Source organism: Dendropsophus ebraccatus, chromosome 2, assembly GCF_027789765.1.
Source record: "Dendropsophus ebraccatus isolate aDenEbr1 chromosome 2, aDenEbr1.pat, whole genome shotgun sequence".
NCBI classification, from domain to species: Eukaryota; Metazoa; Chordata; class Amphibia; order Anura; family Hylidae; genus Dendropsophus; species Dendropsophus ebraccatus.
The window spans coordinates 210,828,573-210,893,534 of NC_091455.1; the positions used below are offsets into that span (position 1 = coordinate 210,828,573).

Below are 64,962 nucleotides of genomic sequence, written 5' to 3' on the forward strand. Positions count from 1 at the left end.
CGAGGAGAGGGGCGTGGCAAGAATCCTATTCTGCATATTAGGAGAACAGCTGAACAGAATGATGTAAGTAATACAGCCATCTGTTCAGAATTTCTTTAACTAGTTTATGCTGCCCTCATTTAGTGACAGATTCCCTTTAAAAGTGTGGAGCATAAAAATACTGTATACTATCTCAGTGTCCAAAGCAAGGTCCATATGCACATGGTCGGGGGAGTTTGGTGAGGAGGGTTTTGACTGGCTAAACAGAGTCCGTAACCCCATCCAACACCTTTGGGGTGATTAAAAAAAATTAACTGCAAGTGAGACCTTCTCCACTAAAATCACGAACAATTTAAAAAAAAAATTTTTATGAAAGGGAACAAATTCCCCCTTGTAGAAAGTCTTCCCATACAGGATCTGAGCCCATCTTAGGTCCCGTGTTCCACCAGTTCCTTTATTTGTAATGATCAGGTGTTCACAGACTGTTTCCCATAGAATCTAACTGCCTATTACACAACCAAAGTCCAGATTTGAATTTTTTTCAAATTTATTTTATTACTTTGTTTAAAAAAAAAATGTAAATCTGATTCATTGTGCCCTCCCGAAACCCCTCTCTCTGCTCTCTATTACCTTCCTTCACCCGTACAGAAATAAGACCTCGTAAATGCTATTTCCGTATCCCCTACACACATACATACGGGGGGGGGGGACTTACCTCCATCCAGTCCGAGACCTCAACAACTAAGAAACACATCATCTATAGTAATATTTAACCTGGAATGGCTTCAAAGAATCCCGTAAAACATATATAAATATCGGCCTTTTCCCATACATCTGTTTGCTGTTACATCCAGCACTTTTTCAATAAATAGACGGTGAGGTTCTGTATAAAACGATTGACTCCGCTCCGGAGACATTGATGTCGTTATATATCCTCATAGCTCACGGCCTTTTCCTGTCCGCCCCCTTCCCCACCCTCCGCCCCCACAAAATAAACACTTTATCATTTTCCAAACTTGAAATTTCAGGTTTATAATATACACAATAAATAACCAAAAACCCGTATCTCGTTTCATCGACCAAACCAATGATTTCCCAGTTTATTTATTTGGGTTTTTCGGTGGGGGGGGGGCTGGGGGTGACGTCAACTCATCAATGGACCTAATAACAGAATACTAAAAAAAAATTTGGGGAAATTGTAAGAAACTCGTTGACCGCAGATAATTACGGATCGTAAGAGAAGGAACGTGAGTTATATGGGGGCAACGTGGACGGGACAGGCTGGTCTGGTGCTACAATCTGCCGGTTCCTGTGGCGGAGCGCTGAGGGAATGACAATCGTTGCAATTACATCTGAATATTATGTGATTCCTTGTATAAATATTTGAGTTCCTTGTGTTATTAATAATAGATACAGACATTGACCCTATGATTCGCAGTTCAGTCTTGGAACCTGGTGTTCTACATAACAGCAGTTTTTGGCACAAAAAAAAAAATTCTAAATGTGCGGGAAGTGCCTTCTGGGACTTCTAGTGCTGTGGATTTATATCGGTTTCTAATTTGCGTTAGAGGATTGTTACCAATTTCTGTAAATAAAGTTTATTCTCTGTATCATGGAAAGTTCTACGACATATATACTATGGGGGAACTCTGAAGCTTTGCCGATGGCACAGACGGTAGATTGTGTGGTGCACTACTGTGAGGCGCGACCGGTCACTTGCTAGATAATGTTGTGTGACTCCACTAGTGTAGTGGATGATCGAGAGCTTAAGAGGTAGAATAGCCGAGCTGGCTGAGTTGCGTGCTGAGAAGTAGAGTAAGTTCAGAGAAGTAGAGAGGAGGATGTCGAGAGAGTCCCAACCCAAAGTAGTACTGTGCTCTGCAAGAACTTTAGAAGTAAAATAAGTAGAATACTTGAGAGTAGAGAGAATACTTGTGCCCGTGTTTCAACTCCTTGGTCTTTGCACCACCTATTGCCCACCAGGGTAGGGCGACACGTCCTAGAGGGTGACACAAGCCCCAGACCTTGTTACCTGGGATTTTCTGGTTACACCTGCGCTGCGAGATAGAGTACATAGGCTTCTAGCAAATTTGCTCTATCCGGATCAGTTCCTCTTTCTTCAGGATACTGTCCTGCACCTTTAGTCTTGTATACAGTGTGGGCTGGCATGATCCTTTACTTGTCCTCTCTAAGAGTACTTAGCACTGCAAAGTGTGTAAAAGTGCTGCGTTCAAGAAAAGAGTGTTACAATTGTATCAGTGTCAAAACCACGCCGATTCCAGTAAGAGGCATGTCCTCATTTTACCAGCTGGTGTGAGAGAAACACAGGTAGTCAGTATATGGTGAAGGGGCACCGCTGCTAACCCTATTGCTATGCCACAGAGTCTATTTCTGTCTAAGGCTATGTTCACATGTCGTGAGAGACCGGCCGTTCCGTGACTCCCGGCCGGAGCATATACGATGTGTGTACGCTCCGGCCGGGATCCCATAGAACAATAGGCATTGTTCGCCCATATAAAGAACGGCCCTTGTTACCGATGGCAACAACGGCCGTACTTTTACATAGTGTGAACATAGCCTTGTACTGTGGAGCGACCTGGTGTTCTCTGGCTGCAGAAGTCCAGATTTCACATTCTGGAGCAGGATAAAGGGTGCTCTTATACTCTTAGAAACTTAGGGTGCTCCCTGGTGTGGCCCCATGCCAAACCAGTTGAGTAGCACAGTAGAGTAGGTGCACACTTGCTGTCCGTAACACTGACTTCTATGTTTAGGGCACTGCAATGAATAGGAATCATATAACATATCCACTCTCTAATGATAATGAGATGACTCTGCCGATTGTGTCACAGTCTACACAGAAAAGCTGAAAAGTGAACTGCTCTGGAACAGCAGTCTTCTAACATGGTGTTAGTTTCCCCTTAAGATTTGTTTATGTGAATAGTAAGAAAAGGAGAATAATTCTGATATTAATAATAAGTATCATCAAGAAGGTTGTTACGTATTTTTATTGTATCTCTTTAACATGTTTAAAGGTTTTTGTTATCATATCCTTCTTTTCATTCTTAAAGGGTGCACAACCAGAACTACTTTAGAAGAGAACAGTGGAGTGGAGATCAGGTGCTCAGGAAACCAACCACACCCAAGGAGAGGGCCAGGGAGCAGGGGAGAGGGTAAGTATTGTTATTTTCAGTCAGCCGAGAACACATATAAAAAATAAAAAAAAAATACCCTACCTAGACAATCCCTTTAAATCTGGGCCAACCAGAGGCAGTCTAGCCCTGTGACTCCTCATAAAACTTCTTCACCTTTGGAAAATTTGCAATTTCAGTAGTGTTAAGTGGACTTGCCGAACTGTTGGGGTTTGGCAACGTTCTCCGAACCCGATCACTCGTCATTTGACTCCTCCCATCTGGATAAATTGGCAAATTCGGCAACTCTGCTCAAAACTAAATTTCAGCCACAAATAAAAAATGAAACAAACAAAAAATGTAAAAGTTTATTCAAATGAAAAAATATATTTTATTAAATATTAACAATAAAAACATAAAAAGTAACTTCTTATGATGTCATTAATGATGAAGAAAACTTTTTATACATCAAGATCCATCAGTGTTAAGAAATTGGAAAATTCAGAAGCTTTGTCTTCTACAACAATATCCATTGTGACACCTATTCATATTCTTTCCTGGCCCATAGGGCTCACAATTTAAAGGGGTTGTCCAGCGAAAATCTTTTTCTTTCAAATCAACTGGTGTCAGAAAGTTATATAGATTTGTAATTTACTTCTATTAGAAAATCTCAAGTCTTCCCATATTTATTATCTGGTGCATGTCGTGCAGGAAATGTTTTATTTTCATTCTGACACAGTGCTCTCTGCTGACATCTCTGGCCGAGACAGGAACTGTCCAGAGCAGGAGAGGTTTTCTATGGGGATTCATAGAAAACCGAGACAGAGTTCCTGTCTCGGCCACAGATGGCAGCAGAGAGCACTGTGTCAGACTGGAAATAAAACATTTCCTGCATAACATACAGCAGCTAATAAGTATGAGAAGACTTGAGATTTTTTAATAGAAGTAAATTACAAACCTATATAACTTTCTGATATCAGTTGATTTGAAAGAAAAACATTTTTGCTGGACAACCCCTTTAAATAGTTATTGGTTTTAGTCCCATACGGATAATATTGGTGAGTACTAATATTGCAAATGGGGAACGACTGGGCTATAAGTGAAGTAGAGCGACCCCTAAGTCTTGGTGCAGCCCTACATAATCCTCAGGACTATTTACTACCGTGGGCCACAACTCAACCTACATTGGCTACTATGTCAATATTTTTAATCAATAAAAACTTTTTAAAAGTTTTTTTGCATTTTATGTTTTGTTTTTTGTTTTTTTTCAAAATTTACATATTTGCAAACTGCTTTATTTTATTTACAAACATATTTGCCAACATGGAAGTTTTTACCAAAAATATTTCTCTCTACAATGCTTATTACTATATACAGCTGTGAGGATATGCATTATCTAGTGCCTTAGGCTCCTCCCACCTGGTAGGCCACACTTTAAGTCATGTATGGCTTCAAAATGGCTGCTCTCACAATATAAAGCAGGATATTTGGGTGCACTTCTTACAAGATACAGCGCCTTCCACAGTCTTCCTCTTCTCTTTCGGCTCCCCTGGGGGGTTACCTGTAAAATAAAATGAGCCCATAATGTTAACATTTCAAATATATTAATAAACATCTATAAGTGATCATAATCTATCCCACTATTATATATGTATTTTCTTTTAATGTTATTAAGTAAAACATGGCTGCTTCTATTCCATAAACACAGCGCCACCCCTGGTTACGGATGGTATAGCTGTTCATCTGTAATAGCTGTAATACCAAACACAATACAAACTTCAACTTTACATCACCGGATCTAAGCAGATGACATCATTATATAAGCAGGGGCGTAAACAGGGGTGTGGCTTCAAAGAAAAACTCAAACTAGCCCCTCCCACAAACATAGAGAAGTTACTGCATAGAGATGCAACAGAACTTCCCATGACTAGTGTACTTGCACTTGCAAAACTGCTTGGGTTCGGCAACGAGCTCCAGACCCTAATGCTCGGCATTTGACTCCCAGCATCTGGCAAAGTTCCATACTGCCCTAGGGCTGCCAGGAAAACATGGATACGGCCATAGGCCGTATCCATGTTTTCCTGGCAGCCCTAGGGCAGTATGGAGTTTTCCAGGACTCCCTAGGGTGGCATCCAACAGAGTCAAATGCTGAGCGTTGGGGTTAAGAGATTTGCCAAACCCAAGCATTTTCGTAAGTGCGCTTAACACTAGTCATGACTAGAGATGATCGAACATCGGGAAATCTTAGGTTCTATCGAACTCGAACCTTGTTGAACCTTCCACATTTGATTCCCGATGCCTTCCCGGTCCGTGGGATAGGTGGAGACTTCCCGAGTACCACCTGGAAAGCAGGGATACAGCCTAGCTAATAGGCTGTATCCCTTTTTTCCAGGCGGTATTCGGGAGGTCTCCACCTTCTCCATGGAACGGGAAGGCATCGGGAATCAAATGCGGAAGGTTCAACAAGGTTCGAGGTCGATAGAACCTAAGATTTCCCGATGTTTGATCATCTCTAGTCATGACCCTTGGGCTAATTTCTCCCACCCAAAAATATATGACCAGCGCTAAACCTTCTTATTCCAAGCTTTATGACACCTTTGCCGCTAACCATGTTCACATCACTGGAAATATTTATTGATTTTTCCACAATTCCATTTAAAGGGCCAGCGCTGATATTACACGGTGGAAATCAATCATGTGTCCTCCTTCTGGTAGCACCTAATGGCTCCATTTATCCGATTGATTTTCCTTGCAATCATACCTGAGCACATTTTCCAGCCATGAGCCTCTGAACTTGCATGAACCTGACCTAGTTTGCTCATAGCCGCTTGGCACGGGCCCCAGGGCGAGTCATGTATCATAGTAATAATAACGTATACTTTCAGACAATTACAGCCCGAGTTAGCAGACACCAGGAAAAGTATGTATTACACACAATGGTCTGATGGTCAGCCAGCGCTGGTCGAGAAATGAGCAGGTTTTGTTGGACACATATCACGTTACCGGAACTACAATTGTAGGTGGAAGTATAAAACCGTGATGGAAATTTATACCTAACGAACCATGAAATATGCAAGAGTAATAAACAGATGGTTACGAGGCTGAGCCGAAGAGGAGGCCAATGAGGCTGAAGCTCCGGATACTGTTGCATCACAGGAGCCAGATCTGATGTTCCCGCTCAGAGAGTCAATGACTCGCATCATAGTTAGAATCCAGAATGGAAACTTTTTAAGTGCCAACTCAAAGGGAAACGCCCCTGTTGGGCGGAGTCTATGTAAACCCACCCCCTTTGTGTGGCCCAGTCCGGGGGGAGTGTCCTGGCAAAATCGGGACTGTTGGCAAATATGTTGGAGTACCGTTATGGTGCTCCAAAAAATGTTTTAATAAAAATAATAATATTATGGTATTAGCCTTATTCTTAGCCTAGGATTGGGCACCTAGGAGCTGTTATTTATTATAAAACTCTAGAACGTAATCTACAGATGTCGTAAGACCATACATACATACTATAGCGGCAGTGCACAGGGCCTTCATGGGTTCCTAGGAGGTGAGGACCTGGCCAGCCTCTGAGTCAGCTATGACACAGTAAATTATAAGACATGACAAAGCTCTGCAGTGATTGATCCTGTATATATGTGCAATACATAATAACATAGCAGCTGACCTCCAATAGATGACACGTTCCAAATCTTAAGTAGATACTTTAGTTAAGGCTGGCAACCAAATATTGCTGCCCATGGTGAGACTAACAATTCCTTCCATACGTGTTATTATCTATTCAGTCTCCTTCCCCCAGTTCTCAGCTGCTGCTTTCTATTGAAGACACAAAAATCTGTGTGTGAGCTTGTCTCTCTGTCTCCCCCTCCTCCCCCCTCCCTTCTGAGACAGCTGATGTAAACAAGTCCCTGTAATGCCAGGAGGGTTATTCTGGGGTCAAGTTGCTGATTAATAACTAACTGTTATTAATCCTCCAGGCATTACAAAGAAGCTACAATGTTGCAGATAAAGCCTGCCAGGGACTTGTTTACATCAGCCGTCTCAGAAGGAAGGGGGAGACAGAGAGAGGGAGACAGTGCTCATATATATATAACCCCTTCATGATACAGGAAATTTCAATTTTTGTAAATTTTTGGCCCATAACTGTTTTATTCTTCTATCTACCAAGCCATATTGGGGTCGTTTTTTATGTGATTAAATATACTTTGAAATCTTTCATATTACCTTAAAAAATAATGCAAAATAGAAAAAAATATATTTTTTTAAAGGTACAATAAAAAAAAATTGTCTGCAAAATTTTTAAAAAAGGGGGGGCTACGCTATTGTGATAATATTGTCTATAATCAATACCAAGTTAGTACAGTTAGCGCCTTGTTTTATGACGCTGATGATGTCACTAGGAGGACTAGCTCATCCTGAGTCACCGGCTAGTTACTATGCTTTTTTTAGTCTAGTTTTGCAGGTCTATGGCCATTACTGGGGAATTCAGGCCACATCTGCATTGATAATACATTGAATCTATATTACAGACAGCCTGATAGGAGACAAGGGCCCATCACAATCCCCCCGGATGAATGGGAGCCAGGCTCGCTGGGTAGACACTTTAATAGCAGCTCATGCCGAGTAATGGGGGAGCGGAATAGAAGGTCATTACACAGCAGACAAAAAATCAAAGCTATAAATTATCCTAATGTATTTCTTGCCATTGCTCTGTCCGGCCTGCCACCTGGCACAAAGACTATTTCTATGGCGCTGCCTATCAGAGCGGTGACCCGGATTGTGCAGCCAGCGGCCTCCCCACATCAAAGACGGATTAATGTAATTGCAGCCTGTTTGCATTGCGCCCATTGAAGATCACAGGACTCACCGGGAAAAAAATCGTATGGATATAGCGGAGCAAACAGCAGGAGCACGAAACGCCACGGCCGTATTTATGGCTACATGCTGGATGTTTGACATGGAACCGAAGAGAACGTTTTGTGGTTTTTTGAGTAAAATAAGTGACAGAAAGTGAAGTGTAAAAAAGGTAAAAGAAACATCTAAATTCTTGCCGAGTTACTTAAAGGGAATGTGTTGTGTGCAGCGTGTATATGACCTCTAATGATAATGAGATGACTCTGCTGACCCCGCCCTCTAATGATAATGAGATGACTCTGCTGACCCCGCCCTCTAATGATAATGAGATGACTCTGCTGACTCCGCTCTCTAATGATAATGAGATAACTCTGCTATCCCCACTCTCTAATGATAATGAGATAACTCTGCTATCCCCACTCTCTAATGATAATGAGATGACTCTGCTGACCCCGCCCTCTAATGATAATGAGATAACTCTGCTATCCCCACTCTCTAATGATAATGAGATAACTCTGCTATCCCCACTCTCTAATGATAATGAGATGACTCTGCTGATCCCTCCCTCTAATGATGAGATGACTCCGCTGACCCCGCCCTCTAATGATGAGATGACTCTGCAGACCCCGCTCTCTAATGACAATGAGATAACTCTGCTGACCCCTCCCTCTAATGATAATGAGATGACTCTGCTAACCCCTCCCTCTAATGATAATGAGATGACTCTGCAGACCCCGCTCTCTAATGATAATGAGATGACTCTGCTGACTCCGCCCTCTAATGATAATGAGATGACTCTGCTGACTCCGCCCTCTAATGATAATGAGATGACTCTGCTGACCCAGCCCTCTAATGATAATGAGATGACTCTGCTGACTCCGCCCTGTAACGATTATGAGATAACTCTGCTGACCCCTCCCTCTAATGATAATGAGATGACTCTGCTGACCCCGCCCTCTAATGATGAGATGACTCTGCAGACCCCGCCCTCTAATGATAATGAGATGACTCTGCTGACCCCACTCTCTAATGATAATGAGATGACTCTGCTGACCCCGCCCTCTAATGATAATGAGATGACTCTGCTGACCCCGCCCTCTAATGATAATGCGATTTCTGCTGACCCCGCCCTCTAATGATAATAATATGACTCTGCTGACCCCGCCCTCTAATGATAATGCGAGTTCTGCTGACCCCGCCCTCTAATGATAATAATATGACTCTGCTGACCCCGCCCTCTAATGATAATGCGAGTTCTGCTGACCCCGCCCTCTAATGATAATAATATGACTCTGCTGACCCCGCCCTCTAATGATAATGCGAGTTCTGCTGACCCCGCCCTCTAATGATAATAATATGACTCTGTTGACCCCGCCCTCTGATAATAATGAGATGACTCCACCCTCTTATAGCAATGACAGGACTCTGCCCACTTCATCTTTTTATAATGAGATGACTCTGCTGACTCTATCCCAGTCTACAGAGCAAAGCAAAAGTCAGCTACAGAACCCCAGCCCATGTATGTGGTGGCCAGTATGAAATTTGGATTATTTCAGAAACTTTTCATATGGACAATAAAATTAAACAAGCAACAAAAACCTCCAAATAAGCTTTGATACTAATGGAAACCCAAGTCTAATAACCCGCCATGTCCTGATGATATTTTATCTTTAAGAAAATTGCTAATGTGTAACAGTAGTTTAGAAAACCAAGTAACCTTCCCCTTCCCCAGTATCTGTGGTCTCTGTTGTTCCGACGCTATCCGCCATTGGCTTTTGCTGTGGTTATTATATGGAATGGATTGCGGGATGCGGAGTCATTAAGAAGCCAGGGAATATCTGACTGAAATGTTCGCTCATATAAAACATATAATAAACTGAATAAACTGGAGAGAAGTGGCCTGTAAACGTCTTCTGGTTACAAATGTTTTCAAATGTGCAAATTGTGCAGAACCAAAAATCAAGACATCAGTTTATTTATTTGTTTATTTTTTCAATTTAAATTTTTATTGTGGGTTTTAGGGCAATAAAGTTTAAAGAAGAACTCCAGCAAAAAAAAACTTTTCTTTCAAATCAACTGGTACCAGAAAGTTACATAGATTTGTATTTTACTTCTATTTAAAAATCTGCAGTCTTCCAGTACTTAACAGCTGCTTTATGTGCTGCAGGAGGTAGTGGTATTCTCTCCAGTCTGACACAGTGCTCTCTGCTGCCACCTCTGTCCATGTCAGGAACTGTCCAGAGCAGCAGCAAATTCCAATAGAAAACCTCTCCTGCTCTGGACAGTTCCTGATATGGACAGAGGTGGCAGCAGAGAGCACTGTGTCAGACTGGAAAGAATACACCACTTCCTGCAGGACATACAGCAGCTGATAAGTACTGGAAGACTAGAGATTTTTAAATAGAAGTAAATTATAAATCAGTGAGTTTTTCACTGGAGTACCTCTTAAACTATTATTATTTTATACACAACTATGTTTCCATTGATATCCTTGTCCTGTAGATGAACATGTGTACACGATGTATGAATCATCTTTTGGACTACCCAAAAAGTGTGTTGCTCCAGGCGACCTGGGGTCTTTGTATGGAGCCCGTCCTATGACACGCTTCCACGTGACTCACGTTAGACTGATAAAAGATGCGTATTTGGAAACACACGACTGACATCATTTCTACATAAAAACAATTATGACCTCTTGTGATACATGTGATTGCAATCTGCTCATCCTCACGGCTCTCGGCGGCATCGCTTATTGACAGCGCTCGATTCCCAGGATGACATGAAAGGGAGATCTCTGCTGCTTTAAAGCATATTGAATTACTCCCTCCGAGGCAACAGATCCAAAACCTCAGCTGCAAAGCGGAAAACAAACTAGTTATGAAAAGATGATATGGATGGATAGATAATAGATAGGAGATAGATAGATAGATAGATAGATAGGAGATAGATAGATAGATAGATAGGAGATAGATAGATAGATAGATAGATAGGAGATAGATAGATAGATAGATAGATAGATAGATAGATAGATAGATAGATAGATAGATAGGAGATAGATAGGAGATAGATAGATAGGAGATAGATAGATAGATAGATAGATAGATAGATAGATAGATAGATAGAAGATAGATAGATAGATAGATAGATAGATAGATAGATAGATAGGAGATAGATAGATAGATAGATAGATAGATAGATAGATAGATAATAGATAGATAGGAGATAGGTAGATAGATAGATAGATAGATAGATAGATAGAAGATAGATAGAAGATAGATAGATAGATAGATAGATAGATAGATAGATAGATAGATAGATAGGAGATAGATAGATAGATAGGAGATAGATAGAAGATAGATAGATAGATAGATAGATAGATAGATAGATAGATAGATAGATAGGAGATAGATAGATAGATAGATAGATAGATAGATAGGAGATAGATAGATAGATAGATAGATAATAGATAGATAGGAGATAGGTAGATAGATAGATAGATAGATAGATAGATAGATAGATAGAAGATAGATAGATAGATAAATAGATAGATAGATAGATAGATAGATAGGAGATAGATAGATAGATAATAGACAGATAGATAGATAGATAGATAGATAGATAGATAGATAGATAGATAGGAGATAGATAGATAATAGACAGATATATAGATAGGAGATAGATAGATAGATAGATAGATAGATAGATAGATAGATAATAGACAGATAGATAATAGATAGATAGATAGGAGATAGATAGATAGATAGATAGATGGATGGATAGATAGATAGATAGATAGATAGATAGATAGATAGATAATAGACAGATAGATAGATAGATAGATAGATAATAGACAGATAGATAATAGATAGATAGATAGGAGATAGATAGATAGATAGATAGATAGATAGATAGATAGATAGGAGATAGATAGATAGATAGATAGATAGATAGGAGATAGATAGATAGATAGATAGATAGATAGATAGATAGATAGGAGATAGATAGATAGATAGATAGATAGATAGATAGGAGATAGATAGATAGATAGGAGATAGATAGATAGATAGATAGATAGATAGATAGATAGATAGATAGATACATAGATAGATAGATAGATAGATAGATAGATAGATAAATAGACTGTTAGACAGATGATAGATAGATAACAGATAATAGATAGATATGTCGTCCGTCCGCAGCGCACCGGAGGTGAATGGGCTAAAAATCATAAATCATTACACGGTGTGAAGAGATATAGCTCCTATATGTGGTGACGGGGGGGGGGGGGGGGGGGAGGCGGGGGCGGGTGCTGCATACGGAGCCTTAGCTTTTTAGCCTTGTACAAGGCACCTAGAGTACAAAAGAGCTGTCACAAACTCCCACACACTGTAATGATAATGACATGACTCTGCTTATCTTGTCTAAGTCTATACAGCAAAGCCCACAAGCCGAAAACACAAAACAGGAAGTGTCATTTTTTGTGAACTAATCACATTATCAGAATTAACATGAATCTTACAAAAAAAAAAAAAAATGGATTAGTCCAAATCCTATTTTTATGTGGTTTGATTTGAATGTATGTGCCCCCTCTTACTCCCATTTCTTAATTACACAAGGCTTTGCACCCAGCCCAGCGAGGATTTTTCAGTACATGGCTGCTTTCTGTTTGACCCAAGGATGTAATCTCCGTAGAAATGAACCCAAAATAGTTGTCCAATCTGAAGCAAAATGTCGGCCGATCCAGAGCTAATTGCTCTGATTGCTGAAGGTTTCCTTATCTCTACTAGTGACTGGTGTGGAAACCTAAAGAGGTACCCTGGAGATTTATTTTTTTTTCTTGCTAATGAACTTTTATCACAAAGGTATACAGATTTGTAATTTACTTCTATTCAAAAAATCTCCAGTCTTCCGGTACTTATCAGCTGGTGTATGTCCTGCAGGAAGTGGTGTATTCTTTCCAGTGTGACACAGTGCTCTCTGCTGCCACCTCTGCCCATGTCAGGAACTGTCCAGAGCAGGAGAGGTTTTCTATGGGGATTTACTGCTGCTCTGGACAGTTCCTGACATGGACAGAGGTGGCAGCAGAGAGCACTGTGTCAGACTTGAGAGACTACACCACTTCCTGCAGGACATACAGCAGCTGATAAGTACTGGAAGATTGGAGATTTTTAAAAAGAAGTAAATTACAAATCTTTACAACTTTCCGAAACCTTTAAAGCATAGCCAACATTCACACCCTAATTCCTATAATGTCAGGAATATTTTAAGACAATATTAAGACAATCTCTGGATCTTTTTGAGAATCCCTGACGTGGAACTTCTTCCCCCATGTGGAGGAGCAGACAGCAGCCTGGACGCCGCAGATAAAAGGGTTCGGAGCCTGCTCTATTTATTGCCTAATAACAAGCATGTGATTGACGGTTTTGCGGGGGAAAGAGTCACCTAGGGATATGACTGACAGAGACTCCTTACAAAGGAGTTATATCCCAACATGTTTCTCTGATGATGTCATCGGCGAAGGCCAAACCGCTTCCTGAGCTGGACTCTTCGGGCCGGTGATTGACAGTGCCCGGTATTCTTCCTCTCCTTCCAGATGATGGCCGGAGGCTGATGGTTACAGCTCAGGGGGGATAGAATAAATCAGGGGGGATTATTCTATGATCATGATTAAAGGGCAGCTCCGACCTAATCAGCATCCATGTGTAGTTGAGGTATTAGGGCTGATTATTTGTTGTCCTCAAATGGGAAGTATCCCCTAATCTGGGATGGTTTGCTCTTAAACTCTTTCCTCGTACAGGGGTCTACAGATAGTGGTCACACATGGGCCTTCATTCCTGTTTCCACATTAGAAGACATTAGTAGTATAAATTATATATAGTGTGTGATTTGGCATTGGGGTTAAAAAAAAACCCTGAGGAAGACGTGGGATGAAACACGTTAGGGTTCTAGTAATGTTATCGTATCGGTATCACATCGTAGAGTCACCCAGGTGTATCTTACATGTTTTGTGACCACGACCACCGTCCTACACCTGGGGATTGTTTTTAAAAGCTGTTAGTTCAAAAAAAAAAATCAATAAAGTTATACATTTTATACATACAATTTATTATAGTGTTTTTGCACGTATTTTTGTTTTTGTTTTGTTTTTTATTTTGATTTATTTTTGTGGTGTTTCTGGTGCTTTAAAGTGACACTCTCACCCCTTTTTGCATTCTGACATCTCTACACAGGTGTAATGGGTAAATTTAGCAGTTTCCAAACCTTATTTTCTATCATATATCATGGTGCTTGATCAAGTAAAAAGTCATCTTTTATCATCTGCAGATTGTGCCGTGACATCATCGGGACATAGAGACAGCCCCCCCCCCCCAACGACCATTGGTATGGGCTGAGGGGGTGGGACCTAGACCTTTAGGCCAGTCTGTTCCAATGGTCAGCAAGTGGGATGGGGCCTATGTGCCTATGATGTCATGGAGGGGCGGAGCCAACTGTGGTGCTGTGGGCGGGGCTAAGTGCCGCTTTTGCCGCGAAGCACAATCTGCAGTTGATAAAAGTTCACTTTTTACTTGAAAAAGCACCATGACGTATGATATAAAATAAGGTATGGAAACTGCTTAATGTACCCATTACACCTGTGTAGAGAAGTCAGAATGCAAAAAGGGGGGGACAGTGTCACTTTAAGTTGTCTTATTAATAGGGTGAAGCTGCCTTACCAACACATCTAAAATGATGAAGCTATGGTAACATATCACGAGGAAGTGGTCTGTTCCAGAGTACTGCTGGATAGACCCCCGTGCTGACTAAAGAATAGGAGAAACACGTCGGCAATAGTAACATTTTACCATTCCTTATTCATCCCTAGTAATCAGATTTGAACTTCTTAAAGGGAACACATCCCTATTAGACAACTCCAATACACTATGCCAAATGGGATTCTGGAACGAAAAAAAATTCTCATATTAGAGGGTAAAGTACAAAACTTATAACTTTTATTCTTAAAATACAGACAGGGAGAGAAAGGAGCGCTGCACCTCACACCTATGGCTGATACTAATGCCTCTCGGCTACATTTAAAAACCAACGCCAGGATGTTGGTATATAATTTGATCAAACCAAATTGCCCCATGTACCACGTGCCGGTCTCCTGGTTCACACGGGTCCCTACGCTAACTCACCACCGTGTCGGTCAGTGACTGCTAACCCCCCGCAGAAATGACCCTGCAACCCCAATGTCACAGGACTAAACCCAAAGGGCCCCCCCAAAATCCAGCAGGCACCACCGGCAGAGAAAGCTACCACCAAGCAACACCAGTGTGAACAAGGTTTAAAACAAGGTCTTTTCTAAGTGTTTGCACTCCTCCTGGTAAGACCCACATGACCGCAATCAGCAGGCGACACCTGGGCACACATGACCCATCCCTCCTATCTTTCCCATTCTACCTGCGGGAGCAATGGTGAGTGTTTTAGACCTTGTTCACACTGATGTTACTTGGTGACCTCTTTCTCCGCCGGTGGTGCTGGCTGGGTATTGGTGGGGCATTTTGGGTCTGGTCCTGTGACATGGGGGTTGCAGGGCCATTCCATGGCCTCCCTTCCCTGCACGTGCACGCTTTGCGGGGTTAGCGGTCGCTGACCGACACGGTGTGGAGTTAGCGTAGGGACCCATGTGAACCAGGAGACCGGCACGTGGTACATGGGGCAATATGATTTGATCAAATTATATACCGACATCCAATTGAATTTTTCTAATAATAAACCTTAAATTACAGTAGGAAACTCACTGATGATATCATACAACTTTCAACGTCCAGAAATGACGTCCCTAACACAGTGCTCTCTGCTGCCACCTCTGTCCATGTCAGAAACTGTCCAGAGCAGCAGCAAATCCCCATAGAAAACCTCTCCTGCTCTGGACAGAGGTGGCAGCAGAGAGCACTGTGTCAGACTAGAGAGAATACACCACTTCCTGCAGGACATACAGCAGCTGATAAGTACTATAAAACTGGAGATTTTTTAATAGAAGTAAATTACAAATCTTTTTAAATTTTTGACACCCGTTGATTTGAAACAGAAAAAAAAATCTCCATTGTACATACAATAATGACATCACAATAAACCCTCTGAGAGAAGTTATAGTCACTGGCAGTGATGGTCCCTGCCTATGTGGTGGTGGGGGGGTTACATAAGACCCTCACATTAATTTATACAGGAACAATATCAGTTCTACATGTATAAGGTATGATTGAATAGAGTGACATCACGAATGACATCATCAGGAATGACATAGTAAAACTTAAAGGAAACTGTAAATCAAGGCTGAAGCCGCTAAGGGATCCCCTGATGTCTCATGTGGTGCAGACAGCGAGACAGTGATGACAGATCCCATTATAGTGACAGGACATCACTGCTTATCAAATATAACCTATAATGGACAGCTGGAGCTCACTGCTAATAACAGAATGTACAGTAATTGCATCACTGATCAAACGGAATGACATCAGCAGTGACAGAATACCATGACATCACAGCTCCTTAGATATGCATCACTGATAGCTTATGTTATAATGTACAGGAGTGATGTCACTAATATTATATGTTATAATGTACAGGAGTGATGTCACTAATATTATGTTATAATGTACAGGAGTGACATCACTGATAGCATGTATTACAGTATACAGGAGTGACATCATTGACAGCATATATTATAATGTAGAGGAGGGACATCACTGATAGCATACTATATAATGTCCAGGAGTGACATCACTGATAGCATACTATATAATGTACAGGAGTGACATCACTGATAGCATACTATATAATGTACAGGAGTGACATCACTGATAGCATACTATATAATGTAGATAAGTGACATTACTGATAGCATACTATATAATGTCCAGGAGTGACATCACTGATAGCATACTATATAATGTCCAGGAGTGACATCACTGATAGCATACTATATAATGTACAGGAGTGACATCACTGACAGCATATATTTTCCCTATTCCTGACAGGTGTATATGGATTATCCATGGCAGAGGCTGGCAGGCAGCTGTTCTGCTGTTCTCCATGTCCAGGAGGATGGGGTCTGGTTGGAGGATTCCAGAGCAGGATGAAGCCCGGCTGCCAGCTCTTCGCCCTCCAAACCGCCGCTCTTTGCCTTCCTGTAATGTTATTGGGTGGTTAGAGCGGCAGCGGCCCTGAGCACACAGAGCGTCACTCATCACACTCCTAATATTCTCCATAACAGATGATTTATGATCCTCCCGGCCCAATGTAGTGATAGGAAGAAAGGAAACATTCCGCAAGTGCTTGATAAATATACTGAGCACCACCCGGGCCGTTATACGGCCAACGCTCTGGTGCCATACAGATTATTTACTCTGGAAGATCAGAACCGGAGAGCGGGAAGCCGTCCGCCAGCCAGGACTCCATCCAAGATATCTGAGGAATCTACTGACAGCAAGAACAGGAATGATGGGCAATGACATGCAAAGGATTTAAAGGGAACTCAGCGTAATATATCAGGGAGCTGCACTATCACCATAGCTCCTGTCCGGAAATAAGTCCTAGGGGCACAATCCCCTGCACAGATCCTCAAACTTTTTCTGATGAGCAGAGGGTTTGTTACAATTGCATCCAGTCCTCTGGGAGCTAAACATATCAGCAGCACAAATCTCTCTACTGTCTTGATAGTTGCAACAATGGATTAGTGCAGGAAAGATGTATTAATGACTAGATACAATTGCCATTGACTAGAGAAGGGTTGGTAGGTAAGGATAGTGACAGGAGAAGGTTTGGTAGGTAAGGATAGTGACATAGGAGAAGGTTCGGTAGGTAAGGATAGTGACATAGGAGATGGTTTGGTAGGTAAGGATAGTGACAGGAGAAGGTTTGGTAGGTAAGGATAGTGACATAGGAGAAGGGTTGGTAGGTAAGGATAGTGACATAGGGGAAGGGTTGGTAGGTAAGGATAGTGATATAGGGGAAGGGTTGGTAGGTAAGGATAGTGACATAGGAGAAGGTTTGGTGGGTAAGGATAGTGACATAGGGGAAGGGTTGGTAGGTAAGGATAGTGACATAGGAGAAGGGTTGGTGGGTAAGGATAGTGACATAGGAGAAGGGTTGGTGGGTAAGGATAGTGACATAGGAGAAGGGTTGGTGGGTAAGGATAGTGACAGGAGAAGGTTTGGTAGGTAAGGATAGTGACATAGGAGAAGGTTTGGTAGGTAAGGATAGTGACATAGGAGAAGGTTTGGTAGGTAAGGATAGTGAGATAGGAGAAGGGTTGGTAGGTAAGGATAGTGATATAGGAGAAGGGTTGGTAGGTAAGGATAGTGACATAGGAGAAGGTTCGGTAGGTAAGGATAGTGACATAGGAGAAGGGTTGGTGGGTAAGGATAGTGATATAGGAGAAGGGTTGGTAGGTAAGGATAGTGACATAGGAGAAGGGTTGGTAGGTAAGGATAGTGACATAGGAGAAGGATTGGTAGGTAAGGATAGTGACATAGGGGAAGGATTGGTAGGTAAGGATAGTGACATAGGAGAAGGGTTGGTGGGTAAGGATAGTGATATAGGAGAAGGGTTGGTGGGTAAGGATAGTGACATAGGAGAAGGTTTGGTAGGTAATGATAGTGATATAGGAGAAGGTTTGGTAGGTAAGGATAGTGATATAGGAGAAGGTTTGGTAGGTAAGGATAGTGACATAGTAAAAGGGTTGGTAGGTAAGGATAGTGACATAGGAGGATGGTTTGGTAGGTAAGGATAGTGACAGGAGAAGGGTTGGCAGGTAAGGATAGTGACATAGGAGAAGGGTTGGTAGGTAAAAATAGTGACATAGGAGGATGGTTTGGTAGGTAAGGATAGTGACATAGGAGAAAGTTTGGTAGGAAAGGATAGTGACATAGGAGAAGGTTTGGTAGGTAAGGATAGTGACATAGGAGAAGGTTTGGTAGGTAAGGATAGTGATATAGGAGAAGGATCAGTAGGTAAGGTTAGTGATATAGGAGAAGGGTTGGTAGGTAAGGATAGTTACATAGGAGAAGGTTTGGAAGGTAAGCATAGTGACATAGGAGAAGGGTTGGTAGGTAAGGATAGTGACATAGGAGAAGGGTTGGTAGGTAAGGATAGTGACATAGGAGAAGGTTTGGTGGGTAATGATAGTGATATAGGAGAAGGGTTGGTAGGTAAGGATAGTGTCATAGGAGAAGGGTTGGTAGGTAATCATAGTGACATAGAGGAAGGGTTGGTGGGTAAGGATAGTGACATAGAAGAAGGTTTGGTAGGTAAGGATAGTGACATAGGAGAAGGTTTGGCAGGTAAGGACAGTGACATAGGAGGAGGGTTGGTGGGTAAGGATAGTGACATAGGAGAAGGTTTGGTAGGTAAGGATAGTGACATAGGAGAAGGTTTGGTAGGTAAGGATAGTGACATAGGGGAAGGTTTGGTAGGTAAGGATAGTGACATAGGAGAAGGATTGGTAGGTAAGGATAGTGACATAGGAGAAGGTTTGGTAGGTAAGGATAGTGACATAGGAGGAGGGTTGGTGGGTAAGGATAGTGATATAGGAGATGGTTTGGTAGGTAAGGATAGTGACATAGGAGAAGGGTTGGTGGGTAAGGATAGTGACATAGGAGAAGGGTTGGTGGGTAAGGATAGTGACATTGTACCACTCAGAATTTTCTCAATATTTACTACCTGGAGTTGAAGCTTAACCCCACTCAAGTCCATTCTCTCCCCCCAGACACAGCCATCATTGTTCCATACTGGCCCCATTGCCCAAACCCACCAGTTGGGTCAGGGACTTTACGGTTTCTGCCTATTTTTGATGCTTAATTTTTCAAATGACTCTCATTATCCATGGTGAGGCCGTTCCATAAATCGTTACTCGTTTTTCAGCCTCTCCACCGGCATCAGACAGAAGGCAAATCCGATCCTCCTGCTGACGATCAGTAATGATCCTCGTAGAGGAGACGCCGAAAGCTTCAAAAATGGGACATTCCAGTGCTTCATCTCTCCAGGGCTGCAGCTGGGGAATGGAATTTAATTTCTTAAAGTGGAACTCCAACTTTTTGATCGCTTTTTAATGTTTTATTTTTTTTCAGCAGTTTTTGCGTTTAGATTTTTGTTTCTCATTTACGCAACCATGTGGGTTTAATAGCATTATATTTAAATAGTTTACATGCTTATTATGTCTCTTTATATTTTTTTGTTTACATTTTTTTCAAGGAATATGATTTAAACTTAAATTATGGGAGAAGGTTTTTATTTTAAATATTTGTTAAAATTTTTAAAAATACTTTTTAAGTTCCCCCAAAGGACTATAATAAGCGATCCATAGATTTCTTGTAGTGATCATTGCTGTGCTATTGCATTGCATTGATCAGTTCGAATGGGGCTTTGCTGGTAAAGTCAGCATCAGGATGAATCAGTCAGCAGTTACTTAAAGGGGTATTCTGGGAAAATGTTTTTTCTTTCAAATCAATTTGTGTCAGAAAGTTATAAAGATTTGTAATTTACTTCTATTTAAAAAATCTCCAGTCTTCCAGTACTTATCAGCCGCTGCCTGTTCTACAATAAGTAGTGTATTTTCTCCAGTCTGACACAGTGCTCTCTGCTGCCACCTCTGTCCATGTCAGGAAATGTCCAGAGCAGCAGCAAATCCCCATAAAAAACCTCTCCTGTTGTGGAGTACCCCTTTAAGTGCAAACCACACCATAACTGGAGACAAGAGTGGTGCTGTCTCTGAAAGTGGCCATGCTTTTCTAATGCTGGATAACCCCTTTAAGAGGTTGAATGGCTGCCATTAGAGTTGATAGATGTTTCTTACATAAGGCAGCATGCTCTAGGTGGGTTGTTCATTAGGCAGTTTGTGGCATTCTTTCCCATTCTTCCTACTTTGACCCATTCTATACCATTTTTTTACATTATGAGTCATGTGATTCAAAGAAGAATCATTGATTTACATAACTTATGAGTCACATGATGTGTAATGGGAAAAACACCAGGTAGTAAAACAGCCCACACACACAAAAAGAAAAACTCTTCAAATTATGTCAGAATGAAATATAACAGCCAATATATGCCCGGGTGCTTAGAGGTCACAACAAAAACGTGTGAAGGAACCGAGTGGATTTATAGATAGATAGATGTTCTGTATGTGTATATATACGTATATATATGTGTGTGCGTGTGTGTATATATATATATATGTACAGAGCACACATACGCACACACATATATACAGTGGTACCTTGGTTTATGAGTTAAACATTTTGGTTTAAGATCTCACGGTTTTTCAAAATTGTGACTTGGTGTAAGAGCATTCCTTTGGTGTAAGAGCTCCCTGTACTGGGTGGGGGGGGAAGTGGGGGAGGGGCATGGTCTGCATAGCGGAGTTTACAGCCCTGTACTCTGACCCAGGAAGTCTCCCTCACCTCCCAATCATAGCAGATCCACTTCGGGCTGGGGCTTACATCAGGGGACAGGACTGTGGAGGTAATCTCTCCATAGCTGTAACCCCTCTCTCCCCGGACAGAGAGCGCTGCATGTATGTGCTCACATATGCCCTGCTCATTCCTTCATGCTCCCTGCAGTCTCTGTCCGCCCTTGTGTTTCCCATCCTCTCCATTACTGTACAGTAATTTATAATATCACAGATTCTGCTGTTTCTGAATGTTTCATCTGTTTTACATGTTATTCAGAATAATAAATCATTATTTTTGGGGCATGGAACCAATTGTCTGCATTTCTATGATTCTTATGGGAAAATTTGCTTTGGTTTAAGAGTGGATTTCGATTACAAGCGCGGCCCTGAACGAATTATGCTCCTAATCCAAGGCACCACTGTATGTGTATATATATATATATATATATATATATATATATATATATATATATATAGCACACATACGCACATATATAGAGAGAGAGAGAGAGAGAGAGAGCACACACACACATATATATATACAGAGCACACATATGCACATATATATATATAGAGAGAGATAGGGCGCTTCCTCCTGAGCACTTGAGTAGCTTTCAGGGCGGCTGATGGGAATGCGGAGCCCCTGCCCTCTATTTGTGCAGAGCAGCGTCCTGGCAACAGAACAATTTTCTATCATCAGGGATAAATGGCCTGAACAGAACATTCTGATAAAAAGGAGAGAAAGGGAAGAAAGAGCCTGAGCCCAGAGCCCCTGATTGCTGCGCTGCCCTCCCTGCTGCCTGTCATCCTGCAGCTGCCTCCTCCCCTGCACAACCTGAGCCGCCGCCACCGCTGTCACCGCTAATAGTCCTGTCTCCTCTCCGTGTGCCGGGGGGCTGCCGACCCGCACAATGCTCCTATTATTACTACTACTACTACTAGTATCTATACCTCATGGATACCCTGCAGGAAAACAGGGCCAGGGGATAGATAGATAGATAGATAGATAGATAGATAGATAGATAGATAGATAGATAGGAGATAGATAGATAGATAGATAGATAGATAGATAGGAGATAGATAGATAGGAGATAGATAGATAGATAGATAGATAGATAGATAGATAGATAGATAGGAGATAGATAGATAGATAGATAGATAGATAGATAGATAGATAGATAGGAGATAGGAGATAGATAGATAGATAGATAGATAGATAGATAGATAGATAGATAGATAGATAGGAGATAGATAGATAGATAGATAGATAGATAGATAGGAGATAGATAGATAGATAGATAGATAGATAGATAGATAGATAGATAGGAGATAGATAGATAGATAATAGATAGAAGATAGATAGATAGATAGATAGATAGATAGATAGATAGATAGATAGAAGATAGATAGATAGGAGATAGATAGATAGATAGATAGATAGATAGATAGATAGATAGGAAGATAGATAGGAGATAGATAGATAGGAGATAGATAGGTAGATAGGAGATAGATAGATAGATAGATAGATAGATAGATAGATAGATAGATAGGAGATAGATAGATAGATAGATAGATAGATAGATAGATAGATAGGAGATAGATAGATAGATAGATAGAAGATAAATAGGTAGATAGGAGATAGATAGATAGATAGATAGATAGATAGATAGATAGATAGATAGATAGATAGGAGATAGATAGATAGATAGATAGATAGATAGATAGGAGATAGATAGATAGATAGATAGATAGATAGATAGATAGATAGATAGATAGAGAGATAGATAGATAGATAGATAGATAGATAGATAGGAGATAGATAGATAGATAGATAGATGATAGATAGGAGATAGATAGATAGATAGATAGATAGATAGATAGATAGATAGATAGGAGATAGATAGATAGGAGATAGATAGATAGATAGATAGATAGATAGGAGATAGATAGATAGATAGATAGATAGATAGATAGATAGATAGATAGGAGATAGGATATAGATAGATAGGAGATAGATAGGAGATAGATAGATAGATAGATAGATAGGAGATAGATAGATAGATAGATAGATAGATAGATAGATAGATAGGAGATAGATAGATAGATAGGAGATAGATAGGAGATAGATAGATAGATAGATAGATAGATAGATAGATAGATAGATAGATAAGAGATAGATAGATAGATAGATAGATAGATAGATAGATAGATAGATAGGAGATAGATAGATAGATAGATAGATAGATAGAAGATAGATAGGTAGATAGGAGATAGATAGATAGATAGATAGATAGATAGATAGATAGATAGATAGATAGATAGATAGGTAGAAATGATACTCTGCAGCACTCCAGACGTATAAAATTTATTCCTTCAAAAACAATGTCACAGCAAACAAGTGAAAAGATACACACGACGTTTCGGCGTACCTTACGCCATTTTCAAGTGTATATATATATATATATATATATATATATATATATATATATATATATACAGACCTATATTTATATGGTTGTTTATGTAACTATAAGAACATTTGTGTGTGTACATGTATTTGATGTTTATCTATTTGTATTTTTTGGACTACATGTGTTTGTATGTTTGTATATAGTATGTCTCTGTGTATATGTTTGCATTAATATACTGCTATATGTGTATTATATGTGTATTAGTGTATATATAGGGGGAGATTTATCAAACATGGTGTAAAGTGAAACTGGCTCAGTTGCCCCTAGCAACCAATCAGATTCCACCTTTCATTTTCCAAAGAGTCTGTGAGGAATGAAAGGTGGAATCTGATTGGTTGCTAGGGGCGACTGAGCCAGTTTCACTCTACACCATGTTTGATAAATCTCCCCCATAGTGTAAATATATGTATATATATATATATATATATATATATATATATATATATATATATATATGTGTGTGTGTGTGTGTGTATCTGGATATATATGTTGATATATATATTTGTGTATATGTTTATCTGCTTGTATATCTGTATCTATCTGTCTATGTGTATTTGTGTATATCTTTATCTGTTTGTATATCTGTATCTATCTGTATATGTGTATTTGTTGATATGCCAGTATATATGTAGATATCTGTATGAGGCTATGTTGACCTGTTGTTTTTTCAGCCCATTTTGTGTCCGTCATTTTGCATTTTGGCCGTTCCATCATTACAATGATGATTGGTACATTGTTAGTACATTATTCTAGTTCAGGCCCCTTTAAGTGCGTTTTTTTTTATTTATTTTTTTGGAAAGTCCATCGAATTTAGTAGTAAAGACAGTGAAAAAAATTCATAGATTCCACATGGATAATCAGAGGCTGAGCCCCAGTGAATGATGATAATACAACATCACAATGTGTAAATTCATGGCGCGTGGTTTGGTGGAATTCAATAGGACGCCTATAGTTCTATCTAAGTAACCAGGAATCAGCTGTCGTCTGTCTAGGCATGCTGGGAGTTGTAGTTCCTCAACAGCTGGATTGCTATAGGTTGGCCACCACTGCCCTACATAGACACTGTGTATCCGCAGCCTAGTGTGTACATGTTATACATAGTATCCGCCCGGACCCCTGCCCCCATACAAGATTAATGATCTCACATTAGGATTTTCAAACACTGGGTGCAGACAATTAATAATTACAATCATCGGGGCCCCTGACAAGAACCAGGCCCCCGACGTCTCCCCGTGACACAAACCAGAGCCCTGTGTCCCCCTCCCCAAATCACATCCACAAGGTGGCTCTTTATAGTAATTACCCCCCATCCTCCTGGGTAAACAAGGAGTTAAACGCTGGAGGAAATAATAGGAAACAGTTGACTCATTATCAGCCTGTAATTAATAAATCCGATTGTATACAATGTATCTATTCCTCATCTACAAGATCATAGAGATAGTACAGGATATAGAGGCCTGAGCCCGGCCGTAATATACAAGATAGTGATGTGATAATATAGTGTAATATAGTGTAATATAAAGTATATAGATTATAATATAATACAGTGTAAATAGATAATACATATAATATAGTGTATATAGGTAATGCATATAATATAGTGTAAACAGACAATAATATAATATAGTGTAATATAGTGTATATAGATAATACGTATAACATAGTGTATATAGATAATAATATAATATAGGGTAATAGGCTATGTTCACACAACATTAAAAATGGAAAAAAAAAAACCTCCTATTTCGCTATTTTTAAAAAACGTCCGTTTTTGCAGCAATTTAACTGACTTCGATGCAATTGCATTGAAGTCAATGGGAAGACAGACGTCCTATGCACACAATGCATTGAAAAATGGACGTTTTTGCCGCGGACGTCAAAATAATGAACATGAACATTATTTTCGGACGTTTTTGCAAATAGCGAACGTTTTTTATTAGTTGTCCACACACAGTTCTTCTTTTGTCACCGTTCTTTCTCCGTTTTTACTATCAAATTCAATGGATTTTTCAATTAAGCCACAACCAAAGGGCAATTAGTAACCCCAAAATAAAATAATGTGCAAACACCCGTCATTGCACTAAGGTGATGCCAGGCTTCGGAAAAACGTCCGTTATTATAGACTCAAAATAACAGAAGTAATTTTAAGCGGAGCTGAAAAACACGTTGTGTGAACATAGCCATATAGTGTAATATAGTGTATATAGATAATACGTATAACATAGAGTATATAGATAATAATATAATATAGTAATATATATTGTATATAGATAATATGTATAATATTGTACAATAAAGTGTATATAGATAATAATAATATAATATAGTCTAATATAGTGTATCTAGATAATACATATAATATAGTACAATAAAGTGTATATTGATAATGTGTATAATATAGTATATATAAATAATACGTATAATATAGCATAATTAAGTGTATATAGATAATACGTATAATATAGTGTAAAATAGTGTATATAGATAATACGTAAAATATAGTGTATATAGATAATACATATAATAATGTGTAATATAGTGTATATAGATAATACGTATAATATAGTGTAATATAGTGTATATAGATAATACGTAAAATATAGTGTATATAGATAATACGTATAATAATGTGTAATATAGTGTATATAGATAATACGTACAATATATTATAATATAGTGTATATAGATAATACGTAAAATATAGTGTATATAGATAATACATATAATAATGTGTAATGTAGTGTATATAGATAATATAATATAGTGTAATATAGTATATAGATAATACCTACAATATAGTGTAATATAGTGTATATAGCATAATATACTGAGTGCAGTCTAGTATCATAGGTATATTATAAGGTGGGATAATAAGTGTCACATACTAAGTGTAGTATAATATCATATAATAGGTATAATGTTGAATACTATGTGGAATGTAGTATTATAGGTATAATATCAGGTAGTATGATAAGTGTACTATAGTATTATATCAACTCTTATAGTGTGTGTGTATATTATATAGCATAAACATAGTATAACAGCATATACTAGGTATATTATTGTATAGTAAGTAGAATATACTATTATAGGTATAATATAAGGTAATATAGTGTTGTGTCAGCTCACATACTGTATATATGATATAGTATATGTATAGTATAATGTCATATCATAGGTTTTACATAATATAGTGGGTGTAATGTAGTATCATAGGTATATTATAATGCAGGATAATAAGTGTAATATCTCATCTCATTTAGTGAATGTACAATATAGTATAGTATAATATCATAAAATAGGTATACAATTATATAATGAGTGTAATATAGTACTATAGGTATATTATGTGATATAATAAGTGTAATTTAGTATTATGGTATATTATAATGTGGTATAATAAGTGTAGGGCTATGTTCACACAACGTTTTTTCAGCTCCATTTAAAATTACATCCGTTATTTTGAGTCTAAAATAACAGACGTCATTGAGCTGTCTAGTCTCCCCTTCTAGTTTGGTTACTAATGGGACTTTGAATGCGGCTTAAAGGGGTTATCCAGACCTACAAAAACATGGCCACTTTCCCCCCTACTGTTGTCTCCAGTTCAGCTGTGATTTGCAATTAAGCTCCATTTACTTCAATGGAACTGAGTTTCAAAACCTGGACCCAAACTGGAGACAACAGTAGGGGGAAAGTGGCCATGTTTTTGTAGCGCTGGATAACCACTTTAATTGAAAAGTCCATTGAATTTAATAGTAAAAACGGAAAAAGAACCGTGACCAAAGAAAAACTGTGTGAACAACTAATAAAAAACTGTTTGCAGTAAATAAAAAACTGCTAAAGATAAAGATGACCACAAATAATGATCATGAACAATATTATTATCAATATACAGTCAAGAGAACATAGCCCTATAGTGTATGTGTGGTATAGTATAATAGATATAATATAGTATAGTTTAATATCATATAATAGATATAATACAGTGTAGTGATTATAGATATTATGTAGTTATATAGTATTACAGTCTATTATAGTATTAGGCTTTGTTCCCACAATGTCTTTTTAGGCAAAATAACGGCCGTTGTTTTATAATGACAGCCACAATGACATAATTATGAAAAAAAACTGCTGTATTTTCACCTAAAAAGACATTGGTGTAAAGTGACACTGGCTTAGTTGCCCCTAGCAACCAATCAGATTCCACCTTTCATTCCTCACAGACTCTTTGGAAAATGAAAGGTGGAATCTGATTGGTTGCTAGGGGCAACTGAGCCAGTGTCACTTTACACCATGTGTGATAAATCTATCTATTATTTTACGGATAGTATAAGGCCGTGTTCACTCTTAGGGAACGTATTGGAGAAAGCTGGACGTCTTGTTAAATAGACGGCCGCTAAAAAAGATCTTGATTATTATCAGCAGACGTCTATTTAACAAGATGGCCGTGTTTGCCCGATATGTTCCCAAAGTGGTAACAGAGCCGAATGATATCATATAGGACAATGGATGGGGATTTAGTACAAGTTGTAGGCCCAGATGTAGTAACACACATGCAGTGTAGGAACACCGGGGATGCGCCACACTCTGGTGCTGGTTTTTTGTTGCCACCATTTATAGAGTGTGCGCGGCACTTTAATGGCTTCTCCAAGTATTTAGGGTTTTTTTTCCCCAAAAAAGAGGGTGTGGTGGGTAGTTATGTAAAACCATCAAAAAGGAGGTAAAGAAAACACAAGGACACACACAAAATGTGCGCCACAATACTAAATAACACTGGTACGAGGGCAAAATAAGCGACAATGAGTAAATCTGGGCCACGGTATATAGAAGTATAGAACATAACATTAAAATACATAATATCTTACAACTTCATATGTAAAGCAATATACTATCTCTTAAGACTCCTCAAAACGCTATAAACTGTAATATATAACATAATATAATGCAATACAGCCTGTAGAATGGTGCAAAATATTACAATATATTCTGATTACAGTATATCACATAGACTATGAGAGTGCAGTGTATCATATAACACAGTACAACATACCAACATATAATATCACATGACACAATACAACTTACCAGCATATATCACATGACACAGTACAACATACCAACATATAATATCACATGACACAATACAACATACCAACATATAATATCACATGACAGAATACAACATACCAACATATATCACATGACACAGTACAACATACCAACATATAATATCACATGACACAGTACAACATACTAACATATAATATCACATGATACAATACAACATACCAACATATAATATCACATGATACAATACAACATACTAACATATAATATCACGTGACACAGTACAACATACCAACATATAATATCACATGATACAATACAACATACCAACATATAATATCACATGATACAATACAACATACTAACATATAATATCACATGACACAGTACAACATACCAACATATAATATCACATGACACAGTACAACATACCAACATATAATATCACATGATACAATACAACATACCAACATATAATATCATATGACACAGTACAACATACCAACATATATCACAAGATACAATACAATATACCAACTTATAATATTACATGACACAATACAATATACGACCATAGAATATCACATGATACAATAGAATATACCCTTATAGGATATCACATGATTGCCCTCGCCCACCCATCCTCCCTATATACCAGTCTGTCATTGGCTATATTCATGTTGTTTTTTCTTGATTTTATGTCACATTCTGCGCATGTAAATTCCGTATTATAACCCGTATCATCTGTACAACGCTCTGGAATCAAGTGCGCTATAAAGAATAATAATAACAACATGATACCATAGAATATACAATCATAGGATATCACATGATACACTAGTATATACCATCATATAATATCACATAATACCATAGTATATACCATCATATAATATCACAGGATACTATAGTATATACAATCGTAGGATATCACATGATACCATAGTATATACCATCATATAATATGACATGATTGTATAGTGTGATATATATAGTATATAGGAATACATTGTATAGTGTGATATATAGTATATAGGTATACATTGTATAGTGTGATATATAGTATATAGGAATACATTGTATAGTGTGATATATAGTATATATGAATACATTGTATAGTGTGATATATAAAGTATATAGGAATACATTGTATAGTGTGATATATAGTATATAGGAATACATTGTATAGTGTGATATATAGTATATAGGAATACATTGTATAGTGTGATATATATATATATAGTATATAGGAATACATTGTATAGTGTGATATATATATATATAGTATATAGGAATACATTGTATAGTGTGATATGTATATAGTAATACATTGTATAGTGTGATATATATAGTATATAGAAATACATTGTATAGTGTGATATATAGTAAATAGGAATACATTGTATAGTGTGATATATATAGTATATAGAAATACATTGTATAGTGTGATATATAGTAAATAGGAATACATTGTATAGTGTGATATACATAGTATATAGGAATACATTGTGTAGTGTGATATACACAGTATATAGGAATACATTGTATAGTGTGATATATAGTATATGGGAATACATTGTATAGTGTGATATATAGTATATAGGAATACATTGTATAGTGTGATATATAGTATATGGGAATACATTGTATAGTGTGATATATAGTATATATGAATACATTGTATAGTGTGATATATATATATATATATATAGTATATAGGAATACATTGTATAGTGTGATATGTATATAGTAATACATTGTATAGTGTGATATATAGTATATAGGAATACATTGTATAGTGTGATATGTATATAGTAATACATTGTATAGTGTGATATATAGTATATAGGAATACATTGTATAGTGTGATATGTATATAGTAATACATTGTATAGTGTGATATATAGTATATATGAATACATTGTATAGTGTGATATATATATATATATATATAGTATATAGGAATACATTGTATAGTGTGATATGTATATAGTAATACATTGTATAGTGTGATATATAGTATATAGGAATACATTGTATAGTGTGATATGTATATAGTAATACATTGTATAGTGTGATATATAGTATATAGGAATACATTGTATAGTGTGATATATATATATATAGTATATAGGAATACATTGTATAGTGTGATATGTATATAGTAATACATTGTATAGTGTGATATATAGTATATAGGAATACATTGTATAGTGTGATATATATAGTATATAGAAATACATTGTATAGTGTGATATATAGTATATAGGAATACATTGTATAGTGTGATATATAGTATATATGAATACATTGTATAGTGTGATATATATATATATATAGTATATAGGAATACATTGTATAGTGTGATATGTATATAGTAATACATTGTATAGTGTGATATATAGTATATAGGAATACATTGTATAGTGTGATATATATATATAGTATATAGGAATACATTGTATAGTGTGATATGTATATAGTAATACATTGTATAGTGTGATATATAGTATATAGGAATACATTGTATAGTGTGATATATATAGTATATAGAAATACATTGTATAGTGTGATATATAGTATATAGGAATACATTGTATAGTGTGATATATAGTATATAGGAATACATTGTATAGTGTGATATATATAGTATATAGGTATACATTGTATAGTGTGATATATAGTATATAGGAATATATTGTGTAGTGTGATATACACAGTATATAGGAATACATTGTATAGTGTGATATATAGTATATAGGAATACATTGTATAGTGTGATATATAGTATATGGGAATACATTGTATAGTGTGATATATAGTATATAGGTATACATTGTATAGTGTGATATATATATATATAGTATATAGGAATACATTGTATAGTGTGATATATATAGTATATAGAAATACATTGTATAGTGTGATATATAGTATATAGGTATACATTGTATAGTGTGATATATAGTATATAGGAATACATTGTATAGTGTGATATACATAGTATATATGAATACATTGTATAGTGTGATATATAGTATATGGGAATACATTGTATAGTGTGATATACATAGTATATAGGAATACATTGTATACTGTGATATATAGTATATAGGAATACATTGTATAGTGTGATATATAGTATATGGGAATACATTGTATAGTGTGATATATAGTATATAGAAATACATTGTATAGTGTGATATGTATATAGTAATACATTGTATAGTGTGATATATAGTATATAGGAATACATTGTATAGTGTGATATATATAGTATATAGGAATACATTGTATAGTGTGATATACATAGTATATAGAAATACATTGTATAGTGTGATATATAGTATATAGGAATACATTGTATAGTGTGATATATAGTATATAGGAATACATTGTGTAGTGTGATATACACAGTATATAGGAATACATTGTATAGTGTGATATATAGTATATGGGAATACATTGTATAGTGTGATATATAGTATATGGGAATACATTGTATAGTGTGATATGTATATAGTAATACATTGTATAGTGTGATATATACTCCATACACTCATTGTTACATATGCAGCCCTCATATTCACAGGTCTATGCTGCAGAACCATAAGCACCAGCATGCCCTGCCATTCCGTAAGAGGTAGAAGATCCAGCTGCTTAATCTGGGAGCTGGACATAATAACATCAGTGCTTCTCCCTCCGGCCCCCTCTGCCCCATTACATGACACGGCCGGGTGCAGAGCAGTAAATTGCGCCCATTTTCTGCTGTTTCCACCGCTGTTTACAGGTAAATGAATAGTCTTATTATATTGTTGCTTCCACCTGACTGCACCTGCTCAGGGAATGATACATCAAAACGGGGGAGCGGGGGGTCCGGCCAAGAACCCTCTCACAAGCGTCACTAACTATCCCTGTGTCCCTTACCCCGCCTATCCACGGCCATGCGTGTTTTTGGGTTCTAAGAAGGCGTGGCTAAGCCATCGCAATTTTATATTATTATCGATTTACGCCCAAGCATCCCCTGATTCCTACAACCTGCAGTGATTCTAAGGGGGCAGCTATGTTTTAAATAGGATTTCGCCCATTTGGGGGCACCGAAATCTCAAAAACAAATGAAAAAACATCCATAATGGCTCCTAAAACGTTTCACAGGGTGCGTATAGATTCAAACGCGAATGTAACGCTCACAATGTAACGTATTTCATATTTTACAGGGTTCCTTTACATACACATTTAGGCTATGTTCACACAACGTCAATAATAGAGAAAAGGCGACGCTTTTGCTATATAAAAAAAAAAAACGTCCATCTTTGCTGCGATTCAACTGGCTACAATGTATTGAAGTCAATGGAAAGACGGACGTCCAATGCACACAAAGTATTGAATAATGGACGTTATCATCGCATACGTCAAAATAATGATCATGACGATTATTTTTGGACTTCTTTTTGCGAACAAGGCTATGTTGACACACTACTGAAACTTAGTGGATGGCCGTCATTAAACGTCAAATAACGGCCATTGTTTTAAAATAACAGTAATTTTAAAAATGGCGGCCATCTACTAAATTTCAACAGTGTGTGAGCATACGGCCTTTCTGTGTTTTCAATCCACTCCTGGTTTTGGTTGCAAAATACTGAGTAGAATCTCTGTGTGAGAGCAAAACCTTAGGGAAAAAACCTTTAAAAAATGCAATGATTGTGATTTTCCCATTGCCAATGAAGAAGGCCAAATCTGCAGCAAATTCTGCATGGAAATTTTGCTCCAGATTTTTTTTTTTTTTTTTCATATTCTACAGAAAAGGCAGTCAAATTATTTCCAGGTTTGTTTGTTTGTTTTTTTTTTATTTCCTCTTAATGGGCTCCTTGCAGTTTTGAAAGTTTTTAATAAAATGCTATGACTTTTAGGTCACACAACGTTTTTTGGGTTGAAAATATGGCCATATTTTGATCCTTATGGCTGTAAAAAAAAATTATAATGATTGTTTAAAAAAAAAAAAAGTGAGTATTTTTAATGGGTTTCTGATGGCATTTTGTATGAGGCCAAATAATGGCCGTTATTTCTTAATGATGGCCATCATTTGTACTATACCGGCCATCTTATGAAATAACGGCTGTAGTTCAGTAAAGAAAAGCCGTAACATGTTTGTTTCTCGTGTAATCCTATAGAGAGGACAAAGGCTATGTTCACACAACGTCAAAAATGGAGAAAAAACGTCCGATTTCGCTATTTAAAAAAACGTCCGTTTTTGCAGCACTTTAACTGACTTCAATGCAATTGCATTGAAGTCAATGGGAAGACAGACGTCCCATGCAATTCATTGAAAAACTGACTTTTTTGCCACAGTCATCAATATAATGAACATTATTTTGGGACGTTTTTGTTCAAATAGCGGACGTTTTTTATTAGTTGTTCACACACAGTTCTTCTTTTGTCACCTTTCTTTCTCCGTTTTTTCTATTAAATTCAATGGATTTTTCAATTAAGCCGCATCCAAAGGCCAATTAGTAACCCCAAACTAAAATAAAGTGCAAACAAGGGGATGCCAGGCTTCGAAAAACATCCGTTATTGTAGACTCAAAATAACGGACTTCATTTTAAACGGAGCTGAAAAAAAGTTGTGTGAACATAGCCAAACACCTATCTAAAATCCCCTAACCAGATGATGCTGCAGTTAGAAAACCAATACGCCCCAATTAGTCTCTGTCTATACAGATTTATTTTTTAATTTGTGTAATAGAATTTAAAGTAACACTCAACCGCTTTGTATTTGACCCAAAACACAACTACAACAAAACTCAAAAAGACCAATGGATTAAATTAATATAAAAAAAATGCGACTTCAAAAACAAAGGATTAAAAAACAAACAAAATATACATAAAAAAAACAACAAAAACAGGCATATTATCATTTTAGAAAATGCCAGAAGCGTAGATGTCGCCAGTTTTTGTGTTTAGGCCGCTCTCTGTTTTGCAGAACGGCTCCTAAAAATGTGGAGCCTTAAGGTAGAGCGAATAATTGCTCCAAGGAAACTAGATCTGAAGGAGCTAAAAATAAACCAGGAATAAATAACACGGAGAAGGGGCATCACCTGCATTTACTGCAATTAAAGCGTCTGTCAGACGCTGGGGGTCATGGGGAAACGATGGCTTTTGGACAGGAATTTTTTTTCTTATTTTTGTATTTTTTTTTTTCTTTTGGTCTTTGATATGGTGCAATTTGATTTCAAGGGCTGCAGCAGATTTCCAAAATTTTTCAGCAATATACAGTAGAATAATTTTTTTGGCTGAATTTCCAATTTTGAAGTGTTAAATGCTTGTGTTAGGAATGCTGCAAACAAAAACATGGACGATACTATTATCAAATAAAATATATATGAAATTAAAGGCCTGTGCACCGAATTGATATGAAATTTTGCCCAATTCTTGCAAATTCTGCTTTTAACAAAGAAAAATGTAAATGGAATGGGGGGGCAAAAAAATTTTTTAAAAAAGAGCAAAAATTCTAAAAATAAAAATGTCAGTCAATCAAGGCGCACATTGCAGAATTTAGATTCAGGGTTTTTTACACTTATTTTATTACAAATTTCAGTCATTTTTTTTAACATTATTTGCATTCCTATTTCTATAGATGGCTTACCAAAAATTTTCTAAATTAAGCATTTAAATTTCTAGATATGTAGAATAATTTTGAAGTACATTTCTTGTAAAGTAAATCTTTTATTTTTTTCAAATTTTTGTTCAAATTTTTTTTTTTTTTTTTTTACAAAAGCAAAAATTCTGGAATTCTTTTTTTTTGCATAGTATTATAAATTTCCTGTGAAATTTGTGATTCTGTATATATGATAAACAATCATTGCAGTCTCTCTCGTGTTCCACCCCCCCTCTGGCCTTCTACCCCGCAAACTCTAACAAATACCTTCATTACATGCTATTATTCCCCCACGCTGCTGGCTCATTGGTCGCCGACTATGTCAGTTGATGACACATTTCTCCATTCAATGAGCCTTCGGTTACAATTGGTGTCTCTAATTATGGAGTTACCCGTATCATATACTGCGCCCACAATAGACAAGTGCGGAGCCATTGACGCCTGCCTGTCTGTTATATGGCGTATACAAGGCATAGGTGTTGTATCTTGTGTATCGTCGGTAACAAACTCCACACTACAACCTTACTCATGTTCCATAGACGACTTAATAACAGGGTGATATGATCTGCCGCTGGTAATTGCAGCCTCCGCATTCGGCTAGCGGATAGGCCAGGCCGGTAGGACATGCTGGTTCTTGTAGTCCAGAAGAAATCACATAGACCTGGGGTGGTATAGATGCAATATATACAATGCATGGGATGTAAAATACAAACAGATGTAGCAGAGCTGAGTTTGTCCTTTGGCGCGGCTTATGGCGACCATAGCGGGATAACTCATAGGCCGAGTCCAGAAATGAAGAAGAAGTGTGAGGGACACTACACTCTATGGGACCTGTACATGGGATAAGCTGAGGGCTCGGCCACAATCACTGGCAGAAGGAAACGTTCTTCGTGCGGCTTCTATGGTTTGTGGTTATAGATTAAAAGAGCATATTAACTATTTATAAAATCACTAAAATTACTGCAGCGGCAACAATGAGGCCTGTAAAATGGTTTATATACAGTAGGGTAGTCATACAGAGGGAGGAGGCAGGACCATGCAAGAACATGCTGGCATGTGTAGTTCACCAGCAGCTGGATAGATTGATTGATAGACAGATAGATAGATAGATAGATAGATAGATAGATAGATAGATAGATAGATAGGAGATAGATAGATAGATAGATAGATAGATAGATAGATAGATAGATAGGAGATAGATAGATAGATAGATAGATAGATAGATAGATAGGAGATAGATAGATAGATAGATAGATAGATAGATAGATAGATAGATAGGAGATAGATAGGAGATAGATAGGAGATAGATAGATAGGAGATAGATAGGAGATAGATAGATAGATAGATAGATAGATAGGAGATAGATAGATAGATAGGAGATAGATAGGAGATAGATAGATAGATAGATAGATAGATAGATAGATAGATAGATAGATAGATAGATAGATAGGAGATAGATAGAAGATAGATAGATAGGAGATAGATAGATAGATAGATAGATAGATAGATAGATAGATAGATAGATAGGAGATAGATAGGAGATAGATAGATAGGAGATAGATAGATAGATAGATAGATAGATAGATAGATAGATAGATAGATAGGAGATAGATAGATAGATAGATAGATAGATAGATAGATATGAGATAGATAGATAGATAGATAGATAGATAGATAGATAGATATGAGATAGATAGATAGATAGATAGATAGATAGATAGATAGATAGATAGATAGACCTGTGACTACATTTTAGCTACATTATCTACAGGAAGTCTAAGGTAGTCTGAGACCCTCCCCCTGTCTTATTATTGGCTGAGGCTGCTGTTCTCTCTCTCTCTCTCTCTCTCTAAACACAGGCCCAGCACAGGCTGTGGATGGAGTCCAGAGCAGCAGCAAATCCCCATAGAAAAACTCTCCTGCTCTCCAGACTGGAAAGAATACACCACTTCCTGCAGGACATACAGCAGATTATAAGTACTAGAACACTTGAGACTTTTTTAATAGAAGTAAATTATAAATCTCTGGCAATTTCTGGGACGAGTTGATTTGAAAGAAAAAAGTTTTTGGTGAACTGCTACTTTAAGTTAGTTTTAGGGGTTTAGGTCCTATGGCCGGTGAGGGGCTCAGATCCTGGACTGAGTGATAGAGTTCACTTTATGTGGGTTTTTTTATTGTTTTTAGTTTGTCTCACAGTGATGTCATGTCATTTAGAACACTGCTGGGATTATGGGACTTTGGGGGTTTGGGTCCATATTGGGTCTTTTTGGGACATCTAGCTCATTTCTGCTGGTTTGTGGAGACAGATAAATAAATGGAATCTATTATCTCAGTATTTTAGAGCAGGATTATGGCAGAACAGAGGCCGGTGCGCAGTACATGCTGTCTGCCGGGTGCCCACAGAAAACACTGCGTCAGGCTCCGGGGGTCTATATAGAGGGGGGATCAGCTATGTATTACAGACAAATCTAGGGAAACCATTTCTCTTCTCTGGTGGAGGGGGGGGGGGTAATGGGGGGAAGGGGTTCTGGTCCTAAAATAGCCCTGGTTTCCTGTTGCTGTGTGATCCCTCTGGATGCTGGGACTTCCTATAATAACACCTTTCTGGTGCAGGGACCCCTGTATGGTAAGTGTGAGTGTGCACCTAACCACTACAGTGCCAGACCCCTGGCAGATCTTTCTTTGCTACGTGCTGGATCATTGTTTTCCTTGGACATATTGGCGCACACCAGCCAGGTGTGGATCCGCAGCACCGAAGAGAGCAAACAGATGGTGAGCCGATTACTTTCTTTACTACTTGTGCCAGACCCCTACCTGCACTCACCTGATCCAGTCACCCTGCACTCACCTAATTCTCATCGCCCTGCACTCACCTGATTCCCATCGCCCTGCACCCTGGATAGTGAGTGTGCTCCTAACCACTAGAGTGCCAGCCTCCTACCTGCACTCACTTGATTCCCATCACCCTGCACTCACCTGATCCCATCACCCGACACTCACCTAATTCTCATCGCCCTGAAGTCACCTGATTCCATCGCCCAGCACTTACCAGATCCCCATCACCCTGCACTCCCCTGATCCCCATCACCCTTCACTCACCTGATCCCCATCGCCCTGCACTCCCCTGATTCCCATTGCCCAGCACTTACCTGATTCTATTGCCCTGCACTCACCTCAATCTCATCGCCCTCCACTCACCCGATTTTCATCGCCCTGGACTCCCCTGATTCCCATTGCCCTGCACTCACCTCATTCTCATCATTCTGCAATCACCTGATTCTCATCACCCTTCACTCACCTGATCCCCATCACCCTGCACTCACCTGATCCCCATCACCCTTCACTCACCTGATCCCCATCACCCTGCACTCACCTGATCCCCATCACCCTGCACTCACCTGATCCCCATCGCCCTGCACTCACCTCATTCTCATCACCCTGCAATCACCTGATTCTCATCACCCTGCACTCACCTGATTCCATCACCCTTCACTCACCTGATCCCCATCACCCTGCACTCACCTGATCCCCATCACCCTTCACTCACCTGATCCCCATCACCCTGCACTCACCTGATCCATATCACCCTGCACTCACCTGATCCCCATCACCCTGCACTCACCTGATCCATATCACCCTGCACTCACCTGATCCCCATCACCCTTCACTCACCTGATCCCCATCACCCTGCACTCACCTGATCCATATCACCCTGCACTCACCTCATCCCCATCAACCTGCACTCACCTGATCCCCATCACCCTGCACTCACCTCATCCCCATCACCCTGCACTCACCTCATCCCCATCACCCTGCACTCACCTCATCCCCATCACCCTGCACTCACCTCATCCCCATGTGCTACAGGTAACAGAGGAGGTGGGATGAATAACAGATCTCTAGAAGAATTCTGCCCTGTGCATTGGGTTTACACAAGATGCTGATGGAACAGAAGGAGAGTCAGCACATGTTATGACGCCATATTAAGGGGTTGACCAGGATTAGAACAACATTTTGGGATTATTATATTTATTTTTCAAAATACAATGCAACATCAGTCCACAATGCCACATTTACATTCACATTTACATTGCCACCAGCATATGTACATCCACTGAAGCCACAGAGCAATACAGATACATGTGCATGTGGTACCAAATACGGCCGATAGATAGATCTATCTATCTATCTATCTCCTATCTATCTATCTATCTATCTATCTCCTATCTATCTATCTATCTATCTATCTCCTATCTATCTATCTATCTATCTATCTATCTATCTATCTATCTCCTATCTATCTATCTATCTATCTATCTATCTACTATCTATCTATCTATCTATCTATCTCCTATCTATCTATCTATCTATCTATCTCCTATCCTATCTATCTATCTATCTATCTATCTATCTATCTATCTATCTTTTATCTTCTATCTATCTATCTATCTATCTATCTATCTATCTATCTCCTATCTATCTATCTATCTATCTATCTATCTATCTATCTATCTATCTATCTATCTCCTATCTATCTATCTATCTCCTATCTATCTATCTATCTATCTATCTCCTATCTATCTATCTATCTATCTATCTATCTATCTATCTATCTCACAACATCTTTCCCTCTCATATCTATAGACAATATTCAGTCATGTGGGTGAATCTACTGGGCATTGACAAGAGGAGAGAGTAACCAAAAAAGTAAAAATTATAAAAATTAAAAATATATAAAAAGGAAAAAAAATACACGTGGTATGGTTATATATATTAGATAAATAGAGAGGAGAGAGAGAAAGAAAGAAAGAAAGAAAGAAAGAATATAAGAGGTAGATAGATTAGATAGCTAGATAGGAGATAGATAGATAGATAGATAGATAGATAGATAGATAGGAGATAGATAGATAGATAGATAGATAGATAGATAGATAGATAGGAGATAGATAGATAGATAGGAGATAGATAAATAGATAGATAGGAGATAGATAGATAGATAGATAGATAGATAGATAGATAGATAGGAGATAGATAGATAGATAGATAGATAGATAGATAGATAGATAGGAGATAGATAGATAGATAGATAGATAGATAGATAGGAGATAGATAGATAGATAGATAGATAGATAGATAGATAGATAGATGATAGATAGATAGAAGATAGATAGGAGATAGATAGATAGATAGATAGATAGGAGATAGATAGATAGATAGATAGATAGATAGATAGATAATAGATAGATAGATAGGAGATAGATAGATAGATAGATAGATAGATAGATAGGAGATAGATAGATAGATAGATAGATAGATAGATAGATAGATAGATAGATAGGAGATAGATAGATAGATAGATAGATGATAGATAGGAGATAGATAGATAGATAGATAGATAGATAGATAGATAGATAGATAGATAGATAGGAGATAGATAGATGCATAGGCCCTGTACCTGGTACAATACTTATCAGTCTCCCTCACCTTCCCTCAACCCCCCTTACCAGCTATCTCCTCTGCAGCACCCCCTCACCTGCCCTCTCTCCTTAGTGGCCCTCACCTTCCCCCCACCTGCCCTCTCTCCTCTCAGTGCCCCCCACCTGCCCTCTTTCCTCAGTGCGCCCACCTGCCCTCTCTCCTCAGTGCGCCCCACCTGCCCTCTCTCCTCAGTGCGCCCCACCTGCCCTCTCTCCTCTCAGTGCCCCCACCTGCCCTCTCTCCTCTCCCCTCACCTGCCCTCTCTCCTCTCAGTGCCCCCCACCTGCTCTCTCACCTGCCCTCTCTCCTCTCAGTGCCCCCACCTGCCCCCTCTCCTCTCCCCTCACCTGCCCTCTCTCCTCTCCCCTCACCTGCCCTCTCTACTCAGTGCCCCTCACCTGCCCTCTCACCTGCCCTCTCTCCTCAGTTCCCCTCACCTGCCCCTCACCTGCCCTCTCTCCTCAGTGCCCCTCACCTGCCCTCTCTCCTCAGTGCCCCCCACCTGCCCTTTCACCTGCCCTCTCTCCTCTCATCTGCCCTCTCTCCTCAGTGCCCCTCACCTGCCCTCTCACCTGCCCTCTCTCCTCAGTGCCCTCACCTGCCCCTCACCTGCCCTCTCTCCTTAGTGCCCCTCACCTGCCCTCTCTCCTCAGTGCCCCCCACCTGCCCTCTCACCTGCCCTCTCTCCCCTCTCCTACCATCTCTCCTCAGTGCCCCCCACCTGCCCTCTATCCTCAGTGCCCCCCACCTGCCCTCTCTCCTCAGTGCCCCCCACCTGCCCTCTCTCCTCAGTGCCCCTTATCTGCCCTCTCACCTGCCCTCTCTCCTCAGTGCCCCCCACCTGCCCTCTCTCCTCAGTGCCCCGCACCTGCCCTCTCACCTGCCCTCTCTCCTCTCATCTGCCCTCTCACCTGCCCTCTCTCCTCAGTGCCCCCCACCTGCCCTCTCTCCTAAGTGCCCCCCACCTGCCCTCTCTCCTCAGTGCCCCTCACCTGCCCTCTCACCTGCCCTCTCTCCTCAGTGCCCCTCACCTGCCCCTCACCTGCCCTCTCTCCTCAGTGCCCCCCACCTGCCCTCTCACCTGCCCTCTCTCCTCAGTGCCCCCCACCTGCCCTCTCTCCTCTCATCTGCCCTCTCTCCTCAGTGTCCCCCACCTGCCCTCTCTCCTCAGTGCCCCCCACCTGCCCTCTCTCCTCAGTGCCCCCAACCTGCCCTCTCACCTGCCCTCTCTCCTCAGTGCCCCCAACCTGCCCTCTCACCTGCCCTCTTTCCTCAGTGCCCCCCACCTGCCCTCTCACCTGCCCTCTCTCCTCAGTGCCCCCCACCTGCCCTCTCTCCTCAGTGCCCCCACCTGCCCTCTCACCTGCCCTCTCTCCTCAGTGCCCCCCACCTGCCCTCTCTCCCCTCTCCTGCCCTCTCTCCTCAGTGCCCCCCACCTGCCCTCTCACCTGCCCTCTCTCCTCAGTGCCCCCCACCTGCCCTCTCTCCCCTCTCCTGCCCTCTCTCCTCAGTGCCCCCCACCTGCCCTCTCACCTGCCCTCTCTCCTAAGTGCCCCCCACCTGCCCTCTCACCTGCCCTCTCTCCTCAGTGCCCCCCACCTGCCCTCTCACCTGCCCTCTCTCCTCAGTGCCCCCCACCTGCCCTCTCACCTGCCCTCTCTCCTCAGTGCCCCCCACCTGCCCTCTCTCCTCAGTGCCCCCCACCTGCCCTCTTTCCTCAGTGCCCCCCACCTGCCCTCTCACCTGCCCTCTCTCCTCAGTGCCTCCCACTTGCCCTCTCACCTGCCCTCTTTCCTCAGTGCCCCCCACCTGCCCTCTCACCTACCCTCTCTCCTCAGTGCCCTCTCACCTGCCCTCTCCCCTCAGTGCCCCCCACCTGCCCTCTCACCTGCCCTCTTTCCTCAGTGCCCCCCACCTGCCCTCTCACCTGCCCTCTCTCCTCAGTGCCCCCCACCTGCCCTCTCTCCTCAGTGCCCCCCACTTGCCCTCTCTCCCCTCTCCTGCCCTCTTTCCTCCGTGCCCCCCACCTGCCCTCTCACCTGCCCTCTTTCCTCAGTGCCCCCCACCTGCCCTCTCTCCTCAGTGCCCCCCACCTGCCCTCTCTCCTCAGTGCCCCCCACCTGCCCTCTCACCTGCCCTCTTTCCTCAGTGCCCCCCACCTGCCCTCTCTCCTCAGTGCCCCCCACCTGCCCTCTCACCTGCCCTCTCTCCTCAGTGCCCCCCAACTGCCCTCTCTCCTCAGTGCCCCTCACCTGCCCTCTCTCCTCAGTGCCCCCCACCTGCCCTCTCACCTGCCCTCTCTCCTCAGTGCCCCCCACCTGCCCTCTCTCCTCAGTGCCCCCCACCTGCCCTCTCCCCCCCCCACCTGCCCTCTCCCCTCAGTGCCCCCCACCTGCCCTCTCACCTGCCCTCTCTCCTCAGTGCCCCCCACCTGCCCTCTCTCCTCAGTGCCCCCACCTGCCCTCTCACCTGCCCTCTCTCCTCAGTGCCCCCCACCTGCCCTCTCTCCCCTCTGCTGCCCTCTCTCCTCAGTGCCCCCCACCTGCCCTCTCTCCTCCGTGCCCCCCACCTGCCCTCTCACCTGCCCTCTCTCCTCAGTGCCCCCCACCTGCCCTCTCTCCTCAGTGCCCCCAACCTGCCCTCTCACCTGCCCTCTCTCCTCAGTGCCCCCCACCTGCCCTCTCACCTGCCCTCTTTCCTCAGTGCCCCCCACCTGCCCTCTCACCTGCCCTCTCTCCTCAGTGCCCCCCACCTGCCCTCTCTCCTCAGTGCCCCCACCTGCCCTCTCACCTGCCCTCTCTCCTCAGTGCCCCCCACCTGCCCTCTCTCCCCTCTCCTGCCCTCTCTCCTCAGTGCCCCCCACCTGCCCTCTCACCTGCCCTCTCTCCTCAGTGCCCCCCACCTGCCCTCTCCCCTCAGTGCCCCCCACCTGCCCTCTCTCCTTAGTGCCCCCCACCTGCCCTCTCACCTGCCCTCTCTCCTCAGTGCCCCCCCCCTGCCCTCTCACCTGCCCTCTCTCCTCAGTGCCCCCCACCTGCCCTCTCTCCTCAGTGCCCCCCACCTGCCCTCTCTCCTCAGTGCCCCCCACCTGTCCTCTTTCCTCAGTGCCCCCCACCTGCCCTCTCACCTGCCCTCTCTCCTCAGTGCCCCCCACCTGCCCTCTCTCCCCTCTCCTGCCCTCTTTCCTCAGTGCCCCCCACCTGCCCTCTCACCTACCCTCTCTCCTCAGTGCCCTCTCACCTGCCCTCTCCCCTCAGTGCCCCCCACCTGCCCTCTCACCTGCCCTCTTTCCTCAGTGCCCCCCACCTGCCCTCTCACCTGCCCTCTCTCCTAAGTGCCCCCCACCTGCCCTCTCACCTGCGCTCTTTCCTCAGTGCCTCCCACCTGCCCTCTCACCTGCCCTCTCTCCTCAGTGCCCCCCACCTGCCCTCTCACCTGCCCTCTCTCCTCAGTGCCCCCCACCTGCCCTCTCACCTGCCCTCTCTCCTCAGTGCCCCCCACCTGCCCTCTTTCCTCAGTGCCCCCCACCTGCCCTCTCTCCCCTCTCCTGCCCTCTCTCCTCAGTGCCCCCCACCTGCCCTCTCACCTGCCCTCTTTCCTCAGTGCCCCCCACCTGCCCTCTCACCTGCCCTCTCTCCTCAGTGCCCCCCACCTGCCCTCTCTCCTCAGTGCCCCTCACCTGCCCTCTCTCCCCTCTCCTGCCCTCTCTCCTCAGTGCCCCCCACCTGCCCTCTCTCCTCAGTGCCCCCCACCTGCCCTCTCACCTGCCCTCTCTCCTCAGTGCCTCCCACTTGCCCTCTCACCTGCCCTCTTTCCTCAGTGCCCCCCACCTGCCCTCTCTCCTCAGTGCCCCCCACCTGCCCTCTCACCTGCCCTCTCTCCTCAGTGCCCCCCACCTGCCCTCTCTCCTCAGTGCCCCCCACCTGCCCTCTCACCTGCCCTCTCTCCTCAGTGCCCCCCACCTGCCCTCTCACCTGCCCTCTCACCTGCCCTCTCTCCTCAGTGCCCCCCACCTGCCCTCTCTCCTCAGTGCCCCCCACCTGCCCTCTCCCCCCGCTGTCAGTACACAGGACTCCTGCTCCTTTATGAGCCCCCACCTCTTTAGAATGATAATAGTCTATGGAGGGTCCACTCCTAAGCGGGAATCCACCCTCACAGCGGGGGAAAAGCAGCAGACAAGGCCGGGACAATGGCGGCTATTGATGGTCAGCTGCAGCTCCCGGGGATGAGCAGTAATTACCCCGGGAGGGCAGAGAGTGAGGGGGGGCGCTCCACCTCCCGGGCACAGGATGCAGCCAGCAGCCCCAGCACTCCCCACTAATCCCTATGGAGGGGTCTGGCGGTACAGGGGGCTCTAGGTGTGGCCCCTGCTCCTCCGGGAGATCTTAAGACAAAGAGAAAAACAATAAATATTTACAACAAACTGCTCTTCATTCAGTCAAGAGTCATTAACCTCAACCAATCAACATGGAGAGCAGATTACCCTGATTACTACTGCCATGTAGCAGAGCCCAGTGTGCTGGGGGGGGGGCACCTTATTGTGTGCTTGCTGGAAAATACATGGGAGATTTACCTACAGGAGGAGATAGATAGATAGATAGATAGATAGATAGATAGATAGATAGATAGATAGATAGATAGATAGATAGATAGATAGGTGATAGATAGATAGGAGATAGATAGATAGATAGATAGATAGATAGATAGATAGATAGATAGATAGGAGATAGATAGATAGATAGATAGATAGATAGATAGATAGATAGATACATACATAGATAGATAGATAGATAGATAGATAGATAGATAGATAGGAGAGAGATAGATAGATAGATAGATAGATAGATAGATAGATAGGAGAGAGATAGATAGATAGATAGATAGATAGATAGATAGATAGATAGGAGATAGATAGATAGATAGATAGATAGATAGATAGATAGATAGATAGGAGATAGATAGATAGATGACACATAGATAGATAGATAGATAGATAGATAGATAGATAGATAGATAGGAGATAGATAGATAGGAGATAGATAGATAGATGACACATAGATAGATAGATAGATAGATAGATAGATAGATAGATAGATAGATAGATAGATAGGAGATAGATAGATAGATAGATAGATAAATAGATAGGAGATAGATAGATAGATAGATAGATAGATAGATAGATAGATAGGAGATAGATAGATAGATAGATAGATAGATAGATAGATAGATAGGAGATAGATGGATAGATAGATAGATAGATAGATAGATAGATAGATAGATAGATAGATAGGAGATAGATGATAGATAGATAATAGATAGATAGATAGATAGATATTAATACAAATAGATATTCAACACAATTCTTTATACCAGATAGATAGAAGATACATAATGTATTCTGTAATGTTCCTATTGAAATTATTCTCGTTGTCTCTACTGTATCTATTTTATTTGTTATGTATGTAAGCTTTCTTTCTGGTGCAACTAAATCTGAAATATGGATGGATTGTAGATATTTAATATTTGTTGTCCCATATGTTACTATGTCAATGAAAAAGATAAATAGATATAAGAGAGGGAGAGAGAGAGAGATAGATAGATAGATAGATAGATAGATAGATAGATAGATAGATAGATAGATAGGAGATAGATAGATAGATAGATAGGAGATAGATAGATAGATAGGAGATAGATAGATAATAGATAGGAGATAGATAGATAGGAGATAGATAGATAGGAGATAGATAGATAGATAGATAGATAGATAGATAGGAGATAGATAGATAGATAGATAGATAGATAGGAGATAGATAGATAGATAGATAGATAGATAGATAGATAGATAGGAGATAGATAATGGATAGATGATACATGTATATGCATTGTATCCCTAGATGCTTTGTTACATACTATACCCGTGTTACTGAGGCAGGGCTGTATAGTGGATGCTGTATATTAGCTGATATTAACCCTACAGACTCCGCTTCTTGTTGTTTGCTTCATATTGTTGATCTACAAATCTTTGCGGATACAAATGTGCCTGGTGGAGATTGTCGCTACATATCGCCTCCCCTTGCTGTAGCGTTGTATGTAGCTATTGTCTGCAGTGTTCTCCATCCTGGAGAAGCACACTGTAACGAATCTCAGCGCATCTGATCCATACAGCTATCCCGAATAAAGAGACTGATACATCATCAATACAAGGAGACACGAATCAGCAGGGAGAGAGCTGACACCAGAGAGAACAAGGCAATAGCGGCAGTCAGAGAAAAGGAAGGCTGCCCTTTACACCTATGCGGCTACCATGCGTCATCTATCTATCTATCTATCTATCTATCTATCTATCTATTTATCTATCTATCTATCTATCTATCTATCTATCTATCTCCTATCTATCATCTATCTATCTATCTATCTATCTATCTATCTATCTATCTCCTATCTATCATCTATCTATCTATCTATCTATCTATCTATCTATCTATCTATCTATCTATCTATCTATCTCTATTTATCTATCTATCTAACTATCTCCTATCTGTCTATCTATCTATTTATCTATCTATCTAACTATCTCCTATCTATCTATCTATCTATTTATCTATCTATCTATCTATCTATCTCCTATCTATCATCTATCTATCTATCTATCTATCTATCTATCTATCTATCTATCTCTATTTATCTATCTATCTAACTATCTCCTATCTGTCTATCTATCTATCTCCTATCTATCTCCTATCTATCTCCTATCTATCTATCTATCTATCTATCTATCTCCTATCTATCTATCTATCTATCTATCTCCTATCTATCTGTCTATCTATCTCCTATCTATCTATCTATTATCTATCTATCTATCTATCTCTATTTATCTATCTATCTATCTATCTATCTATCTATCTATCTTTTATCTCCTATCTATCTATCTATCTATCTATCTATCTATCTATCTATCTCCTATCTATCTATCTATCTATCTATCTATCTCCTATGTATCTATCTATCTATCTATCTATCTATCTATCATCTATCTATCTCCTATCTATCTATCTATCTCCTATCTATCTATCTATTTCCAATCAGTCTATTTATCTATCTAATCAATGTCTACATACATATAGATGCAGCACATTCTTCTTATACAAATACAGGTAGAAAAAATATCTCAGTATTCATATATATAGGTCATACCTGTATTTATACACCGTACAATGTAGCAATCCATATATATATATATATATATATATATATATATATATATATAAATATATATATTTCATTTATGTAATATAGATAGATAGATAGATAATAGATAGATAGATAGATACCAAATATCTTTGTTAAATATAGTAACAAATATTTCATTACATTACATCTCACTGTTTATAAATATGCAAAACATCAGTATCACATTGTATCCATGTATATATTCTACCAAATAGGCAATATTAAAATTAATAGAAAAAGATAGATAGATAGATAGATAGATAGATAGATAGATAGATAGGAGATAGATAGATAGATAGATAGATAGATAGGAGATAGGAGATAGATTAAGAAATATAAAATAGAGATAGCTTGATAATAGAAGGGAAGAAAATAAATAGATATGAAAGAAAGAGAAAAAGAGAGATGTATATAGATTAAATAATAAAAGGAAAGAAGATAGCTAGAGAGATAGATTGATAATAGGTAGATAGATAGATAGATAGATAGATAGATAGATAGATAGATAGATAGGAGATAGATAGATAGATGATAGATAGGAGATAGATAGATATATAGATAGATAGATAGATAGATAGATAGATAGATAGATAGATAGGAGATAGATAGATAGATAGATAGATAGAAGAAAGCTAGATAGATAGATAGATAGATAGATAGATAGATAGATAGATAGGAGATAGATAGATAGATAGATAGGAGATAGATAGATAGATAGATAGATAGGAGATAGATAGATAGATAGATAGATAGATAGATAGATAGATAGATAGCAGATAGATAGTTTCCCCAGAGTCCTACCTTCTATGCAGGGTCCAACAGACCAGACCTGGGTGCAGTCATGTACATAGAGCAGACAGGTCCCATGAAGCAGGGTGCTGCTGGTGCTGCTGGTGCTGGTGGTACTGGTGCTGCTGGTGCTGGTACTGGTGGTGCTGGTGTTGCTGGTGCTGCTGCTGGAAGTTTGCTGCTGTCTTTCTTCAGTCCATCTTTGGAACAGAAAGAGAAGCTCAGCAGCTGGATGTTCCCTATAAATCCTCTTGCAAATAATAAATGGATTAATAATAATAAGGTATGGAGTTCTCTCTCTCTCTCTCTCTCTTTATATAAAAAAAAGTGAAACAAACTGCAGCAGTGAGACAAGGCTGGTGATAAGAGGATAATTGCGGCGACACTGCTGTATAATTACAGGATAATTTATGCTAGATCCACTTTTTATTCCACCTCCCAAAATAAACCCCCGTCCACAATCATTACAGCAGCAAATTGTTCTCCATTTTCCAGCATGGGAGGAAAGCGGCGCAGTTAATCACGGCAGATCTCTCCGTATTGCTGATTACGGCTCTAATTGCGCCTTTCTCCCCCCTGTAAAAATAACAGACCTGTGCGACAATTTCTATTTTTATCATTAACAATATTGACAATAACATAGAACGTGTTGGGGGGTTACAGCAAGGCCCATAGACCTTTATGGAGGCTTCAGGATCTGCTACGGTAATCAGGATCTGCCAAAACCACTCTAACCACATGTCCAATTTGCATAGATTTGATGACATTACAGCTAGTGGAGTGCAGCTCCTGAGGGCAGAACTGTCACTTCATTGCCCACCCTGGTCTGACTACCCTATGATCAGGATCAATATCTGATCCCAGCTATTAAATGCACCAAATAATGGAGGGGGGTGAACTCATGTGCAAGGGGGGTGGGGGGTTAAAGAGAAAGAGAGGGGTGCAAGAGAAAGGGGCAGATCAATGGGAATCATCCAGCTGGCGTGCAATGGGTTAATTCGCAGTAAAAGTACCAGTGGTTATACCATCACCATCACCATCATTAAACTGGCGCACAACGGGTTGGAAATGTCGCACAATCGATACATGTACAGAAACGGCCAGAGAAGGAGGGGAGGGGGCTGACAAAGAATGGGTTGTTGCAGCAGCAGCACAAAGGGTTAAAAACGTCAGCTATCTTGTAATATAGTTGCCTGATATAGTGAGAATTATGGCGCCCAGTGCAAAAGACTCTCCCGGCTGTGTATATGTGCGCGGTGCTGTGCATTAACCCCTTCTAGGTAGGGACACGGTGCTGTACAGTGGATGTAGCTGCACCTCCCCTCGCATAGAAGGTAGCAGCAGGTTGTGTGTATGGGACTCGGTGCTGTACAGATTGTCTGTATTCTCATCACTGTCTAGGAAGAGAAAGCGGTGTGACAGTGCATGTGACTCGGTGCTGTACCATCTGCTAGGAAGACTGCAATATGTATGTGCCCCTTCCCCATCCTGTGTAAGTGCAGTATGTATGCACCCCCTCCCCCTGCAACCTGTGTAAGTGCAGTATGTATGCACCCCCTCCCCCCTGCAACCTGTGTAAGTTCAGTATGTATGCACCCCCTCCCCCCTGCAACCTGTGTAAGTGCAGTATGTATGCACCCCCTCCCCTCCCCCTGCAACCTGTGTAAGTTCAGTATGTATGCACCCCCTCCCCCCTGCAACCTGTGTAAGTGCAGTATGTATGCACCCCCTCCCCTCCCCCCTGCAACCTGTGTAAGTGCAGTATGTATGCACCCCCTCCCCTCCCCCTGCAACCTGTGTAAGTGCAGTATGTATGCACCCCCTCCCCTCCCCCTGCAACCTGTGTAAGTGCAGTATGTATGCACCCCCTCCCCTCCCCCCTGCAACCTGTGTAAGTGCAGTATGTATGCACCCCCTCCCCTCCCCCTGCAACCTGTGTAAGTGCAGTATGTATGCACCCCCTCCCCTCCCCCTGCAACCTGTGTAAGTGCAGTATGTATGCACCCCCCCTGCAACCTGTGTAAGTTCAGTATGTATGCACCCCCTCCCCTCCCCCTGCAACCTGTGTAAGTGCAGTATGTATGCACCCCCTCCCCTCCCCCTGCAATCTGTGTAAGTGCAGTATGTTGTGCTGTACTCTCTCCTATATAGGCTGCAATAGGCATTTACCCCTTCCCCCTGCAGCCTGTGTCTCTGTGACTAGGTGCTGTACTCTTTCCTATGCAGTATGTGTGCCCCCTCCCCTCCCCCTGCAGCCTGTGACTCGGTGCTGTACTCTTCCCTATGTGTGCCCCCCTCCCCCTGCAGCCTGTGACTCGGTGCTGTACTCTTCCCTATGTGTGCCCCCCTCCCCCTGCAGCCTGTGACTCGGTGCTGTACTCTTCCCTATGTGTGCCCCCTCCCCTCCCCCTGCAGCCTGTGACTCGGTGCTGTACTCTTCCCTATGTGTGCCCCCTCCCCTCCCCCTGCAGCCTGTGACTCGGTGCTGTACTCTTCCCTATGTGTGCCCCCCTCCCCCTGCAGCCTGTGACTCGGTGCTGTGCACTGTGCATCCCTCCTGCAGGATGTGTAAGGGGAGCTGAGTCTCAGAAAGGTGGGCTCAGGCTCAGGCTCAGACACAGGAAAAAAGCCAGTAGGAGCAGAGGGATTGTGACGTCAGGGGTTGACTGACCAATCGGGAGGCGCTGCCCTTTGGAGACAAACCATTCTACTTGTCTAAGTCTAAAAGCAGAAGCTGAACTTTAACAGAATCCACCTTAAATCTCTGCACCCACTGCACAACCCAAACAATGGGAATTAAGGGGGAATAACATCATCATCATCATCATCATCATCATCATCAACAACAACAACAACAAGGGGAGAAGCTGCTGCAAGCCTCGTGCACCTCCATCCCTCCATCCTGCAGGCCTGGCTGTCAGTGCAGCAGGAAGGGGGATTGCACTAAGTATAGGGTAGGTGGCCTCTCAGGGGTGGGAGGGGGTAGGTTGCCTTCAATCACAAAGTTTGATGATGACCATGACTACGATGGCTGAAGGCTTGGAAGCTCAGGACTCGTCCAAGTCTGCCTTTATGGAGTTTGGTCAGCAGCAGAGCTCCCACTCCCAGCAGAGCTCCCCGGGCATGGCTGCCAGTCACTACCCCCTGCACTGCCTGCACTCCGGCTCCCACCCTCATCATCACCACCATCACCACCAGCACGACAGCTCGTCCTACGGCGGCAGCAACTCTCAGTACAACCGATCCCTGGCAGCAGCCGCGGCAGCCTACCCGTACATGAGCCAGCACAGCCCCTACCTGCAGTCGTACAACAGCAGCAGCTCCAGCAGCACGGCCACCCAGACCCGCACCGAGGACCCAGGTGAGGCCACAACCTGCCCCCTGCATGCAATGCAACCCACCCTGGCACAATGCAACCCACCATGCACCCTGGCACAATGCAACCCACCATGTACCCTGGCACAATGATACCCACCATGCACCCTGGCACAATGCAACCCACCATGCACCATGGCACAAAGCAACCGACCATGTACCCTGGCACAATGCAACCCACCATTTACCCTGGCACAATGCAACCCACCATGCACCCTGGCACAATGATACCCACCATGCACCCTGGCACAATGCAACCCACCATGTACCCTGGCACAATGCAACCCACCATGCACCCAGGCACAATGATACCCACCATGCACCCTGGCACAATGCAACCCACCATGTACCCTGGCACAATGCAACCCACCATGTACCCTGGCACAATGATACCCACCATGCACCCTGGCACAATGCAACCCACCATGCACCATGGCACAATGCAACCCACCATGTACCCTGGCACAATGCAACCGACCATGTACCCTGGCACAATGCAACCTACCATGCCATGCACCCTGGCACCTGACACAATGCTTCATATTCCTCCGTGCCATGCACCTTGCCCCTCCCTACCACCTGGAGAAATTCGTCAATAATAGCTAACCATGGTATATCCTCTGCACCTTTACCACTTGGCACAATGTTCAGTTCAGCCCATCGCATACGCCCAGCTTCTCTTCCTTCATATCCCCTGGCTACTGAGTGTATAATACACCCCAAAAATGACTGTCCTCACACCTCCTCAGGCCATGCACCCCAATCCTGTGTTACACCTGCTTCCGCCATGATAATTACAGATGTATCAATGTACAATGCCCATGCCTATACCCTCCCCATTATACTATTTATTATCATTACACAGGATATTAGATATTAATTACCACGTCCAATGTCTCAGGTTATTATTCCTCGTATTATATATGATGTATATGATATTTAGCATCCGTTGTGATATTATATCTGCTGTGCTGCTATAACAGAAACAATTGTGCTGATATAACACGGTACAATTATATTTCCTGTACTGATATAACACGGTACAATTATATTCCCTGTACTGATATAACACGGTACAATTATATTCCCTGTACTGATATAACACGGATACAATTATATTCTCTGTACTGATATAACACGGTACAATTATATTCCCTGTACTGATATAACACGGTACAATTATATTCCCTATACTGATATAACACGGATACAATTATATTCCCTGTACTGATATAACACGGATACAATTATATTCCCTGTACTGAAATAACGCTGATACAATTATATTTTCTGTACTAATATAATACAATTATATTCCCTGTACTGATATAACACGGATACAATTATATTTCCTGTACCGATATAACGCTGACACAATTATATTTCCTGTACCGATATAACGCTGACACAATTATATTTCCTGTACTGATATAACGCTGACACAATTATATTTCCTGTACCGATATAACGCTGACACAATTATATTTCCTGTACTGATATAACGCTGATACAATTATATTCCCTGTACTGATATAACACGGATACAATTATATTCCCTGTACTGATATAACACGGATACAATTATATTTCCTGTACCGATATAACGCTGATATATATTTCCTGTACTGATATAACGCTGATACAATTATATTTCCTGTACTGATATAACGCTGATATATATTTCCTCTACTGATATAACGCTGATATATATTTCCTGTACTGATATAACGCTGATACAGGCCTATCTCCCGTGCTATTATACCACGTGATCTCCCGCTTCCTATATTTGTGTTTTTAAATATTTATAATTGTATCAGTTTCAGTATAGTAGATGGAACGCGGGAGTAACGGCTGTAACGGCTCCGCGGGATCTCAGCGCTCAGGTCTGCGGTACTGATAGAGACCAGGATGAGTGATGATGTATAGCAAGAGATAGGGCCGCTGCCGCAGTGTGTGGACTGGGCTGTAATGTCATTTGTAATGCGCTACAGTTATTTTTCGCCACTGGCGACATCACCAGCACTAGGTAAACTGGGAGCTACTGGTCGCCAGTCCTCGTATCAGTGCACAGAACACATGCTGCTAGCTACAGTACATGTAATATCCATCTATCTCCTATCTATTATCTATCTATCTATCTATCTATCTATCTATCTATCTATCTATCTATCTATCTATCTCCTATCTATCTATCTATCTATCTATCTATCTATCTATCATCTATCTATCATCTATCTATCTATCTCCTATCTATCTATCTCCTATCTATCTATCTATCTATCTATCATCTATCTATCTATCTATCTATCTATCTATCTATCTATCTCCTATCTATCTATCTATCTATCTATCTCCTATCTATCTATCTATCTATCTATCTATCTCCTATCTATCTATCTATCTATCTATCTATCTATCTATCTATCTATCTCCTATCTATCTATCTATCTATCTATCTATCTCCTATCTATCTATCTATCTATCTATCTATCTCCTATCTATCTATCTATCTATCTATCTATCTATCTATCTATCTATTATCTATCTATCTATTATCTATCTATCTATCTCCTATCTATCTATCTATCTATCTATCTATCTATCTCCTATCTATCTATCTATCTATCTATCTATCTATCTATCTATTATCTATCTATCAATCTATCTATCTATCTATCTATCTCCTATTTATCTATCTATCTATCTATCTATCTATCTATCTATATCTCTCTATCTATCATCTATCTATTATCTATCTATCTATCTATTATCTATCTATCTATCTATCTATCTATCTCCTATCTATCTATCTATCTCCTATTATCTATCTATCTATCTATCTATCTATCTATCTATCTATCTATCTATCTATCTATCTCCTATCTCTCTATCTATCTCCTATCTCTCTATCTATCATCTATCTATTATCTATCTATCTATCTATCTATCTATCTATCTATCTCCTATCTATCTATTATCTATCTATCTATCTATCTATCTATTTATCTATCTATCTATCTATCTTCTATCTATCTATCTATCTATCTATCTATCTTCTATCTATCTATCTATCTATCTATCTATTATCTATTTATCTATCTATCTATCTATCTATCTATCTATCTATCTATCTATCTATCTATCTATCTATCTATCTCCTATCTAGCTATCTAATCTATCTACCTCTTATATTCTTTCTTTCTTTCTTTCTTTCTTTCTTTCTTTCTTTCTTTCTTTCTTTCTTTCTTTCTTTCTCTCTCTCTCTCTCTCTCTCTCTCCTCTCTATTTATCTAATATATATAACCATACCACGTGTATTTTTTTTTCCTTTTTATATATTTTTAATTTTTATAATTTTTACTTTTTTGGTTACTCTTTCCTCTTGTCAATGCCCAGTAGATTCACCCACATGACTGAATATTGTCTATAGATATGAGAGGGAAAGATGTTGACATGATACATAGATAGATAGATAGATAGATAGATAGATAGATAGATAGATAGATAGGAGATAGATAGATAGATAGATAGATAGATAGGTGATAGGTAGATAGATAGATAGATAGGAGATAGATAGGTAGATAGATAGATAGATAGATAGATAGATAGATAGGTGATAGATAGATAGATAGATAGATAGATAGATAGATAGATAGATAGATGTTGTAGGCAGCCCAGGCCTGATCCCCCCAGGTGTCAGGGCTGATGACTTTCTGCTCTCTGGCTGGTATCAGCGCTTGTTCTCCTCTCTGGGCAGTAAATACATTGGTGACATAAAGTAAATTAGCCGTGTAAAAACCTTGTTGGCTGCAGAGATTTATAATAGAAGCTGAGAGAAGAGGGAAATAACCCAGCGCCAAGATGTGCCAAGAGCTGAGAAAAGGGGCATGGAGGGGGGGGCGGGGACTGCTGGGTCTTGTGGTTCTACTGCAGAAAAGACATCAATTATGGGACCTCCAGTCATTACTGCTTATTATGTCCTCCTGCTGGGGGACTGATCACTGCTAGGTTGTCATTTCTGATCCTGATTTATGGCAGATCTGATTATTATAGGGTTATAATGATGATGATGAGTATGTGTTAGTATGGTTTGATTTGTATTATTATTATTTTATAGAAAAAAAAATAAAAAATATATATATATATTCGTATATTAGTATTATTATATTATATTCCAATTATACTAATAATAGAAGCATGACCCGTATATATTGTAAATAATAATAAGTAGAATTGGGTAATATTTTACATTACTGCATTATTTAGAAACGCATGACTTTATAATTTATTGTTTGTAAAAATTGTTAATTATTTGTAAACATATTACATTGGCAGTTATTCTAAATATAAATTTTATGATTTATTATTATTATTATTATTATTATTATTCATTATTGGTATTAATATTACTGCTATTATTACTATCTGTAAATACTAATATATTATCTATTTTATTATTTCTCTAGTTGATCAACAGAAAACGACAGTCATTGAAAATGGGGAAATCAGGTTTAATGGCAAAGGGAAAAAGATCAGGAAACCTCGGACGATATACTCCAGTCTTCAGCTTCAGGCTCTAAATCATCGATTCCAGCAAACACAATACCTAGCACTTCCAGAGAGGGCAGAACTGGCTGCTTCACTGGGCCTAACTCAGACACAGGTAACAACCCTCATCATCATCACAGATAGATAGATAGATAGATAGATAGATAGATAGATAGATAGATAGATAGATAGGAGATAGATAGATAGAGATAGATAGATAGGAGATAGATAGATAGATAGATAGATAGATAGATAGATAGATAGATAGATAGATAGATAGATAGATAGATAGATAGATAGATAGGAGATAGATAGATAGATAGGAGATAGATAGGAGATAGATAGATAGAGATAGATAGATAGATAGATAGGAGATAGATAGATAGGAGATAGATAGATAGATAGATAGATAGATAGATAGATAGGAGATAGATAGGAGATAGATAGGAGATAGATAGATAGATAGATAGATGATAGATAGGAGATAGATAGATAGATAGATAGATAGATAGATAGATAGATAGATGATAGATAGGAGATAGATAGATAGATAGATAGGAGATAGATAGATAGATAGATAGATAGATAGATAGATAGATAGGAGATAGATAGATAGATAGATAGATAGATAGATAGATAGATAGATAGATAGATAGATAGGAGATAGATAGATAGAAGATAGATGTAGATCCATACATAGAATGTTAGCCTCCCTGTACTATAGCCTGTATGATGCTGTACTCTCTCCCTGCAGGCAGCTCCTGTGATGCTGCAGATCAGGTTTTGGGCTTTGGACTCCAATCACTTACAAAGCTTTGATCACTACAAAAACATTTGCCCAAACAATGAGCTGCCACACAAACACTGTGCACTACAAATGAGGCTATGCTAATGTGCAGCCCTTCCCATATTATATGGTGTCACCCCCCAACACCTGAGAGACAGGGGAGAATAGCCAGCAGCCACACAATGCCCTGTATGACACATGTGTATAGACACCACATTACAGATGGAGCAGAGCTCAGTGTATCCGATGTGTATCCTAAAATGAATAAGCAAATGACAATCTCAGCTCTGCTACAACCTCGTCTAATCCACAATCCTAATGAATTGTGTGTGTGAGCTTATGTATAAGTGTGTGTCTGTGCGTGTATGCATGTATATATATAATTATACTCACATACACAAGCACTATATATGATAGATGGACTATATTATTATTATTATTATTATTACTATTAGTAAGTATGTATTATGTTACCATTATTCGATGGACAGAGAACTACCAGTACTAGCTAATTATATTAGGGACATGTCCTTACATTGCTATATTTTGCGTGAGGTTATATTTAACTCTATGAGTCTTATATTACCACAAATATCTTATAATAATAATAATAATAATTAATAATAATAATAATAATAATAATAATAATAATAATAATAATAATAATAATATTACACTATCCCCCTATACACCACCCCCTATGCACTGGACCCCTATACACCACTCCCTATGCACTGGACCCCTATACACCACTCCCTATGCACTGGACACCTATACACCACCCCCTATGCACTGGACACCTATACACTATCCCCTATGCACTGGACCCCTATACACCACCCCCTATGCACTGGACCCCTGTACACCTCCCCCCCCCCCTACACACTGGACCCCTATACATTCTCCCTATACATCCCCCCCCATATACTGGACCCCTATACACCCCCCTATACACCCCCCTATACATTCCCCCTATACACTGGCCCCCTATACACCTCTCCCTATGCACTGGACCCCTATACACCACTCCCTATGCACTGGACACCTATACACCACCCCCTATGCACTGGACACCTATACACTATCCCCTATGCACTGGACCCCTATACACCACCCCCTATGCACTGGACCCCTGTACACCTCCCCCCCCCCCTACACACTGGACCCCTATACATTCTCCCTATACATCCCCCCCCCATATACTGGACCCCTATACACCCCCCTATACACCCCCCTATACATTCCCCCTATACACTGGCCCCCTATACACCTCTCCCTATGCACTGGACCCCTATACACCACTCCCTATGCACTGGACACCTATACACCACTCCCTATGCACTGGACCCCTATACACCTCTCCCTATGCACTGGACCCCTATACACCACTCCCTATGCACTGGACACCTATACACTATCCCCTATGCACTGGACCCCTATACACCCCCCCTATGCACTGGACCCCTGTTCACCTCCCCCCCCCCCTACAGACTGGACCCCTATACATTCTCCCTATACATCCCCCCCCATATACTGGACCCCTATACACCCCCCTATACATTCCCCCTATACACTGGCCCCCTATACCCCCCCTATACACTTGACCTCTATACACTGACCCCCTGTACACTGACCCCCCCCCCTTATACACTGGCCCTCTATACACCACCCCCTATGCACTGCCCCCCTATACATTCCCCCTATACACTGGGCCCCATATACCCCCCCATACACTGACCCCCTATACATCCCCCCCTATACACTGGCCCCATATACAACCCCCCTCCCTATACACTGGCCCCCTATACATTCCCTCTATACACTGACCCCCTATACACCCCCCTCTATACACTGACCTCTTATACACCCCCCCCCCCTCTATACACTGGCCCCCTATGCATTCCCGCCTATATACTGGCCCCATATACACCCCCTCCCCCCCCCCTATACACTGACCCCTATACGTCCCCTCTATACACTGGCCCCATATACCCCCCCCCTATACACTGGCCCCCTATACATTGCCTCTATGCACTGGGCCCTATATACCCCCCATACACTGACCCCCTATACATCCCCCAATACAGTGGCCCCATATACCCCCCCCCCCATACACTGACCCCCTATACATCCCCCAATACAGTGGCCCCATATACCCCCCCCCCCATACACTGCCCCCCTACACATCCCCCATCTTGTCTAACCCCCCATCCCTTCTGCGGTTACAGGTGAAGATCTGGTTCCAGAACAAACGCTCCAAGTACAAGAAGTTACTGAAACAGGGGGGCAACCCCCATGAGAGCGACCCCCTCCCCGGCTCAGCCGCCCTCTCCCCCCGCTCTCCAGCTATCCCCCCTGTCTGGGACGTTTCAGGAACCGCTAAGGGTGTGAACATGGCCACAAACAGCTACATGCCCGGCTACTCTCACTGGTATTCCTCCCCGCACCAGGACACAATGCAAAGGTCGCAGATGATGTGACATTTCCCGCACTGCGACTTCTGGAGAGACGATTGTGGAGGAGAGGATCGGGGCGACTTCTTCTAACCTCAGTCACATATAACTTGAAGCCCTTCATCCTGGAGGACCTGCAGCCTCCAATGTGGGGGGGTCCTCCCCAGGACTTAGAGGGGCTGCACAATCCCAAGGCATGGAGGGACAGGACCGCATTGCACAAGCAGCCAGTACACTCCAGCAACCTCCTCACACTGAGACATTTCACGGTGCGTCTTTAGGTGAAGAAGAAAGATGCGACTTTTTTTTTCTGAGGAGCAGACGACAAACCACTGTTTTCTACCTAGACTGTGAATGGCGCAGGTCATGGGCCTGGTTACTTACAGGGACATTTATAACGATGAGATGTATGTATATATTGTTGAATTTTAGTTGTATATACTTTATATGTTATTGTCTTTCATAAATGGAGAACAAAAAACAAAAAGAAAGAAATCGACCTCCATTCCTGACCTGGTGTGCGCCTCCTCATTGTTCCATGAAAGGCGCTAATAAGACTCCACACAGGGGGGGGGGGGGGGGGGTAAATTGTCGCAGCCCTTTCCATCCAGTCATATCATACTTCTCATGACAGAGATGAGGCGCAGGGTATCCAAAATGGCGCACGGCATTGTACTGTCCAATGAGTATTTGTCCACAATATTGCTAAAAAGTTGTAAAAAAATTCCCCTAAATGTCGCACACTCATGGACCATCTTGTAACGCTATATAATGGGATTTGCAGCAAGAGGTAAATCTAGATTACGGTTTGCAGTCAGTAGAAAAGGTCGCAGTGGATCCATCAGGAATAGCAGTTCAGGTGTATGTGGTGGTTGTGGTTGTTGCTCTTGTACTAGGAATAACGAGCAATTTTGCGCCAAATGAGTACAATGTAGCAACGTATTAATTGATTATTAGACTTCCAAGATGCAGCGACAGTTGCGCCAATTTCTCTCCCATGTTGCAGAAAACCCTCTATCCTCCACCAATATAAATGACACTATTTATTATTCAACGAATACTGCGACATTGTGGCATTATGATTCCTTTTGTATTGCTACACTATAGGACCCCTACGCTTGCGCCATTTTCTAAAAAAAAATAAAAAAAAAAATCGCAGGACTGGATCTTCCTATACTACTATATACAATGAGTAATTGTACTAGGAGGATTCTATAATATCAAAGGGGGGGGGAGGATTTGCACTCACTCATGCGCACTAATCCATCCAGCATTGCACCACTTGCTTCTATCTGTGCGACCTTTGCGACAAGTGCAAGTTGCCTAGAGGTCTCCATTTCCCAATTGGTTTGTGCAGTGGGGGGGGGGGGGGGGGGGGGGGGGGGGTGTTGCTGGGATTTGTAGTAGTGAGGAGCTGCTTCCTCCTCTCTGGGCCTTGTCAGTAAAGGGGGGCTGTGTCGTCATCCTAGCAGGGAGCCCCATGCTGGGAGAATAAATGGCGCAGACCTGGGCATCCTTCACACATTGAACCTTGAAACCACCGAGCCATTTATCAGGAGTCAATAGAGAGTTCGATATAATGACAGCTACAGGCAGCAGTAAGAAAAGGACAGTCACTATAATTAGGCACAAAGGAAAGATTACTTACCCATATCCAGGGGGCTGTATTGTATGGGAGTGTGCGGCGGCTGCGGCTGCGGCTCTTGTTGTAAGTCCCAGTCTCCAGAATGGCGCACAAGCGATCAGTCTTGTCATTTTCTAGGTCTTGCATTGTTACATTCTAGTAAAGTGGTGGCTTTTTCTTTGCCCCCCTTTCCCACTGTGCGTCTCAGGGTCTGCGTCTCCCCAGGATCAGGAGTGAACAAAGCCTCCAGCTGCAGTCCCCATCCAGTGTGAACCGCACATTGGGGACAATTTAGCGTTTTATCCACGAGAAGAGGGATTTTTTTCTCCTTCTCTCCATTCTCTGCGGTAATTAGAGTAATTTTTCATCTAGCCTGCTGCTGATTACAGCGTTTTTACCGTCAAAGATAATTACCTGTAATTTTCTCCCACTTTTAATACTAAAAAGCCATCTTTATTTAGATACAGGAAGAGGGGAAAAAAGGGGGGAAACAAAAGATGGAAATTATTCTGTTATTCATATACAAATTGCAGAGATGGGGGCCGCGAAAATGGAGAATTAAAGGGGGGAAATTAGAGGAGAATGGAGGGAGAGGAGTCAGGGCTGCTGCAGCTGCTGCTGGGACACAATGGAGGGAGGATGGGGTGGGCATGGGAAAGGAGACCAAGCAGGACCCCTCCATACTGCCTGGTCTGTGCGATCAGATCGGCCGGGCTGGGAGGGGCTCCAACTGCTGCAGAACTACAACTCCCAGCATGCCCGAGGCTGTCAGGTCATGCTGAGAGGAGGAGGAGGAGTAACAGCTAGACAGACTCAGACAGCTGCGTTATACAGACAGATTTATCTGACATATTTTAGAAGCCAAAGCCAGGAATAGATCTGAAAAGAGGAGAAATCTCAGTCTTTCCCTTATGATCTGTTCTCTGTTTATAGTCTGTTCCAGGCTATGGCTTCAATAATCTGTCAGATAAAGAGTGCGAATGCAGCCCTAGATTTTCAATTCTGGGATAAGGAACTATCTAATATATATATATTTATATTTATATATATATATAAATATATATATAGTCTCTCTCTCTCTCTCTCTCTCTCTCTCTCTATATATATATATATATATATATATATATATATATTCCTTATAGTGGTATATAGTTCCTTATACCAGAATTAGCAATCTAGGGCTGCATTCATATTATATGTAATTTCTCCTATCTATCTATCTATCTATCTATCTCCTATCTATCTATCTATCTATCTATCTATCTATCTCCTATCTATCTATCTATCTATCCCCTATCTATCTATCTATCTATCTATCTATCTATCTATCTATGTATCTATCTATCTATCTATCTCCTATCTATTTATCTATCTATCTATCTCCTATCTATCTATCTATCTATCTATCTATCTCCTATCTATTTATCTATCTATCTATCTATCTCCTATCTATCTATCTATCTATCTATCTATCTATCTATCTATCTATCTATCTATCTATCTATCTATCTATATATCTCCTATCTCCTATCTATCTATCTATCTCCTATCTATCTATCTATCTATCTATCTATCTATCTATCTATCTCCTATCTATCTATCTATCTATCTATCTATCTATCTATCTATCTATCTATCTATCCACCCACCCACCCACATAATACATTACTCCAAGTCCCCATCTGTTAGATAGGTCGGCTACAGTGAGGTGTTAAGTTTATCCATGAGGAGTATGAGACTGTGCAAGCAAATACATCCAGTATTACACTATAATAGTCTCACTCATGAAACAGCGCCACCTACAGGCAGAATGACTTCGTAAGCATTTCCTGAAACACACGGGTCACTTGAAGAGAGTGATGAGAAATTGATAGATGATGATGATAGATAGATAGATAGATAGATAGATAGATAGATAGATAGATAGAAGACAGTTAAATAGATAGATAGATAGATAGATAGATAGGAGATAGATAGATAGATAGATAGATAGATAGATAGATAGATAGATAGAAGATAGATAGATAGATAGATAGATAGATAGGAGATAGATAGATAGATAGATAGATAGTTAGATAGGAGATAGATAGATAGATAGATAGATAGGAGATAGGAGATAGATAGATAGATAGATAGATAGATAGATAGATAGATAGATAGGAGATAGATAGATAGATAGATAGGAGATAGATAGATAGATAGATAGGAGATAGATAGATAGATAGATAGATAGATAGGTAGATAGATAGATAGATAGATAGATAGATAGATAGATAGATAGATAGGAGATAGATAGATAGATAGATAGATAGATAGATAGGAGATAGATAGATAGATAGATAGATAGATAGATAGATAGATAGGAGATAGATAGATAGATAGATAGATAGATTTATCAGTTTATATTCAAACTTTTATTTGTAAACAAATAGTTACAATTATATGCATTTCTATCAATATTTATACAGAGATATAGCATATGTAATACAAGAATAGAATAGAATAGATAGATAGATAGATAGATAGATAGATAGATAGATAGATAGGAGATAGATAGGAGATAGATAGGAGATAGATAGATAGATAGATAGGAGATAGATAGATAGATAGATAGATAGATAGATAGATAGATAGATAGATAGGAGATAGATAGATAGATAGATAGATAGATAGGAGATAGATAGATAGATAGGAGATAGATAGATAGATAGGAGATAGATAGATAGATAGATAGATAGATAGATAGATAGGAGATAGATAGATAGGAGATAGATAGATAGATAGGAGATAGATAGATAGAAGATAGATAGATAGATAGATAGATAGATAGATAGATAGATAGATAGATAGATAGATAGGAGATAGATAGATAGATAGAAGATAGATAGATAGATAGATAGATAGATAGATAGATAGGAGATAGATAGATAGATAGATAGATAGATAGATAGATGGGAGATAGATAGATAAATAGATAGATAGATAGATAGATAGATAGATAGATAGGAGATAGATAGATAGATAGATAGATAGGAGATAGATAGATAGATAGATAGATAGGAGATAGATAGATAGATAGATAGATAGATAGATAG

At 40.7% G+C, this 64,962-nt stretch overlaps 1 protein-coding gene and 1 long non-coding RNA gene across 2 annotated transcripts; one reads left to right on the forward strand and one right to left on the reverse strand.

Annotated features, from left to right (window-relative positions):
• Window positions 1-4,528: 4,528 nt before the first annotated feature.
• LOC138784919 (uncharacterized) lies at window positions 4,529-53,047 on the reverse strand. The gene is made up of 3 exons (XR_011361977.1): window positions 52,961-53,047; window positions 49,093-49,280; window positions 4,529-4,668 (listed from the first exon to the last, which is right to left on the reverse strand). It is a non-coding gene; the product is annotated as an uncharacterized lncRNA (long non-coding RNA).
• DLX6 (distal-less homeobox 6) lies at window positions 51,967-60,644 on the forward strand. Its single transcript, XM_069960621.1, has 3 exons — window positions 51,967-52,441; window positions 56,922-57,118; window positions 60,019-60,644. Exons 1-3 carry the CDS (start codon window positions 52,090-52,092, stop codon window positions 60,268-60,270), a joined length of 801 nt encoding a protein of 266 aa, XP_069816722.1. The 5' UTR covers window positions 51,967-52,089; the 3' UTR covers window positions 60,271-60,644.
• The last annotated feature ends 4,318 nt before the right edge of the window (window positions 60,645-64,962 follow it).

Bases quoted from the DNA above. Each gene is read 5' to 3' on its own strand.
- DLX6 (XM_069960621.1), top strand. From the start codon at position 52,090: ATGATGACCATGACTACGATGGCTGAAGGCTTGGAAGCTCAGGACTCG. The intron at 52,442-56,921 runs GTGAGGCCACAA...TTATTTCTCTAG, and splicing joins GACCCGCACCGAGGACCCAG to TTGATCAACAGAAAACGACA. The intron at 57,119-60,018 runs GTAACAACCCTC...CTGCGGTTACAG, and splicing joins TGGGCCTAACTCAGACACAG to GTGAAGATCTGGTTCCAGAA.